Here is a 72089-nt window from a genome sequence, read left to right on the forward strand (position 1 = left end):
AAAAAAAAAAAAGCAAACGCAAACCCACTACTCTCCTGTTGTGAGGGCTCTTAATTCCATTAAATATTTCTGTTATGTTCAAGAAGTTATAAAATTACCAGGTTGTTGATTTTTTCTTTTAGACAATTTGCAACATATGGCAAAGATCTACTTTATACTTGCAGATTTATAATTATTTCTTGGGATATTTTCATTGATTTTTTTATTCCCAAATATTAATACCTTGTTGATATTGAACATATATTTTTACTGTATTTATTCAGGGAAGACTTTTTATTTCAGCTTTCTGCTTGTCTCCTTGGCTAGGTCAGGGGAACTATGGAAGCAGGAACTGTGGAAGTCAAATGTCACTTATGCTGAAAATATTGATTTATAAAGACTAGACAAACAGTGGTGCCACCTACTGTTTAACTATAGAAATTCTTAAGAGCTGGGTCCAGGCACCTTATGTATGGTTCACAGTGGAAAGTTCACTTAGAGAAGAAATTACTTTCTGTAACTGACACAGTGGAGCTTAAAAAAAAAATAAAATAAATTAAAGGGATAAAGTGGGAAGGAAACTGTTTTCACAGTCAAATGGCCCTTTGTTTTGTTATGAGATTCTGGAATGTATCAGCTGCATTTGAGCTACCTAAGCACTCACTCACTAATTACTAATGTAATTGTCAGATTAATTGAGAAAAGTCATACAAAATATTAGTGGAAGGAAATGTTTATAGTGATGCATTTACCAAGGTATCCAGGAGCAGCTCTTGCTGAAGGGGTAGTGTGGTTGAGTTCTACCTGCAAAAGAACTTTGTAACTCCTCAGTAAACTTTTCAGTCTGACTTCATTCCTGCATGAGGTTGAAGCACAGCACACACTAGGGTGGAGCCCAGCACCACAGAGACTGGGATGGGAAGTGCACTGAGTTTGTGCATCAATCCCTGGGGAGGAATTCCCTGTTGTCTCTGCAAACTCCTACCCTGGCCAACAAGTGTGGGGCAAGTGGGGCTGAGCATGGAAAGTAGCATGAAGGAAAAAGGTCCTTTGAGGAGTAATGGACATTTGTGGAAGTGGGGTTATTTTTCCAACTTACAGCTCTTGCATTACCCAGATAATGAATAACCTCGTTTCATGTGTTTGTTCTCTTAAACCTGTTACACTACACACACCTACACATGTATACACCAGCCTATTACAAAATATTCTGTTGAGATTATTACCAGTGAAAAAAGTCTTTGACGAGCTCCTAAAAACACCATTCTATAAAGTTGTTTTAGATTCTCCATCCCTCTTGTAAAATTACAAATTCCAGCAATTACAAGTCCCTATCTGTAGGATACATGCTAGTTGTTGAAGCCACCTGACAGTAAGGCTCTTTATGCAACCACCATGTATCTGAGAGGCCATTCAGAAGGTGAGTCACTTCATCTTATGATACAATATGAGCCGATTTATCTTACTGAAAATGATGTCACTGTTTACATGGAAAAAAAAAAAAAAGGATTAATATTTTTGGCCAAAATTGCTAAGGCAGTAAAACCTTTAATACAGATTTTTCAAAATGAAGAATTTCAATTCTCATTTTGGAGCAATGCTTTGCTTTTAAAAATGTATGATTTTTTTTTAAAAAAAGTATACCTTCACCTTCAATTTCTGAGTTTGCAAAGAAAACAAGAAGTATCTATTCACTATCATTCCTTTTGAACAAACTCCTTGGCACATTTTCTGTGTGTGACAAAGAAAAGAACAGATAATATTTACAGGCTAAGGGTTGTTGAAGACAAATTTTCTGTTCTGAAGTGGACAGTTCAGTGATGGTGGTGTTCATACCATAAAGGACAAGTAAACCCTTGTGTTACTTCTTATATCACTGTTAAAATGCTAATATTGAAAACAACTTTTAATGATATGACTGGATGATAACATATGTATACACAAAGGCATGACCTAAACTTTCAGAGGCCACTGGGAGATGCAAAGCTTCTGGAAGGCTGACTTAGAAGGGCATTTAGATGGCATAATCAAATCAAACCCATGATTTAAATGATGCTACTGTGTCCAGTCTAGATAGATGAGGATTTTCTGTAATGGTTTGAACCACATAATATTTCCCACTACCAGAATCATGATTTACAGCATTTACAGCTGTAGGGCATTACCACCCTGGACAGAAGATTCTCAGGCCCTCTCTCCCCTTTCTGGTCCTTGAGCAGGTAGCTGTGTTTTTGCTTGCTAAGGGGTTTGGACAGATATTTCTTTTCCCTTTTCCTTCTGTTCTTCTGTACTCTAGTAACTTTGTATCAGAGGATTAAAAATATTCTGTGTAAATCAACTGAAAACTCTCCCTCTGCCTTTTTCCCCCCCTCCCATTCTTAACTCCTGGTAAGGAGCAGAAAGGACAGAGATAGGAGTTTAGCCCTTGCAATAAACCATTACATCTTCTCTTTGATATTTAGAAGTAGCTTGATGTGGTGGGATATGCCCATCCTGGGGGACAGGGGGGGTTCCTCCCCTGGGAAACTGACTTGGTCTGTTCCACTTCCCCCACCCCTTGTCCAGCAGGGGTATAAGAGGGAGGAGAATTGAGGCCATTGCTCTCTTTCCCTGCTGCTTCCATGCTCTGCAAAGGACTGGTTCTGTAATTTTTTTTTTCCTTTCTTTTCTCCCATCCATCCTTGTTCCTTCCCCTTGTGAACCCTGCCTGTCATTGTTACATATATATATATATATATATATATATATATATAGTTTAAAGAAAAAAAAATTTCTTTGCCTCTCTACTTCCAAGCTGAACCCAAATTATTTCTTGGTGGATTTGCTCCCCTCCCTTTCTTCTCTCTCTCTGTTGGGGAAGGGGGATTCTCAGCCTTGCCCCATCTGAGCTTTTAAGCCCCAGTTAAGGCTCAAACCACCACACTTGAACATGTCATCTTTGGATTAGATAGCTGCTGTAAGCGCAGGGGAAATTTCAGAATCACAGAATTAACCAGGTTGGAAAAGATCTTCAAGATCATCAAGTCCAACCCCTCACCCAACACCATCTAATCAACTAAACCATGGCACTAAGTGCCTCATCCAGTCTTATTTTAAACACTTCCAGGGATGGTGATTCTACCATCTCCCTGGGCAGCCTGTTCCAGTGGCAAATTACTCTTTCTGTGAAGAATTTCTTCCTAACATCCAGCCTAAACTGCAAAATTGTTTTAGAATCATAGAATCACAGAATTACTGGGGCTGGAGGGGACCTCAAGGATATGCCATGGGCAGGGACACCTCACATCAGACCAGGCCAGGCAACCCAGAGCCACATCCAGCCTGGCCCCTAAAACTCCCAGGGATGGGGCCCCCACCACCTCCCTGGGCAAACTGCTCCAGTGTCTCACCACCCCCATGGTGAAGAACCCCCTCCCAACATCCAATCTGAATCTACCCATCTCTACTCTTTTTTTCTATTCCCCCTAGCCCCATCACCACCTGACACCCCAAAAGTCCCTCACCTGACCCATTTTTGCCCTCTTCCCCCCCTCAAATTCCAGAGCACCTGGGCTCTGTTGGAGTCTCCTCCCATCCCAGGTGTGGCCATTTGGCCCACCCCATTCACTCCCCTCTTTAATCCTCCCCAGGAAAGACAGAAGCCCCAAGCTGAGCCCATCTGGGTTGAGGAATCCTCTTCTTATCACTGGTGAATCCCCATGGTGCACGTTGGGTAATGGTGACAAAGGCTGGGGGGCCTACTGGCCCCCTGGTTAGGCTGAAAGAGGGTTGATGGCCCCTCCTGTATGATCCATGGGTGCTGGCTGGGCCTCCTTAGTGGGGCTGAGCTCTTTTGTGTGGTATCTTGGCTGGTGAGGGTCTTGCCCCTGGCTCTGGAATGGGTGCAAAAATGGTGGTGGTGGAGCAGTAGCTTCACCCTCAGTCTTCTTGTTGGCTGCTGTCTACTTAGTTTTCATTAAATGAATCTTTCCCATAAAGCACAGACAGGTGCAAGGGAAAAAAATGAAGGGTACTTTGCCGAGTCAGCTTGATCACAGTAAATTTAAGTGTCATCCAAGTGTTAAACTGGATCTAGAAAAGATCAGACAGAAATCAAGATAAAAACAAACTTCAGTCAATACAACCATGAAAAAGTAGCATTACTGTTCCTCAAAACCAATACTCTACTATTTTATTCGAAGACCCTGAAATGACACTATGTCAGTAAGTTTTCACAGCAATCGTGTTTTGTTTAGTTAACCAAGTCAATCATAGCCTCACTAGCTGCTCAAATCAACTACAGGCTGGTAAGCCTGAAAGTTACATCATATCAATCTAGTATGGACTGTTGGATTAACTACATAACACAAATTCGTTCAGACTTGGGCTGAACATCTGTTGAGATTCACCATATCTAACCAGCTACTGTATACTATCTTGTATAGTACTTTTTTATTCAGAAAGGCTGAGACTCTTTCTGTGTGGAATTATTTTCTTGTCTTAAATCATATGAATAGGAGAATTGTCTCACAATTTATATACATTTGTGTGTGTGTGTTATGATTCTGTCAGAGAGGCCGTATTACAGTGCTGCATTTGGAAAGTTCATTTTAAATGGACTCTTGGTAATCTGTGTTCCAGCTTTCTGAATTGCATGTTGAGACAGGTTCTTATTTCATAGCATATGACAAATAAATTACTTCTTGAGCATTTCTAAGGACAATTGAAATTACATAGCTTAGGGGATTTCTCCCTCTAGTCAGAATTCAATGATAAAGGATTATTCACTAGTTAAAGCTTTAGAGTTAATGGATAATAGAGATTCTAGATGTATAAAATTTATTCAAGCTAATGTCTATTCAGCTGATAATGAAGGTTTACTTCTGCTTACATACTGTTGATAAACTTGGCTTTAAATATTGGGAGATACTGCAATTCTGCAGAATAATCAAAAGAATAGTCAGAAACCGGTAATTAGAAGTTAATAATACAATGCTGTGATAATTGCTATTGTAAGAAAAGTTACTTGTTTTCTGGAGCAGTAGTTTAATCCACTTTCTTCTTCATCCCTTTTGGATTTTTTTCTGATATTGATATATCACCACGTTGCTGTTCTCTTCGTAGTTTTGGATCATATGTGGTATAGTTTTCTGGAGCTTTTAACTCTGAGTACATGCATTTAGCTCTTCTTTTCAGTATGCAGCAAATCTTTCTCTTTTTCTTTTTTCTGGAAGCTGACTCTTTTTTTCCACTGGCAGTGACAAACCCAACAATTAATGAAAGCTGTACCTAATCTATGGAATGCAAGGCCACTCCTAAGTGTGGCTTTTTCCTTCTCTGTTGCTTTGACTTTAATAATGCTACCACTTCCTGACAAAGTTCACTATCAAAGATATAGACCTGGTGTTTTTGTATTTGTTTCCCAAAGACTTGAAAATAAACAGGATTGGGAAAGGTAATTAATGAAAAAATAGCTGCAATCCCTGCTCCTAGAAATTATCCTCCTGTATGATATCCCCCAACTGCATTTCATCTTTACATTTATTTACAGTCAAACTAAGTTTTCTTCTTTTTCCTTCTTTCTTTCTTGTAGGTATCATTCACAAAATATATACTTTCTTAGAGTACTTTTCCATGAAAGTTCTCTTATTAAGTACATCTTAGATTCTAGCCATGATTCAGCAATGCAATGGGTCTTTTCACATTGACTTCCAACAAGTTGAATTTAATTTTGTAATTTTTTCCCTTTTTATCAAATATTTCAATTAGGTCTAAATTTGGAGACAATCTTTGCTAGAGGTTGCTAATTGCAATTTCATAAAATTGGCCACTAGTATCACAGCTGGTTTCCAAGCTAGCTATTGAACCTCGCCATCTGAAACCTGCGTGCTACTGTTCTCTCTCCTGTGTATTAACAAATCTTCAGCTTCATGAACATGAACTTTCTCCCACAGTTCCTTTGTAGCTAGACATTTCCATTCTAATTCCCCGCTGCTCTTTTACCCTATGAAATTAACCATCTTCCTCCAAAAAACAGCTCAATTTTTTTCTGGAAGCATCTCTGCTATTTTGAGCTCACTTTTGGAGGCTAATTCCCATATTTGCTTTATCTGTGGACTTCTATTTCCTGTGATGGTTCCTCTTTGGGCCCCTGTTTGGACACCTTTGCCATGCACAAAGCGATTTTGCAAGCAAGATATACCCAGCTTAGGAGTATAAAAATTATTTATTGGTGTGGTGGTTTAGGCTGGGTGCTGGCCCAGATGCCACTGCGCAGGCCACACCTGGGAGGTCCCAAGGGGTGGGCCCAGCCCAGGGGGTGGTCACAGGGACCAGGTATTCCATTCCCATAATGCCCTGCTCCCCTATAAAAAAGGCCATGCGGGGTCTTCACTTCCTCTTTCATCCCCTGCTGCTGCCTAGGTAACATGGCGTGAGCCGCCTCCATTGGGCCTGCTCAGGCCCAAGGCTGGGTTGGGGGGGGGGAGGAAAGAGCCCTGGGGGGGTTTGGGTGTACCCCCAGGTGGGGATGGGATGTTCTTGGGTATGTTCTGGGATCTCTCTCTTTGTCATGGTGCTTGTGGGTCTCTGTAAAACTTTCATTGTTGTTTATTGTTGTTTTCCTATTTAAACTTTCATCACTTTTGCAATCCGTTTGCCTGAGTCGTTATTTCTGCCTGTGGTGGGGAGGGGATCTGCCTCAACCCATTACATTTTGGCGCACCAACGTGGGGCCAACTGCAGCTCGGATTGCAAAAGATGGAGAGTTTAAATTTAGTTCTGGGTGTCGGTTTGGGTTTGGGAAGTTGGGGCTCAGGTTTTGTGTTACCGGGGCAACTGTGTGAACTCCTGTGGACTGCAGAAGGATAGCTGGTGCGTGGCTGATGGCATGGAAGTCCCTCCTGTTGCTTGGGAACAGCGAGGGGTGGCTCTTTCTGTGACTTTCTGCCCAGGGTGGCTTAAGAATGCTCGAGTAGCCTAAGAAGGCGAGACCTGCCTTCTCCTCGTTCTCTGCGGAGCGGCAGGGAGCGGAGGAGGGGCAGCGGCAAGCAGAGCGTGGTCGGCCCGCGGCTGCTGCGGGGAGCGGACACCCGCGGCGAGCAGGCAAGCGACTGCTGGAGGTGACTCGGACTCTGCATCGCGGCGACAGAGACGGCGGGGGCCGGGCCGGGCCGCGTTCAAGCGGCGGCGGCGGCGGCACCGCCCAAGCTGGGCTGCGTTCAGGCGGCGGCGGCAGCTGTAAATCTTTCCCTGGTGTTTTCGGGCATGTTCTGAAAACGGCGCCGAGCACCTGGCTCCGCCTCCTCTCTTCTCAGCGACCTGTGCTGCAGCCGCCCCCTCCGGGGGAGGGCTGTGAACCGGATGCGGTGATGCCTCGGTATGTGAACGCCCCATGGGGGGGCGATGTGCCTGCGATGTGCATTGGTGTAGCTTTGGACTGGCCAGAAGCGGTCGGTTGTGGTTCCCTGGAGGGATGGAAAAAGCGGTCGTGGAGCCTGATTGCTCCGACCGGCTTGCCCCAGGGGTGGAAAAAGCCGCTGAGTAACTGTAAATGCAGATAAAGGCTTGGCTGAGAAGTTGTGAGGTGTTTCCAGGTGAACCAGGATGTCCCAAGGAGTCCACAAGGAATTCACACTGCAGGAGAAGGACTGCGTCGCTGGGAGGTTCCATCATATGAGGAAGAACAACTGGAATGGACTGATGCTTGAGCCTGAATGAGAGACTGTGTGGAAGGACGCCCAGAAGAAGACATGGACTGTTGCTAGATATGTCATAAGAAGAGTTCTAATTTGATGATATGTTCTGGGTGCAGGGATTATGGTATGGAATAAGGGGTGGTCTGTGGTGGTTTAGGCTGGGTGCTGGCCCAGATGCCACTGCGCAGGCCACACCTGGGAGGTCCCAAGGGGTGGGCCCAGCCCAGGGGGTGGTCACAGGGACCAGGTATTCCATTCCCATAATGCCCTGCTCCCCTATAAAAAGGCCATGCGGGGTCTTCACTTCCTCTTTCGTCCCCTGCTGCTGCCTAGGTAACATGGCGTGAGCTGCCTCCCTTGGGCCTGCTCAGGCCCAAGGCTGGGTTGGGGGGGGGGGAGGAAAGAGCCCTGGGGGGGTTTGGGTGTACCCCCAGGTGGGGATGGGATGTTCTTGGGTATGTTCTGGGATCTCTCTCTTTGTCATGGTGCTTGTGGGTCTCTGTAAAACTTTCATTGTTGTTTGTTATTGTTTTCCTATTTAAACTTTCATCACTTTTGCAATCCGTTTGCCTGAGTCGTTATTTCTGCCTGTGGTGGGGAGGGGATCTGCCTCAACCCATTACAATTGGCTATTATTTATTGGCTACAAATGATGGCTAGGTTAGGCATTAATATGCTCACAAACTTGTAAGACACACAGAACATCATTGCTAGCCAGGCAGGCAAGATTCAGAAGGGGAGCTCTGCAGATCCTTAAAGCACAGCCAGATTCATCTCACATGAATCTGCTCTTCAGATTTTCTTGTTGTTCCCCCCCCCCCCCCCAACTCAGCAGTTTCTTCAGAGTTTGAGCCATAGTTACCTAGTGGTGTAGTATAGGCAATAGGCCTGCTATCCTTAGAGCACAGATGCTCAGATATAAAGGCAGAGGGAGTCACAGTCCTCATTTCTAGCACTGAGATGATTGTGACACAGGAGGAGGGGAAAGGAACTATCTCTAAGTAGCTGCCAGTCAGCTCACATGTTTGGGTATCAGTTGGTCAATGAAACACTTCAGCTGATTCAATAAGTAAAGCTTATCCTTTTCCTTGTGATATACCATTAGACATGTCTTCAGGTCTTAATATACTTCAATAAATCATTACATTTGCTTGAACTTTTCAATACATGTATCAGCTGATCTAGGACAATTGGAATTAACGTTGTAAAAACATACATTCAATCCTTGAATGGTACTTATCCATAAAAAACAACCTAACATCTCTGTCCATAATAAGAAGTATAACAAGTTTCATTCTCTATTTTCTCTGTATGTCTCCTCATTTTCCATGTAAGACTCAACATGTAAAGAATTCAGCAGTCTTTCAGGACAGGTATTACAGTAGTCATACCACTAACCCACTTAATTGTGCTGACCAAAAAAATCTAATAAAGTTATGTTACCAAAAGCTTGTTTTCCTGTTATAATTTGTTGTGTTAAGGGAACTGATTTTAAATAGACTTTGAAATAATTTATAACTTATCAGTATTCCAAAATATTTATTCTAGCAACTGTTGTATAATCACTGAAATGTTTCTATAACTCACACAAGCCATTTGTTGGTACATTTTGCTCTTAAGAAAGTGCTAGTGTATTACAAACAACAACTATTAAAGGAGCAAAGAATTAAATATATGTGTCAGGATATTAAAATTCTGAATATGGCTAAAAGTATGCAACCATGAATATGAAGAAGATAAAACAAACTTTGGCACCTGAAGGATAAGGGTCTGACTGAGCCTACATATGGGAAAGGGAAAGAGAAAGGCTTGAGTTGAGACAGGGAGCCAAAGAAGTCTCATTTATGATTTCTTCTAAAAGGGGCAAAAGAGACATGAGTGCCAGCTGCTACATTTGAGAGACATTATTTCCATTTGCTGTTCTTGGCTGTGGCTTGCTTCACCTGTACTTGAAATTTCCTGTTTAAACGTTTTATTTTCTAAACTAGTAAGAATTAGTAATAGATCAGACACAGTACAGAAGGAATATGAAACTAACTACCGGAGTTCACATCTGGAAGGATGAGAATGAAAAGGGTTGTCCTGTTGGGTTTGTGACCTTTGTAAGTGGCCATAGCTGGCACCCAAGTGTCAATTTGGATGCAAATGTGCTCCCAGTGATACCACTGCCCACTACACATTAGAACTTTGTCTACAAATAAAACAAGATATTTCTTTTCCCCACTACTAGAGCTAATCTGGGCTTCTCATCCAAAAGCTCATCTGTAAATGTGAGCACAGAGTGCAGAATGTTGAAAAGGCAGTAACTCCACCATGTGATGGCTCAGTTGCTGTTACAACTACTGATTTTTAGCTGTTAAAAAGATAATTAAACTGTGCTCAACCACATCAGAAAAGAGAAGCTGGCAAGGTTCCCCCCACCCCAAAACAGTATGGATTTGGGATGGAGGTACAGCATATACCCTTGCATATACCAGTAAAAAAAGCAGGAGTTACGGATGCCAGAAATGAAAGAAGCTAATCTGTGTGAAATAAAACTTTTCTCCCCTGCACCGACAGTTTAGTTTTAACCCCACACATCCATAATTTTATCTCATTGATATATTTTTCTCTTGGCTGTTTTCCTCACCTGCTGTTGGCTACAGGATCTCTCTCCATCCGGAATACGTGCGCTAACTTTGCTAGTAGTCAGCTAGAAGAGTGAGCAGGCTCACCTCGCTGAAACATAAAACCGTAAGCACACATAAGCTCACCCTTTCAGCAACAGGCAGTCCCTGCACAGCACCCAGCACGGTACAAGGGCGGTGCTGGGGGAGTGAGGTCACCCTCCCACAGGACGCCTCCCGGTGACAACAGCTGACTAGGTGACGGCCTGAGGTACCCCGCGGCCCTTCTCCCTTGGGAGGCCGCTAAAGGAAGAGGCTAGCCCGGGAAGGCAGGCACGCCGCCGCATCCAACACCCGTCGGCCAGGTGGCGAAGGCAGACCGAGCACACTCCGACCCCATGAGAGTTGTGACCAGCGCTCGCAACGCGCCGATTACAGCTTCCTAACTTCCTCTCTTCCTGTCTGCCCGCCTTCCTTCCGCGGCTGCCGGGCTGCCCCGGAGTGCGCAGACGCACTGTCACGGTTGAGGGGCTGCTCCCTACGGCTCCTTGAAGGCTTTTGTGCCCATGCCTGCCGGAACGCGCGTAGGCTGCGCTAGGTGAGCGCAGGCTGCTTCTGAGCTGGGACTGGAGCCGTGGGGACTTCCCACGGCTTCCTACTGGAGTTGTCTCCGCGGCTGTTACCGAGGGAGGTGGACCCAGGTCCCGCCTGCGAGCCGAGACTGGCAAGGTGCCACCGCTGTGTTGCGTAAGCCGCATTAGAGCTCGGGGAGGGTCTGAGGCAGGAGCCTGCGCGGGGAGAGACTTCGAAAAATTGTGAGACAAGAGTTTAGAATTTGAAGGGATGGGGCCACCCGAAAAATCGCCCTTCTGTTGTAAGAGTACAAGTTGAAGAGACGGCAGGAACTTCATGCTCTGTTTGCTTTCAGTTGTCACTTGACATTCTGTTTGTTACATTTTAAACTTTTGTCTTATCGTTTCAGCTTAGTTTTGCTTGTTTATATCAATTATTTACTGAGAAAAAGTGGAGGGAGGAAAAATTGTAATTGCATTGTTGGCCTCATCTCAAAGCACACAAGAATAAACAGAAAACCTTGAACTCAGTTATTTGATTGGGCTGAAGATTGAAGCTGATAGTTTGCTCCTAGGACTTTGCCTACACAGAATCAGTGGTATAGTTTGTGCTTCTGGCCAGGGCAACACCCTGCTTGTCATCTGAACAGGTGCATTTCCATGTTATTTTAATGGTTAAAGCTGTACTAGGTTGTAATGCAGACTTAACATTTGATTTGTGAGACACTCCTAGGCTACCCCTTGTATCCTAGAAGGTGACAGGGGCTTGCCTCCTACCAGTCAGCATACTTTTTTCTTTTCTCAGCAGGAGCTTGACTCAGGACTTGGCAAACAATTTGTTTGAGGCTACCTGAGCATTCATAGCACGTTTTTCAGCTGAGGTAGAAGGAACAGTGCATTCATGTTGTTATTTATAAGAGACAGTTTGTTCACTTGTTCCCTACAATTTCAGTCCTTCCTCTTCCTGAAATGGTTGACTTTATAGTTAGTGATGAACAACACAGTGCCAGATGGAGGCTGGTGAGGAGGAGAGTAAGGGCTGAACACAAGTTTTGCTTAGGACTGTTTTCATTGTTGAGTCAATCAGTTGTTAATGTGTCTGTCAAAAGTTTGTGAAGAGGGCCTTATTACAGTATCAGGGCCTTGATGTACAACTACCTTTCAGCTGCTCTTTTTTTCTTTTCTCCCCCCCCCGCTTCTTTCTTCTCCCTTTATGTTTTAAAACAGGTTGAGTTTAGAAGAGAGAATGTTTCCACTGCATACTGCTGTGGCGGCCAAGCTTGGCTGTTGATACTTCCTTTGCAATTCCATGGTAAAACAGCTTCTGAAAGTATCCATTTGGTTGCCACATAATCTGGATCCAAAGGTCACTTTTAAGAAAATGTGGACTGCTAAAAGTCTTTGTAGTGTTCAAATGCAGTTGCTTCACTTGAAGAAAGGCAGACTATGTAGCTACATATTTCCAAAAACTCAGCAGTTCTGGATTGGAATTCTAAACAGCTGTACCACCATAGTGCCACATAACAGAGTTGAATTCCAGGTAAGTGTCTTTATGGTGCTCTAACTGTAAGCAATGTACATCAATACAATGATAATACAATTTCTTTTTCAAATCTACAGAGCTTTTGATCTTGTAGCCTTATTTATTAATTTATTGTTGGGATATCAAGGTAAGGGGGCAGGCAGCAACAAGGTGCAGAAGAACTAGTTTTTCAGAATAAACTTGTGTCTAATACCTCTGTGTTAGGGGAAAAATGTCAATTTTTATTGGATTGGTAAGGGAGGATAGAAACATAAGAGTTTGTTTATAAAAAAACCTGTAGATATAAACAAACAAAAAATGTAGGAAGGACATTGATAGTTCCAAATACCAATGTTTCCTAGATGTCTATTGAAGTTTATTTTAAAAATCAAAATGTTGGCATGTATATATAGTGGAACATTGTTTTCAGATAGTTAAGGACTATTTTGGGGGATAAGCATTTGAGAAATTAATCTGAATGGCTTTGCAACTATTTTAAATTGACTATTAATTTGTTAAAAGATGAATTATGTTCACCTTATATCTGTCTGTTGTTTCTCCTTTTAATAATAATGTTTGACTATGTGATTGTAGGTTTCCAAGTTAAATGATAAACAATCAGTAGTAGATACAAGAATGGCTACTAGTGCAGAGGAAACTAAAGCAAGTGCTGGAAAAAGTCCCAGTGAAGTATGTGATGGAAGCCAACATTCATTAGAAGGTACTGAACCTTTTGCTACTCTCTTCTTGAAGTCAGCCATCCCTGTCCTCTCTAGAGATCTTCTGTTAAGGGTCAAGACGGTCTAAACTTCTAATGTGGAAGTATTATATAATGTGATGTAGGTTTTTCTTAATTTTTCAGTTTTAAGGAGGTTATACATAATTTTTAGTTTGAGAAAGTTGTGTAACTCGGCTATTAAGACACTTAGGAGATTGGAGAGTGTACTGATTGTTTTGTATTACTTTGAAAGGGTTTTTTTTCTTCCACTTCATCGAATTCTTACAGTGCTTATTCCATGTGGCTGGATAGATGCAAAACTTAGTTTCCACCTTCTCTTGCTAGCAACTGTAGTGACTCTTAAGTAGACTAGAGTATGTTGGATGGGTTGTTGGGCTTTGCAAGCCTGTTTTTCACCAGGAGATTCAATTCCTTCAGTTTCCACTGAAGGCTATGAATGGTCATTGATGCTAGTGAACAGGGTTTTTTTTCTGTTATACATGTGAGATACAATTAAACATTCCCGTGTGAGTGGTGATTTCTGATTCAGATAAATTAATAGTTACAATTGTGACCTTCATTTTTGCAATGCTGCCTGGCTAAAAAGCTCATAACTTTGCTTCTTTTGTCATTCCTAGCCAATGACTAATCCTCAAATGTACTGTTATGCATCATACATTTTAGCTCTTGTGCTTCAGGTTACTTGGTCATCTACATTCTATGTGTATTTAATTTTTGTTTGTAAAGGTTTTGTAGTTGATTCAGCTTTTATTTACATATGGGATGACAGGGAGGTGGCTATGACTGGTATAGACATAGAGATTTATGGTACACCGTTTACATAATTATATTGCTTAGGAAACAGCAGCATGAGAAACTGCTGTGCTATGTCTTGTGCATGACAATTAGGAAGACAGTACCTGTCCTGAAAAACCTTTATTATACTGCTCTACAGGCCTGCCTCTTGGCATATATTGCCTTGTAGGTTTGCATTAGAAATGGGTGTGATACTGCTGAGTAAACAGAAATGCCCCCTCCATATATTTTTTTAATCACCAGTAAGCTGTCGGTTTATGGTTTTGTTTTTTTTTTTTCAGATGAGAGAATCATTTAAATAGAACTCTTAGGTTTAGATTTATTCCTGAATGTTCCTGCATTATTTGTAAAGTAATGAGATTGAACAGCCCCAACATTCTCCTACTTCCTTCTTGTAGTAATCTTATGCTTCTGTTTTTTTCTCCTTGTCGACAACAGAAGCATACCTATCCCCTTAGCCAGTTAAAGTCTTTATGCCAATAAAGTAAGATAACAATATTTCTGAAAAGCAGGGGTAAAACCATTTTGTATTTCCTATTTGCATCACGTCTCTACAGTGCACTGTCAAGCTAAAATGTACTTGTGTATCTTTTCAGGTTCACTGATTTTTTTGTTGTTGTTGTTTTGTTGTTGTTAAGATGTGCCAGTGTGGTAACTTTGAGTTAATAGGGAATATCTTTATGTCAAACCCTCTAAGAATATTTGTTACGATGTCCTGTGGAACAGGTGTTTCATACCTTGCTTTTCACACAGCAAGATTTCTGCTGTTTGCACAGGTAGATGAAAAAAATGGTCTATGTGCAGATGTGTCTGTGTTCTGACTTCTGGTACTCTGTAAGAAATTGGCAGGGATTAGTCATACTGTAGACATAATTAAATTTCTCAGTATGTTCTCTTGGGGGTTATATGTCTACTATTCTTTTTCATCAAAAGAGCAGTGATCTACTGGATCATCAAAGCTAAAGACATTTTTGAATCATAATGTATCTGAAATACACAATGCTAACTTGCAAATCAAGTGTTGCCATGACATATTTGCAAGAATCAAAAGTAATGGGAAAAATTGTATTCTTATAGGAGTGAATATCATGGCTTCCTATTTCTTGCTTTTTCTGATTTTATTGGACATTCATCTAATGAATGTTCTCTTATCTTTCCCTCTTATTCAGAGACTCTTTTGCAAGATGAAAACATGTTGCTTAACTACATCTGTCAAGCAGATAGTTCCTTATAGAACCATGTTTCTTATTAATTTGTATCGTCTTTGCAGGATAAGTGCAAATTTGTTGTAAGATGCCGTCAATTCAATGTATGGAACCTCCCTGCAGGTAGATGTGACAAATATATAATGTAGACCTGGGAACTGATCCTAATTAATAAAAATGTCATGCCTTGGTAACACAGCCATGCTGTTGCTACTTCTGATTTGAAATTATCTTTGAGAATTTGTAAATGAGTGTTTTATTGCATGCCATACAAATTCAGTAGATAAAGTACTTCTGTTTGAAAAAAAAAAAAATTTACTATCAGTCTATGCATAACAAAGTATGAGACTAGTAGCACTCTTTAATAGTATTCCTTTACTTGAAATCTTAGTGTTCTTTTTGTATGTTTGTCTCTCATGGAACCTTGTGTCAGTCAAGAAATTGATGTCAATACTTGTTCACTAATCTCTCTTGTCTCTTGGGCTGGGAAATGAAGGAGGAGGAAGGGCAGTATAGGATCTAAATGTTAAGAAATTAACTCTCATCAAAGAGTGAATTGCATGTATCCAGACACTCAAGAGAAAAGTTACTCACAACTGATAATTAGGGGAGGTTTAGGCTGGATGTTGGGAAAAAGTTCTTCACAGAAAGAGTTACTGGCCATTTGAATGGGCCAGGTTGGGGGAGTGGAGTTGCCATCACTTGGTGCCATGCTTTAGTTGATAAGATAGTGTTGGGTGATAGGTTGGACTCGATCTCAAAGGTCTTTTCCAATCTGGTTAATTCTGTTCTGTCTCACGTAAGAAAATACAAATTTCTCTTTAAGCCTTGTAAGACAAGGCATGGATATTCTGACTCTAGTCAAGTGTATTTTCAGCAGTTTTTGATTTGAGATTCAAATAATCTCTTTAGTTCACATAATCTTCTCTTGTACTCTAAAGTAAGAGAAGGTATATCAGCAATTTGTTTATACAATGAAGTGTGATTGTCTTACACACTTGTAGCAGTTTGGGCTGGGTGCCCTCTGCTGTGTTCATATGAGGGCTGCTTCCTGTGTCCAAAAGTCCAGCCCAGTAGGTGGACACAGGAAACCAGGTATTTTGTACCATAATTCCCTGTGCCACTCTAAGATCCAGTGCTTCCTCTTTCTCCCCTCACTGTCACCCGGTGGCTGGGGGGATGGGCATTCTCAGATCTGGCCAGCTGAGACTAGTCTAGCGGGGGGGGGGGGGGGGGGGGGGGGGGGGGGGGGGGGGCGGGGAAAGGAGGGAAGAAGGAGCCCTGGGGGTCTTGGGTGTACCCTCAGGTGGAGATGGGATGTTTCTGGGTCTGCTTTGGGATTTCTTTTGTCACTGTGCTTCTGGCTCTCTGTAAACATTCACTACTTTCCATTTCAACTTTCCATCACTTTTGCAATCCCTTTGTCTGAGTTACTACTTTTGCCCGTGGTGGGGAGGGGTCTGCCTCAACCCATCACAACACTTTTTTTTTTTTTCTTTAAAAAACCAAAACCAACTAAAATTCCTTGCTGTAACCATGCTTTACATACTTAAGGGTTGTTTTAGTGTGGGCTTTTGTTTGCTTTTTTGTGGGGTTTTGGATTTTGCCCTTTTTATTTTATTGTTGGTTTTGTTTTGCTTTTTTATTGGTGAACATCTATGTGTTTTTCAGCAGGGAGAGATGTTAGAATGTTTTGTAGATGAGCCTAGTAGAAGGTTTAGGAAATGTGTTTATACCTTTACATAGACATGCATATGTTTGCTTTTATTTACATAAACTTATAATCTTGTACTTATGTTTGTTAATTACATTTCCTAGGACCCTTACACATAATTCTTGGGATTTGTGAACTCTTACTATGGTTTATTTTCTGACCAATCAACTATGGAAACATGGTTGTTATTTCGTGTATTTTTTAATATTAGTTGTGTTTTGAGCCTGAAATCTCCTTTGGACAAAAATGGAAGTTAATTCTTCCACACTTGTTTTTCTTCTTACTTAACAATACAGTCGACTTAGCCAGCTTTATCTTTTTGTCAAAATGGTCTGTGATGTGAATGCATCTTTGCACCTAGTTTGTAGAAGGCATGGAAGAAGCTGCAGCAGTTGGTTGAAGTCCCAAGAGTTTAACTACCCTGAAAGGAAGCACATCATGGTATCATACCTCAAAGTCTTAAGCTTTTTCCACTGTACTGGGGGGGGGAGGGGAATCTTCAAAGTAGAGTTGTGTTTGTTGTTTTTCTGTAAAACCTTGAGTAATTCTTTATCTTCTCTGCAGTATAGTGGGATTTTTTTTGTTTGTTTGTTTTGTTTGGGTTTTTTTTGTTAAAAGATTCTTTGTTTCTGTGTGCAAGGGATCCCACTGTGAGGAGGATAAAATGCAGTTATTAAGCTACCTCATGATAGTATAGTGTTTTAGCAGCCTGATCAGTGCACCAAACAGTATGCCCTGGCACTGAGATGCACACTCTCTTATGTTATAAACCTGGTTAGACTTGTTTGTGGTCTGGTTTTCATAACATTATGGGTAACGTAGTTGAATTTAGCATGGTTTTTTAACTAGTGGCTTTGACAGCTGTTTCTCATCCTCTTTCCTGTTCTTCCCTTTCCTGAGGTGAAAAGGCAACTTAAACCAAAATCTGTTGCTGTTCACATTTGCTTCTCAGAACTGGTACCACAGTGTATATAGATCATTGCTGATGATATGTTTCCTTTGGAAATAATGAGCCAAGTATATTCCTGAGTGTACCAAAATATTTTTCAGTCCTGTTTATATTGAGATGTATCCAGATACACTAGGAGTTTATTTTTAATTAAATATTATGACAATCTGTACAATATTTTGCATATTTCTACAATATCCTATGTGGAATATCTTGCTCTCATAATGTTGGTAATATGCAGAAGAGCTAATATAATATACGGGCGCCTTTTTTTTTTTTTTTAAACCACCCATAGCAGTCTGAACTTAGGCTTCTTGTTTGAAACTAACCAAAACATAACAGATTCTGCCCTTGCTACCTTCAGCGTGTGTGTGTGTTTTCATACATAGTGCTTTGTATTTTACTACTTGACTTTTAACTCCTTTTTATTTTAATAGTGGCAACAATGAGTTTTATGCTTTTCTAAATAGTGATTTATTTTTTTTTTTTAAATAAGAATGTGTCTATTAATGATTACTAATATACTAGTAAGGAAATGAGCTCTAAAGGTCTAGTAAACAAATTCCTTTCCTAGGGAATTATATTGGGTTCTGGGTTGTGTGTTTTAAGGGGAATATGATGACAGAGTAACCAGCAGTGTTGCAATTTGATTTTCACTCTAGTGGCTGGCTGTTCCTTTTTCCAGAGCATTGCTTTCTCACTTTTTGAGTATCTACTTTTCTTTTGTATTTCTTAGACAGATGAAAGTGTGTAGTTGCATTGTATATAGGTATGTATTTATTGATTGATTTGAAAAAGATGTTTATGCGAAGGAGTATTTCAGAGTTGTTACCAGTTTTCAAGAAGATAAACTGTTACTTGTTTGATGTATTTAGTAATCAAAAGGGTTTTTTTACTGCTCTCAAGTAAGATGCCTTTTGTTATGTAGATATATTCTTTTGGCACAGAATACACTATATACTACATGTATATTCTAAGATAGAATTAATTGATCGTTTTCTGACTCTGAAACTTTGTTCCCACAGCAAAAATGAAACGCATCAATCTGTCATTTGCAGCTTGTGGTTTTCTGGGTATTTACCACTTGGGGGCAGCAGCTGCTTTTTGCAAGCATGGTAAGAAGTTACTGAAAGTTGTGAAAGCTTTTGCAGGAGCTTCTGCGGGATCACTGGCTGCCAGTGTCTTATTAACTGTACCAGAAAATATAGAGGTAAATTAATAAATTCGTAGGTATACAACATGATCATTTTCAAAGGATATGTTTGATTCAATCATCTAATATTAAGCTTTGTAAAGTATTTTGATTCTTGTTTTTCTTCGTGCTCCTTGTAAAAGGACTTGTATGTATTTTCATAATCAAAAGCTGTGCACATGGCCAAAAATGTCTGAAACAAGTATCTCTTTATCACAAAAGTTTGTCATATGGCGTTTATATTTTAAGCTATGTAAACATAAATTTAATGTATGTGAATTGAGTTGTGTGCAGTCAGATATACTTTAAAATACCAAAATGTGTATGCACTTATTTGCTATATACTACAAAGTTAATCACTGTTTTGTTGGCTAGAGGTAGGCTTTGTTAAGAAATCGCATAGCACCAGTGTTTTATCCTTTTGTGTCTGGCTCAATTGTTTTCCTTCCTTGTAGTGCGTCATCAGACAATGCAAGGAGTGGCTTGTGCACCTCCTTTAGGCTCAGTATAGTCCACAACTTAACAGAAGTAGCGGCACTGTGTGCCTTGGAAGATTAATGCTCATGGCATTCTGTGCTGACATGCTGCACATGTGTTTGGGTGTGTTTCCTTCAGAGATGCGACTCTTTTCTTGCCATGGTCATGGTGCCATCTAAAGACAGCAAAGTGATGTGCAATGACTGCCCTATTACAAGTTCTGTGGGAGAGCGTTACCTGCTCTTTATTTTTTTGTTTGCATTCCTGCATTGATTAAGACTCCTTTGTCCACATCTAGTGCCTGTAGTGACTTTGCCTTAATGTATGTAAAGGACAAGGCCTTGCCAAAATATTAATATTTCATTAATGCCTTGAATTACAATAAATGGTATTAGTGGAAGGGAGAAGGCTGGTAAAAATTTATGTATGCTAAGGTTTCAGTGAGCATCAAGGTAACTTTCTCTGGGCCTTGCATATTACAGCTCTGCTGCATTTGATTCAAATAATATTCCCAGACAATGCCACAATTTGACACTGACCTTTCTTCCTGTTGATTTCTGTTGGGATAGGAACTTAGCTTGCACATAGTTGTACCTCTGTTGCTTTCAGCAGTAAATTCTTTCCTTGCTCTGTTCCACCACCACCCCACCCCTGCAGGTGACTTGATATTAGGCAAGTTCTCTGTTGTGAAGAGAACCTTACTTGTATTCTCTTCATGTGTTACTCGTTTTCTTGGGCATCTGACTAGTAGTTCAGTTTCAAGTTTGCTCAGTATAACGCAATCCTTTATGGTAAACAAGGCAACTAGCCTTTTCCCAAGGAAATTTTTCTTATTGTAGTCTCTGGGCATGAACATACATTTCCAGCCTAATCCAATTTAAAAAGACCTTTCTAAGGAAAAATATTAGAACAGCTTTTAATTTTTGTTTGTGGAAAAGAAGCCTATATTACACTGAGGATTTTTTGTCTTTTCTTGCAGACTTTTTATGTTTGTTTACTTTTTAGTCATTGTGTTACCTTTTTTTTTTTTAATGGAAAATTGAGAGTTGTGTTTGTTTGGTTTTTTCCCCAGTGGACTAACTCTTCCTAATTCTCCATAAGTAAAGGTGGTTTTGTGTACTAAATAAAATTATTTTTTTATGTCAGGATAATTGTATTATTACCTTTATTACATTTCCAACATGAAGCATTTTATATTCATAAATATCACTCTCTCATAAGCTAATTTTGTGGTATTTTATTATCCTTTTCCCCAAGAGATAGCTATGTTACACAACCTATAATTGGGACTTCCTCCATCTCCTAGTGTCAAAAGTTCTAATACAACCTTTTCTTGTCTGGAAAAGATTGTAACATTGAGGATTTATAATTACTATGTTGCTGTTCAAATATGACAGTTTGCAGATGTTTTTCTATCATAGATCTGTCATTGTTGAAAAGGCATGTGACTTGGGAATTCTATGGAGGCTGTTTATAGACTTAGCTATAAGTATTTATTTCAAAAGCACCTCGATCAGTTTTATATGAAATTAGCTTAACTCATTACAAGCAATTACAACTTCTAAACATGTCCTCAGTCACAATTTAAAATTGAGATACATATTTGAAAACTTCTAGCACTAAAACTATAAAAAATATTATAGCTGTAAGAAGTTGTCTCCTTTGACAGAAAAAAAAAGAGAGTCGCTCTGGTCTAATATTTGTAATATGGACAGTACTTTTCTGTCATTCACCTGAGTTCATCTATCTCTGTTACTCTTGGCTCTCCATCACTTTCTTAAAACATGTTAGAAATAAAGATAGTAGTTACGAGGTGCTTCTACAAAGGGTTTTGTGGGTTTCCTCTCTAGAGAGAAAAGTGCCGTTTACCAGCAGATTGACTACAGAAGCCTAGCTGCCTAATGTAGTATGAATTCAAGGCTTGGTGCATATCAGTACTTTTATTTGAATTGGCTTGGAACTGGCAAGTACCTGGTAGGGCAAAGGTAACCTATGTGAAATCAGTTAAGGCAAATCTTTCCAGTGATTGTTGCTTTAAGAGGTATGGACCCTGTAATGAACTTTTGTGTGTGTGTGTTGCATTCATTTGAAAACAATATAAATAAAGCAAATGCAAGAACTTTACTTCACTTAACTTGTTGTTGTGATGTTGGGAAGGTAAACTACTTCTTCAGTCATCTTGCTCCTGATCTCATACTAATCCTTACTCCACTCTTTCCTGGCGTTGCTTTCCATTAAATTCTGGACCCTACTAGCTAGGAACCCCAGCCTATTTATAAACAGGTCTTTTGCTCTCTAATTACGGGTTTATAGGTGAACATGGGTATAATATATTGATCGAGTACTACTTTCAGAAAGACAGAGAAGACTGAATTTTTTTGCCAAAGTCCCTAAAATCAGTAGAGAAGTCTGCATAAAATGATAAAAACAGGAGTATAATTACTGAATAACGAGTCTTAAGCATTCAGAACCGTAATTCATTATTTCAGAATCTGTTTGCTAAATAGAGATGCTACTGATTCCTTTCCTCTTGGAGTTCTTATGGCTCACACTTCAAACTATTTTTCTGCAGTTATCAACACTGGATATTTCAGCTTATGTAAAAGAGGTTATCTGTGCAGTGGATTCTATTGCCTGGCTTTCTACAATGTCTTATCTTCCTGTGTCATCTATCATAGTATTCCATTCATTAAATACTTTAATAGTATTGTGTTCATTAGCAGCATGTTCTTTTGCATTTGTGGGAAGAAATTGTAATAATTGTAATTTTTCTAATATTTATGTAGTTGTGTGTGGTTTTAGCACTGAAATAGTTTAAAATAAAAGGTGGCTTTACACTTAGAATACAAATTATTGTTCTTGTAGTAGAACTGGTTAGCAGTGGTAATATATAGAATAATAGCCTTTAACTTGATAAAGTAGCATTCATGTGAGGGTTTATTATGATTAATTTTCATTTTTTATATTATAGGCCTTGTTTTCGTACAAATTAGTTCTTCTAAAGGATTCCACATTTTGATGTGCGTATAACATTACAAACCAAGCACATATGGGAAAATGAATCTAGTCTTACCGCTCTCTGTTGATTACTGTTAGCTCTTTCATGATTAAAACTTAAACCACTAGTATGTTTTAGATACCATAGTTGAACATGCTTACTGTAATTAAAATGTCTTACATGGTGAATATTTTTAATTTCCAGAAAAGTAAGCAGTTTGCCTATGGATTTGCAGAGGAAGTTAGAAAATTGGACTTCGGTGCTGTAACGCCTGGTTATGATTTTATGAAAACACTTAGGTACCTATCTTGATATAACTATAAGATAATTTTCATGTGAAGATCTCTAAATGAAAATGCAGAGTATGCATGTCTCTTCTCTGTTGTGGTGTGCTCAACACTCTTTTACCCCTAGCATATTTTCAAGGTTTTCTGAATAAAGATGGTGAATAATGTCTTGCATTTTCTTTACTCTAGGGAAGGCATAGAGTATATTCTTCCTTCAAATGCTCATGAGATAGCTGAGAACCGTTTGTATGTGTCAGTCACTAACACCAAAACTGGGGAAAATCACTTGGTTTCAAATTTTGCCTCCAGGGAGGACCTCATTAAGGTAATGGAGTTAAATATTGTTGCTTTAAATGAAAGTGCTTGAGTTTCTTCAAGGCTTAGGAGTGTGTTCCTAGCTGTACAATAAATAAAACTGTTTTACTCAAGTAATTGCTTATACTTTCAGTGGTGCTACAACCATAACATAACTGAAGCAGAATTCGATCATGCAATTTCACAGGTTTTGCTAAAACTTGTTTTGCATGTGTTAATCTGTTTTTAAATGGTACCTTGTAGATAATGTACATTTAAAAATAACAAGGTAGCTAGTCGCAACAGTAGAAGATAATAAAATAGAGAATCTCCAAATTCTGTAACAATTCAGAGTCATACTGCATGCTTGTAGTTTGGGCTGGGTGCCCTCTGCTACAGGGGTGTTGCCTGTGTCCAGAAGTCCAGCCCAGTGGGTGGGCACAGGAAGTTATGTATTTCTACCATAATCCCTTGCACCACTATAAATTTTGTGGTGGGGTCTGGCACTTCCTCTTTCCTTCCCTCTCCGAGACTTGGTAACTGGGGGAGAAATCTGATTGGGCCCAAGGCCACGGGGGGATGGGCAGTCTCAGATCTGGCCAGCTGAGACCAGCCTAATAGTAAGGGGGGGAAGGAGGAGCCCTGGGGGTTTTGGGTGCACCCTCAGGTGGGGTTGGGGTCTTTCTGGGTTTACTTTGGTTTCTTTCTTGTCACTATGTTTCCTTTTTGTACACGCTTGCTGTTCTCTATTTAAACTCTCCACTACTTTTGCAATCAGTTTGTCTGAGTCGTTATTTCTGCACATAGTGGGGAGGGGGCTTGCCCCAACCCATTACAATCCTTTACTTCAGAGACACTATTTAAATTGTTTGATCACAAAAGAAAGTAAAGGAATTAAAAAGTGTTGGGTTGTTGTTTTTTACAGGTCTTTTAGTGGGGAAGAGATAGAATGTAATGTTAAGCACCATATAAACTGTATTTTAACCATCACTGGAAAGCATAGCCTTTACTGCCCATATTTTTTGAATGCTACTGTTCAAGTTTGTATCAATATTATGTATATAAGATGATAGGAAGCGGTAGGAGGAATTCATATGCATGTAAAGAAAAGGTTCTTTCTAGTAATTGATTATATTTTAGTGCAGGACATTGTAAGATACGGCCGAATAAAGGAGGAATTAGAGGAAGAGAGAATTCCCTCTTTTGTGTCCTTGTGGATGCTCAGTGTAAATAGGAGGTTCTTTATAAATTGACATTTAAACTTAAAAAAAATCACACTGGTTAACAAAATCTCAAAGTATGCATTTGGTGTTAGCCTTTACAGTACCTTTTTTTTTTTTTTAAATCTTCACCCTGTTATATTCTACATGGTCAGTCAGTCCTCAGGATTTATAGGACTTAATCACGCCAAGATAGCTCAAATTTCACACTGCTATTTCCAGCTATAGTAGCCAGCAGTGAGAAGTCTGTAGTTTACTATTTTGTGGGCTTGTGTTTTTTGTAGTGAAATCTTCTAACTGGAGAGCAATTTGGTTCACATTTCAGCTGTTGTTTCACTGACTTGTTTCCAAATGATGACAGTAGAATGAGTTGGAATAATAGGAATAAAATTCCTAATAATTGCTCACTGGAATACATTCATATTACTTGTTCTTTCAGTTCATCTCATGTGTTTTGGTGCACACCTTCAAGTATGCATGTGTATGTCAGACTGTTGATGGATGGTTGCTCTGGGACCATGGAAGATAAAGCTTGTTAAGTTAAAATTAATTTTTTGTCTAGACACAACCTACTCATCCCAAAGCATGCCCAAAGGTACAGCTGGGCAAGCAGTGTTTTTTATAACAGCAAACTTTTGTGTTCTCTGTCAGAAATCTTTCAACTTCCATGTACAGTTAGTTTCAATTAAGGTTAGCAAGACTTACACTTCCAAAGCTGTTCACAGTGCTTAAACTGAGTATATGTTGCTACGATTTTAAGCTTGCCTTTTTTTTTTTCCTTTTTTTTTTCCCCCCCTCTTACTGTTCCCAGTGGTTGTGGAAAGACAGTTAATAATCTTCTGCTTTTGAAATAGCCTTTTGAAATATGTGCAGGCAATCATCACATTCCTAGACCTGCAGTTCTTAAACTAGACGCTGGGGGAAGAGAGGCCTAATTTGTGTGTTTGTGAGTGAGCAGGGCACAGAACACTGCTGTATTTATTTTCAGAAGGTGGGAATAGTGAATAGGTGTCCACAGTGGTCTGTCAGTGGTAGGGAAATACTGAAAATGTACTTCAAACTTGTCCTTCCTCACCTCACTATTGAGACCTAAGTGATTCTATAAGAAAGACCAACTGCTTTCTTGAAAAGAGTTCACACTTTGCAGTGGTCATGTGGTTTTGTCTCTTCCTTTGTTAAAACTTTTATGTTCATTTGTTTTAGTTAGAAGGACCAAAATTACTCAGATGGAGTTGAAGGAGAGAGGAGAAAGGGACTTGGACAGGGCAACAAGCTGATACTGGGACCTTGAAACCCCTGGAGAATGTCACTTTTGAAAATCTGAAGAGCAGGGGTTTCAAGGGGGACCTTCTCTAACAACTTTGAGAAGTAAAGGCCTGTCTGGTAGAGAAATAGCTACAATTTCACATTTGGAGAATAATAGGAGAAAGCATTTTTATCTGAGCTGAGAGCTCTGGTCCTTTACATCACTGGAAGACAAATGGCAAGAATTAAAGACTTCATACAGAGTTTTACGTAAGACTCATTAGGGGAGGAGAGATGTTTAATACTGAAAGTATCTTAATTTTTTGCAAAAATAAATGCAGTTCCACTGGATAAATAAAAAACAACCCTCACACATGTTCTTCTATATTCTCTATGATTTGTGGGAATTTTTTTTGCACCCGGTCAAGAGTGTATATACTCCAGTCTGTGACCTACTTCTGGTCCTCAGATTTGTCTCTCATGCTGCCATGCAAGCATGTGCATGCATATTTATCACATTTAGCTATGTGAAAATTTAATAAAGGTTGCACTTTATCCACACATCTACCCCTTCTCTTTGAAATGCTGTGTACTGATGGCACTTCTATATATAGGTGGATATGTAAGTATAGAGATACATACTCTCACAAATGTTGCTATGAGGGGATGGAAAGGCACGTGTGTGTGCACATCTATATGTGACAGAAGAGATGTCTTGATGCAAAAAAAAAAATTAAAACAAACTCTTATGCTGTGAAAGAGCAAATAGTAAGTTGTTAAATGTGTTAAATGTAAAGTATCGATACTGATAAATATAAATTTTCAGACTCTATAGTACTTTGGAAATTTTGACTTCTTAGAAAATATGATTTATTAGAAGAGTAAAGATGATATAAATATGCCAACAGAATGATTGGGTAGCTTCTTTGATGATACTTTATGTTGCATGTTTTTGCATGTTCAGCATATGCATATTTAGTTTCTGCAAAATCACATATTTGCTTCACATTGTGTAAGACTTAAGTTTGTACTCTTTTGAATCACGTTAATCAATGAGTTCATTTGTGTTATTTTGCTTTGAGAGTTGTCTCTTGACCAGTCATAAAAAAACACAAATCCCTTGCTGATACTGTGATACTGTGAATAGTTCTAATCAAATTTTGACATACCAAAATAAGAAGACATTTTGAGACGACAGTGGTTTTCTGTAAAACTAATATATTGACTGCTTACTGCTGTATTATTTAATGTAGATAAATATATATGGTTCAAAATGACTTCATTCACTTTTCTTCAGTTTTGTTCTCTATTCTTTCTGCTTTGTTTTCTCTAGGTCCTGCTAGCAAGTAGTTTTGTACCACTGTATGCAGGAATTAAGCCAGTGGAATATAAAGGAGAGGTAATTTTCATAATTTTTGATTAAGTTTAACTACTAATTTTTGTGTGTATGTGTAAGAGCATTCTTCATTTGTAATGTCATTACTCAATCTTAAGGAAAAGCAATTGCAGCGCTGTATTTTATAGAATAATTATTGTTTCTGTAGATACCATAGATGAATACCACAAAGGATGATGTGAGCTTGTTCATGTGTTGTTTCCACAGTTTTGAGTGCTGAGACTGGCATGATATGGATTTGATGGGTGAATAAGGAATTTGCTGTATGGGTAGTGCTCAATGGCTTGAAGTCCAGAGGGGGAGCAGTGACAAGTGATGTTTCTCAGGGATCCATACTGCAACCTGTGCTGTTTAATATTTTTATTAATGGCATAGACAGTGAGATTGAATGCACCATCAGCAAGTTTGCAGATGACAGCAAGCTCAAGATGTCTGGTACTGTCAATACACCAGAGGGACAGGATGTCATCAAGAGGGTTCTGGACAAGCTGGAGAGGTGGGCCCAGGTGAACCTCATGAGGTTCAACAAGAGCAAATGCAGACTTCTGCACCTGGACCAGGACAATCCTCACTATCAATACAGACTGGGGGATGAGGTGATAGAAAGTGGCCTTGTGGAAAAGAATTTGGGGGTGCTGATGGACAGGAAGCTGGAGATGAGCAGGCAGTGTGTGCTTGCAGCCCAGAAGGCAAATCACATCCTGGGCTGCATCCAAAGATGCATTGCCAGCAGATCCAGAGAGGTGATTCTGCCGCTTTGCTCTGTTGAGACCTGACCTGGAGTACTGTGTACAGGTCTGGAGTCCTCAGTGCAGGAAGGACATGGACCTGATGGAGTGGGTCCAGAGGAGGGCCATGAAAATGATCAGTGTGTTGGAACACCTCTGCTATGAGGATAGGCTGAGGGAGCTGGGGCTGTTCAGCCTGGAGAAGAGAAGGCTCCAGAGATACCCAATAGCAGCCTCCCAGTACCTGAAGGGGGCCTACAGGAAGGATGGAGAGAGACTGTTTACAAAGGCATGCAGTGATAGGACAAGGGGCAATGGCTTCAAACTGGAGGAGAGTGGACTTGGATTGGATGTTAGGAACAGGTTCATTGCCATGAGGGTAGTGGAACACTGGAGGAGCTTGTTCAGGGAGCTGGTTGGGACCCCATCTGTGGAAATACTCAAGTTGAGGCTTGACAGGGCTCTGGGCAGCCTGATCTAGTTGATGTCCCTGCTTTTAAATGTGTGATTTCTGTTTTTTAGGCTAAAGCACTTAGAGAAGGGTGAGAACAAAAACTTTAGGATCTGCCTTCCCATAGTATTTGGTTTGGAATAGTGAGAATGAGGATTTGTGGGTGAGTAATTTGTACCCCAAACCATACAGTGCAGAGCAGGGTACATGGCCATGTAACCTCATGAACCCAACATGGTAAGCACTGAAGTCAGTGAGATGGATTGGATACTGATCTGCCTCTGTGAGGTCATCTTATTAGGATCTCCTGAAAGTTTTACTGTGACAGAATAATGTTCTGTCTGCATTTACACTGGTTTCAGGGAGCAAATAATTAAAAATAATCTGAAGGAAAAGGAAAGGTAAGATAACATCTGATAATTGGTAGTCCCTTAATGGCCTTCCAACAGATTGGGCTAGTTTATTATCTGGGTTGGGGATGTAAAATGCCTTTGGACTAGGCTTCTAATAACATAAGGCAAACCTTGCTTCATGTGAAATTACCCTTGAGTCACTTTACTATCTTCTGAATGTATGGCAAAGTTAATCTTTAAGCCAGATAAAGATCTGCAGATGATTGGGTTGACTTTATATGATGATGATGCTGTAGTTTGTGTCACTGTAGTTCTTACAGTTGAGATATATTGGCAACAGATATCACAACTGTCCCTGCTTATACTGAAAGATAATTTGGCTGTGGTGCCTATAAAGATCAGGCTTGTGCCCCTAGACTGCCTTTAGAACCAAGAAATACGTGGGACTCTGCAAGAACTTACTTGGTTGCATTTGGGTTTTCTTTTCCATTCTTTCCTGTACTCCTGTGGCATCCTTGATGTCTGCTCCCTCTCATGTGCTATAGTGCTGCATTTTTCCCACCTTTTTCTTCATTCCAGCTATTGCTATTTTGGGTTCATCACATTTCTCTGCACCCTCTGCAGCACCTTGAAGTCTTTCTTATACTGCGGTGCCCAAAACTGGACATAGTACTTGAGGTGCAATCTCGCTAGTGCTGAATAGAGGGGTGTGATCTCTTCCTTCTGGTGGCCACTCCATTTCTGATAGAGGCTAGGATGCTCTTTGCCTTCCTGGACTCCTGAGCACATTGCTAGCTTATGTTCAGCTGCATGTCAACCAACACCCCAGGCCCTTTTCTGCCAGGCAGCTTTCCAGCCACTCTGCCCCAAGCCTGTACCATTGTATGGGGTTTTTGTGACCCAAATTCAGGAGCCAGCACTTGTCCTCATTTAACCCCATGCAAATGACCAACTTATCTAGATCACTCTGTAGAACCTTCCTAGCCTCAAGCAGACCAACACTGACTTCACAGAATCACCAAGGTTGGAAGAGACCTCAAAGATCGTCAAGTCCAACCCATCACCACAGACCTCATGACTAAACCATGGCACCAAGTGCGACGTCCAGTCCCATCTTGAACGCTTCCAGCGATGGTGACTCCACCACCTCCCTGGGCAGCCCATTCCAATGGCTAACAATTCTCTCAGTGAAGAACTTTCTCCTCAACTGGAGCCTAAACTTCCCCTGGCACAGCTTGAGACTGTGTCCTCTTGTTCTGCTGCTGGGAGAAGAGACCCACCCCCTACTGCCTGCAACCACCCTTCAGGTAGTTGGAGACAGCAATGAGGTCACCCTTGAGCCTCCTCTTCTCCAGGCTAAACAATCCCAGCTCCCTCAGCCTCTCCTTGTAGGGCTTGTGCTCAAGGCCTCTCCCCAGCCTCATTGCCCTTCTCTGGACACATTCAAGTGTCTCAATGTCATTCTTAAACTGAGGGGCCCAGAACTGGACACAGGACTCAAGGTGTGGCCTAACCAATGCAGAGTACAGGGGCACAATGACTTCCCTGCTCTTGCTGGCCACACTATTCTTGATGCAGGCCAGGATGCCATTGGCCCTCTTGGCCACCTGGGCACACTGCTGGCTTGTGTTCAGCTGGCTGGTTCAATCAGCACCCCCAGGTCCCTTTCTGTTTGGCAGCTCTCCAGCCACTCTGACCCCAGCCTGTAGCTCTGCATGGGGTTGCTGTGGTCGAAGTGCAGCACCTGGCACTTGGATTTATTAAATGTCATCACGTTGGACTCCGCCCATCTGTCCAGTTGGTTGAGGTCCCTCTGCAGAGCTCTCCTACCCTCTAACAGATCAACATCTGCTCCCAACTTGGTGTCATCTGCAAATTTGCTGATGACTGACTCAATCCCCTCATCCAGATCATCAATGAAGATATTAAAGAGGATGGGGCCCAGCACTGATCCCTGGGGCACACCACTAGTGACTGGCCACCAGCTGGATGTGGCACTGTTCACCAGCACTCTCTGGACTCGGCCCTCCAGCCAGTTCCTAACCCAGTGCAGAGTGTTGCTGTCCAACCCACGAGCTGACAGCTTGGCCAGCAGTTTACTGCGGGGGATGGTGTCAAAGGCCTTGCTGAAGTCCAGGTAGACTACAGCCACAGCCTTCCCCCCAACCACTAGGTGGGTCACCTGATCGTAGAAGGAGACCAGGTTGGAGAGGCAGGACCTGCCCTTCCTAAATCCATGTTGGCTGGGCCTGAGCCCTTGGCCATCCTTCAGGTGCGCAGTTATTGCCACCAAGATAATCTGCTCCATAATTTTCCCTGGCACTGAGGTCAGGCTGACAGGCTTGCAGTTTCCAGGTTCCTCCATCCGACCCTTCTTGTGGATAGGCATCACATTGGCCAGTTTCCAGTCATCTGGGACCTCTGGTGAGCCAGGACTGATGGAAAATGATGGAGAGCGGCTTGGCCAGCTCATCTGCCAGCTCTCTCAGCACCCTAGGATGGATCCCATCTGCTCCCATGGATTTGTGAGTGTCCAAGGGGCTCAGCAAGTCCCGAACTAATTCCTCGTGGATTTCCAGGGCAATACACTGCTCCCTGACCCCATCACCCAGCTCAGGAGGCCTCTTGTCCTGAACTCCTCCTGCTTTACCGTTGAAAATTGAGGCAAAGAAGGTATTCAGGACCTCAGCCTTTTCCTCATCTTTAGTTACAGTATTCCCCTCCAGGTCCAATAAGGAGTGGAGGTTCTGCCTCTCTTTTTAGCATTAATATATTTATAAAAATGCTTTTTATCTTTCACAGAGGCGGCCAGCTTAAGTTCTAACTGGGCCTTTGCCTCTGTAATTTTATTCCTACATAATCTAACCACTTCCTTGAACATACCTCTAGAAGCCTTCCCCTCCTTCCAAAGGCGATACAGCCTCTTTTTTTCCCCTCAATTCTTTCAGGAGCTGCTTGCTCATCCAGGCCGGTTGCCTTCCCCACCGGCTCATCTTTTGGCACACGGGAACTGCCAATTCCTGTGCCTTCAACCATCCTGGACCCCTTTGTTTGTAAGGGCTGCTACCCAGGGACCTTTCCAAGTAAGATGATGTTTGCCCTCCGTAAGTCCAAGGTGAGGGTTCTGTTAGTGCTCCTCCCTATCTCCCTGCATATTGAAAACTTCAGTAATTTTGTGTGGTCTGTAAACTTACTGAGGGTGTACTCGATCCCCTCATTTAGATCATTGATAAAAGTGTTAAACAGGACCAGCCCCTGTACCGAGCCCTGGGGAACACCATTTGTGACTGCCAACTAGATTTAAGACTGTTTACCACACCTGTCTGGGCTCAGCCGTCCAGCCATTTTGTTACCCAGCACCTAAGCCACTGGCTTGTCCAATAGAATGCTGTGGGAAGCTGTTTCAAGTGCTTTACTAAAGTCTAGGTATAAAACATCCATAGGCTTTCCCTCATCCACCTAGTCAGGTCACCTAGTCACAGAAGCAGATTTGGGTTGGTCAAACAGGACTTGTCCCTCATGAACCCGTGATGGCTAGACCTGATCCCCTAGTTGTCCTGCACTTGCCATGTGAACACACCCAAGATAATCTGCCCTATGATCTTCCCTGGTACCAGGGTCAGGCTGACAAGCCTGTAGTTCCTCAGATCCTTCTTGTAGATGGGCATTTGAATCAAAGTAACATATTAGAGGAGTATACATGATCTGGTATGGTTCATGTGTAATATTTTATTTTTTCATGTATCTGAGAAAAAATGGGGGGTGGGGGATTTTGTTGTTAACTAACAAGTCTTATCAGTAGCTTGATAAATATATTATGTGTGTGTTTTAGTGATTATGTCAAATGAACATTTATTAAACACCCTAGGTATACATTCGTTTTTGTTTTATACTCAAGTTTAGTCATGCTATACTGAGAAGAAAAGTTCTATGTTTTGTTGGGGTGTTGTGGGGGAGGCAGGAGCAGAAATGATAAAGTATTTAGTTAGGATCACAGTACTAAAGTTACTTTGAAAATATTTATATTTTCCAGTAGAAGTGGGTTGATGGTGGCCTTACCAATGGCCTTCCTATCTTGCCTGTTGGAAGAACTGTGACAGTTTCTCCTTTCAGTGGTCGATTAGATATCTGTCCACAAGATAAGGGACGTGTGGACCTCTATCTTAAGCTTGCAAAACAAGATATAATGGTAAGTTGCTTGTTTATGAAATGACTTCATGTGGTAGGTTGAGAGAGGGCTTAGCTCTCCCTCCTCCATAGAGTAAGAAACCACAGCTAACCCAGTTGAAGCAGCAAAGCTATATATTTACAGGCATATATGGAAAGCAGGTTATATATAACACAATATATACAGGTATTTACAATATATACACAGAAATATACAGCAAAGAGAAATAACACAACAAAAATCCCTCCCCCAGGAGGGATCCCCTCCCTGTAACCCCCTCTCTCCCCCCCTACCTCCCTTTTTTCCCAAAAAGGGGTTAGAGAGAAAGAAAGGCAAGTTATTAAGGAAAAGAATCGTTATAAAGCTTTCAAAAGCCCATGCAGGATTAGTTTTTGCTTATCTGAAGGCCAACTCCAGCAGTTCACAGAGAAACAGGCAGGGATAACAGGCTGAAACCCAAACTCCCCCAACTCCCAAACCAAACTGAACTGAGAAAAAAAAATTCCAACTGCTTTACAATTTAAAGTTGCATTTTATCCATCCACCAATGAAATTCGTTTAGAATATCAGAATGTTTTTGTTCTAGTACCGAAAACATTCAGCCAGAGTGTCCCAGCACTGTTTGTTCTTAAAGGCACAGCCTCAAACGATCACACTTCAGAAGAGGAAAAGATAGTTGTGCAGTTAAGTTAATAAGTTAATAAGCTGTGCTTATTAAATGCATGCATATGTAATGTTTTTGCCATTTTGTGGTTTGCAAATGGAGGGTAAACATTTTCTGCAACATGAGAAGAAAAATGTAAAGCAAGAACAGTTGAAAGGCATTGATGCTCAGTTTTGTGTAAGTTATCACAGGATATTAAATGTAAATAATCTAGGCTTGCTTTAAGCATCATCTTTCTAGCCAAGCAGAATGTTTATCAAAAAAAAAAAAAAGGTTTATGACAGTTTTACAGGCAGTCTGTTTTGAAGGCTGTGCATTTGTGACAGTCTGTGTTGGCACGCGTGTGACACAGCAGTGTACCTGAACATGGTTAATTTGCTTGTGTAGACATAGCCTACTGGTCTTTTGTTTTCACATATGCTACACAAAACAACTGACAGATCAGCAGCACAATCCAGTCCAGAGAAGTTGCTTTGATAAACTAATTTATTGCTTCTTGCTCTGTTGCAGCTGTCTCTGGCCAACCTAGTGAGACTTAATCAAGCTCTCTTCCCACCAAACCAGGAGAAAATGGAATCATTTTACCAAAATGGATTTGATGATGCTGTACGTTTTTTACTGAAAGAAAATTGGTTTGAATAGATGGTATGCAGAAAATTAATGAAACCTGATGGCTGTCAAAACACAGCTATAGGCATGCTGCAAAATCTCAGTGACTGTTGTCTCAGTTCTTGTTTGGGAAAATAAATGGAATTGCATCTGCTTCTGCTGAGAAAGTATCTGCCCTACTCCAAAGACCTGTGTAAACATGTCAGAATGGGAATTGTGCTTGCCTGGTAGTTGTCTTGTTTTGGTGAGGTTCAAGCTTACATCCTTTTTGCTTCAGCTGAGGACCTGAATGTGGGATTTGGAAAAAGCTCACGTACAACAGTAGGTACAGAAACTTGAAAAAGTAATTTTTAGTGTTGAGAGACAAATCAAAATTGTACCATAAAAATTATAAACCTGTATTGTTCATTTTCATGTAATAGTCATGCATGCTAATTGGGTGCTTGCAGTATTGCTGACCTAATAAATATGCACTTAAACACTTAGCACTAGCCACAAGAAATAAAACGTTTGTTCTCTTTGATATGTATATTTTTTTTAACCTTGCCTTCTAAAATGTGAAATACTAGTTGAAATTTGTAACAGAAGGCTGATAACTAAGTGTAAAATTACCTTGTAAAGAAGGGTGTAAGAAATGGTTGTATTTGTTTTCTTCCTCTGCTAAAGTTGAATAAATTTATTTTCTTGAAAGAACTTATTGTTAAGTTTCTAAAGATCTTATTTATACATTTATTGGAATGCTATAATAACCTGATTCTCTGAGGAAAAAAACCAAACAAAAGCATCTATTGGAAAGAAGTTGAATTGCATTAGCAGGTAGTGAACTCGGATTCATGTAACTTAGTGTACTTTTCACCTTGCTTTAACTACCTGAAATGCAAGTTCAGAATTTCTAGTTGCAGTGCTTAAATGTTAATACCCACAAATGTGTATTTAAAAGCAAACAATGGTTTTATAAGGTTGTGGGTTTTTTTAAGTTGATTTCTTAATACTTAAAAAATAGTAATTAAATGTTCATGAAGTTACAGAATTCCCCCCAGAAAATCTGTGGGGATGAGAAATAAGATTAAAAGCCCCCAGTTACTATAGTTGTTTGAAAGCAGATGTGAATTCATGCAGCAGAAATTGAATTATTTTTATTACTGATGTTCACAGTATTACTGTATACATCCTTCTGAGGTCCAAATATTCTATGACGTGTTTTCAGATTCTAAAAATATGTTTATACACAATATGTCTTGAAATCTGTAATTACTGTTTCATTCTGTACTTAGCTGCCACAAAAATCCATGACCTTGCTGACTGCACCGTAACAAAAAAAAGTCTTTTTAATGTCCTTGTGTTGTTGGTGTTAGATAAAGGAACGTATTACCAGTTACTTATTTTTGGTCCCCCAGAACCTTATAAATATTTAACCTTTCAGACTGGAGGTCTATGTTCAATTTTTTCAGAAACTGTGTGGAAAGTAGCTCAGCTCCTTCTGAGAAGTATGTGAAGAAGTGTTGACCTTTGTTTGAAGGGTCATTGATTGGAAGTGGAGACAGCATTGCAAAGTCAAAAGAAAACAACTGCATTTGAGTATAGGAGTAACTTGAACGGGATGCTTTTTCTAGTTGTCTCCTGCATCAGCTATGAGTTCTTGTCATTTTTGCCAACATACCAGAGCTAGAATGTTTCACTGAATGCATTGAATTCTTGGTGATTCTTGTACTTGAAGGTGACTTTGGTTCAGTGACTGATGCCTTCAGTTCATTAGAAATTGATGTCACACCTTGTATTTATAAAGATGGAGCAGCTCTTTCTCCTTTAAAGGTCCACTTTAAAATGTATAAATGTTCTCTGTATTTAGCTACTTAGTGTTTTATCAAATTTATAATTTTAGCTTTAAAATGAAGATCAGGACATATTATATGCAATAAATATTTTATTTAAAAAACATTTTTAAAATAGAGAATGAGGTGCTTCTGAAAAGACAGTCAATCTGGGAAAACAAAACAAAAAACAAACACCAAAACACTACTTAAATATAAACAATAATTCTGAGTTACTGACTCTGGAAGTCTTAATATGCCTCTCTGCAGATGTTGTCACTTCTGAATTTAAGTAGAGGCAGTGTTGTAGATGACTCCTGGTAAAAGTTTTTGGTAACAGTTTTATTGGCACTGAAAGATCTTAAAAAGGTAATAAAAGGCAATAAAAGCCAAGCAACTGGTTGGGCATGCGAGGGTACAGAACTGCGCCCCACAGCAGCTTTACAATAGCTTTCTTCATCTTATATAGTTACATCATCTACATAAACAAGCTTATGCTAAATAGAAGGCAGGCATATGATGAGTCTTCAGAATAGGTGATCAAATCCCTTCTCCCTACATTCGATGTGGTAGGGGTCAAAGCATCCACTTGCACACATGCTCAGTCGTCCAGGCTTCTTATCTAAAGAAAACAAATTCTCAGTTCTTCTCCTGAGCCTTGGTGTCTCCAATTAGCCAAATACACTGTCTCTGGTTAAGTCTGTACAATATGCAGCTCCCCCTTTGTCCTCAAAACAGGCTCCTGCAAGCTCCTGACCCTCAGTCCCAGTGCACTCTGAGTTCTCTACCTTTAACACAAATCACAGAATCACCAGGACATTCATAACAATTCCCCATTTTCTTTTTGTCACCATTGATTTGTGTTGAAATTTCCAGATATTTCAGAACCACCTTAACTGGATCATAATTAAGTTTCTCTATTTTGATCACCTTCAGATCATAACCATCTGCTTGTAACTTATTGGCATAAACAATTTTACCTAAAGGTCTTATCATTTTAAAACCACAATTACAAAGAATTACACAGATCAGTATTACAATTATTCCAACAGGTATTACAAAGAAATGTTTAAACCAACTTATATTCCATAACCAAGAAGTTAACTTACCCCATATTTCTTTAAGTCTAGAAGAAGTATCATCCAAAGAAATCTGATGTAATATTTGATTGTGATCTACAATCACTTAACATAACTACAGATTTACATAACTACAACAGCTTACATTTATGACTGCACATACAACATGTAAGAAATCCAAAGCAAACCTATTTTGAGTAGATACTTTTGAAAGACTCTTGACTTCAAGCTCTTGAGCTTTTATTGCATCTGTGCTTGCATTCATCATCACTTCAGCTGTAGCAGAAAAATTTACCATCGCTTTTTCAAGTTCACTAACCCCAAGCCAAGGTAGAAACCTTCTAGCAAAACTATGAAACTTGCTATGCCTGGTTGGTAGTGGATTTGCTCCCCTCTTGGTTCTTCTTGCAAAGCTCCTAAGTAATTCCTGTGGCTGATTTACTATAAAGATATGAGGATAGACCAATCCTATAGCACATCTTCCTTGCCATCCTAGGGGTAATACCTTATAAGCATTTTTACCACATATCCAATACCATCCTGACCCAATAGCTATCAGCCATCCTTTAGGTATGTGTCCTTTCTTTCTGGTCTGATCAAGGTTCCCCATATTTCTTCTTCCTAACTGATAAATTGTGAACACTTTGAATACTGCCCTATAAAAATTACATTCCCACATCCAGGGTCAATCCTGTTTCCCCTTTGTTCCTGCCTATAGTTGTCTCCCAACATTGCTGGATACAGGGTACAGGCATATTTACATCCAAGGGTTCTTCAAATTGTAATCTCCCCCTTGACTGAGATTGTGGAATCTCCGTACAATCCTCAAGTTGCTGGGCTTTTGGAATGCTTTTTGTACTTCTGTTTCATCAGGAAAGACTGTCCCTATCAAAGGAAACCTGTGTGCTGAATTCTCAGGTAGCTGGGAACATATCCAGCAGTAAAAGGACACTGCTGCCTGTCCACTGCAGGCTTGAACCCATGACCCTGAGGTTAAGAGTCTCATGCTCCACTGACTGAGCTGACTGTGTTCCCTTTCAACAATTGCAGGTAAGTTTTCTGTTCTCATACCTTTACTTCAGATGGCATTATAATCTTAGCTCCATAATGGCCTTTCAACCTACCTATCATTACTAATATTGGAAGAGAATTTATCCACACATGGGAACATGGTCTTTGATTTTGATTGGACTCCTTATACAAAAATAGGGTTAGGATCAAGATTAGGCTCCACCAGTATATGTTAACTCTGCCTCCTTAGCCTACTGGGTGCAGCCAGGTGCCACGTCTTCTTGGCAGCAGTTACATTCTTCAGGAGCCCCCCAGATTCCTTAACCCACTTTAAGATTTCATTCGGAGTCTCTTCTCTACTTCCTCGTTTAGCTTGTTTGCCATTTCCTATTGTGCTTTTGTTATTTCAATTCTTCTTCCCTCAAAATCCTCTACAATAATTTTTCTTATGTCTTCCTTACTTTTTTCCTTCTACTAACCCTTTCAATTTCAAAAACCTGATCTCCTCCTATGATCAGGTAACCCGCCTGGTGGTTGTGGGGCAGGCTGTGGATATAGACTACCTGGACCTCAGCAAGGCTTTTGACACCGTCCCCCATAGCAAACTCCTGGTCAAGCTGTCAGCCCATGGCTTGGATGGAAGCACACTGTGATGGATTAGGAACTGGCTGGAGCCCAGAGAGTGGTGGTGAATGGTGCCACAGCCAGCTGGCGGCCAGTCAGTAGTGGTGTGCCCCAAGGATCAGTGCTGGGCCCCATGCTCTTTAATATCTTTATTGATGATCTGGATGAGGGCATTGAGTCCATCATCAGTAAATTTGCTGACGACACCAAGCTGGGGGCAGGAGTTGATCTGCTGAAGGGTGGAGAGGCTCTGCAGAGGGACCTCGACAGGCTGGACAGATGGGCAGAATCCAGCAGCATGACATTGAACACATCCAAGTGCTGGTTCTGCACATTGGCCACAGCAACCCCATGCAGTGCTACAGGCAGGGGTCAGAGTGGCTGGAGAACAGCCAGGCAGAGAGGGACCTGGGGGTGCTGGTCGATGGTAGGCTGAACATGAGCCTGCAGTGTGCCCAGGCAGCCAAGAGGGTGAATGGCATCCTGGCCTGCATCAGGAACATTGTGGCCAGCAGAGCAGGGAGGTCATTCTCCCCCTGTACGCTGCACTGGTTAGGCCACACCACGAGTCCTCTGTCCAGTTCTGGGCCCCTCAGTTTAAGAAGGATGTTGACTTGCTGGAACTAGTCCAGAGAAGGGCAACGAAGTTGGTGAGGGGTTTGGAACACAAGCCCTACGAGGAGAGACCGAAGAAGCCGGGGTTGCTTAGCCTGGAGAAGAGGAGACTCAGGGGTGACCTTATTGCTCTCTACAACTACCTGAAGGGAGGTTGTAGACAGGCGGAGGTTGGTCTCTTCTCCCAGGCAGCCAGCACCAGAACAAGAGGACACAGTCTCAGGCTGCACCAGGGGAGGTTTAGGCTGGATGTTAGGAAGAAGTTCTATACAGAGAGAGTGATTGCCCATTGGAATGGGCTGCCTGGGGAGGTGGTGGAGTCACCATCATTGGAGATGTTCAGGAGGAGACTTGATGGGGTGCTTGGTGCCATGGTTTAATTATTAGGTGGGTTGGATTGGTTGATAGTTTGGATGCGATGATCTTGAAGGTCTCTTCCAACCTGGTTTACTCTATTCTGTTTTATTCTATTCTAATTGTTCTTGGTATCCCTAACTAAAAATTTCTCTAGCCTTTATTTCCCACTTATGCCAATCCATTTCAAGAATTTTCCAAGGGGATTTAAATCCTTTTTCTGTATCACAAAATAAGGTCTCTATATTTATCAATCTAAACTGACTATTTTCAGGCCTACTTTTACAGTTTTACAGTTACAGCATTCAGGACAAAATACTCCTCAATTATGAGATATAAGACCATTTCTTACAACATTTGAAACATTTACAAGTTACCCATCCCCCATGAGTTCTAGGATGCTTTATACACAGAATGCAATGGGGATGTTCCTCAGTGTTCTCTTGCCATGTAGCTCCAATATCACACGCTATTGCATATATTTCAGGAGGTGGGGCTGTCTTGTTTCAGAGCTTTCAGACTGAGATGTTGCAGTATTACATCGAGTACTTATCTGTCAGCGCTAACTGCAGTCATGAAGGTGCTTCAAATCATCTGTTTAAGTGGCGTAGAAGTCATGCTGATGTCAGTTTTGCTTTCTCTGTAGAGTCACTCTAACCTCTCCAGGCTCAGAGGTTACTGTCCTTTTACTCACGACACATGCCTCCACCCTTTTTCTGCAGTCTGGACAGCTGTAATCTGTTGTTGATAAAACACAAAAAGATCTCTTCCAAGAGAGTGCATTCAGTCTCTGAAACAACTAACAAATCATTCAAACACATCCTTTTTCAGATTCTATTTCTATATTTTCAAGCAGGGGCACCTTGAAAGGTTCCCCTTTAGCTTCAAATACTGTTGCTGGGGTTTTTCCTTCTCAACCCTCTTAGGAATCTTTTGCATAATCGAGTTTTCTGCTCCCGTATCTACCAAAAAAAGATTACCTCCTGTCGTGAATATGCCCTCAGAAAATGAGCGGCAGATACACCAATGAAAATATATGTTAAATTTATTTACAAACTCTGTAACGGGGTATTTACAGTCACCCTTCACAGGTATCAATATCCGGTTAGTGAAACTATATTTACAGAATGTTTAAATGTGGGCAATTGAATCAAACAATTCACAGAACCTAAAATCGAAACTAATTCAGAAAGCGGCGGGGGGAGGGGTTGGTCGGTGACCGGCAACCCTCCACTCGGAGAAATCCAAACGCTACCTCAACTGGAAACTATAAAGAAAGGCTTGACTTACAAGCTGAGGACTTTGTGAGATCTCTCCTTAATAATATTTATAGTCCAGAAACGTGGCACGGATGTGCCGTAAGACGGAGACAGGAAATGGCGCTGGCCGCGTGGCTGCACCGCGTGGCTGCTGCTCCTCCCAGGACACAAAGGTCTCCCGCTCGAGGGGGGCTGTGGCAGGTCAGCGACGCTGGCTCACACGGGCTGCTGGCGCTCCTCCTGCAGCAATGGATCGCGTCGTGGTTGATCCCACGGGATACTGTCCACGGCACCGCACGCAGCTTGGTGACGGTGGCAAAGGAGCGTGAGGTCTCTTGGGGCACTGGCTTGAGTCCCGGGCAAGGTGGACTACGGCAGCACTGGCACGCACACACTCACAGGCTCCAACGCAATGTGTGGGGGCTCATCAACCGAACGACCTCTATTTACCATTTGCCCCAGTGAATACTGGCCCAATGAGCATTCTGTTGCTAACGCAAGGTTAACCAATGGAGTAACACCTACCAAATATGGTGTAAGTAGAGTATGTTCCAGAAATGTTTGGGGCACAATGCTGACCATAAGCATCCTTCACTACACCTCCTCCTTCTGGGGACTCATTTGATATTCTTGTCCCCAAAATATACAGCCCGTGACACCTCTATCCACGATTGATAGTACCCCAAAGGTCCCAGCAGCTGCCTGATTTCTGACTTTCCCTTACAGCAGTTACAAACAGTTCAGCCTCTGCTTTTTGTTTCTCTTCATCCCTCCTTACATACACTTTCTGAGCTTCCCATAGTAACTCCTCTAATCCCTTGTCTGGCCAATCCTCCATCTTTTCCAGTTTCTTTCTAATATCTCCTCATGATTTTGCCACAAACTGTGTCCTGAGAAGTATCACTCCAACTGCAGCATTGGGGTCTATTCCAGAGTACATCTGCAAGTCTTTCTTTAACCTTCCCATCCACTCCATGGGAGATTCAGCCTTCCTCTGTTGCTCTCTAAAAGCTTTATCAAAATTCTGGCCCCTTGGTACAGCTTCTTTGATTTCTTCTATTATTATAGTCCTCAGGTCTCCAATATTCTGTCTCCCTTGAAGCTGCTGCTGATCCCACCCAGGATCTTGATTAGGCCACTTCTGATCTCCTGGTGCCCCCCCCCATGATTCTGACTCTCCCATATTCTCATACCAGCCTGTCTAATCATGTTTCTTTCCTCTGCAGTGAATAGAATACTCAAAACAGACTGCTTTTTTTTCCAAGTATATGTATTGGGACCCAACAATTGGTCCAGTCTCTCAGCTACACCTAAGGGATCATCCATCAAGGTACCCATCTCTTACTTAAAACTGCGGACATCTGATGTACTGAGAGGTACAGTCACAAACCCTATTCCTCCTTGCTGCCCCCCCATAGGCACTTCCCTGAGTGGATGTCATCCTACACTGTCTCCCTCTTGTTCATTCCTGTCATTCCTCACTCTGCTTCTTGTTCGGATGGGTGAAGGAGAAGTTGGTTCTGGGGCTATTGGATTTAGGGGACATTGACCCCTGTTATGGTGAAAAGGTGGTGGTAGGTTATCCAGGGGTTCCCATTTCTCCTTCTCCTTGTCTTTGTCCTTATCCTCAGCTTTTAATATTGGAACAGGAGAGGGACGTGAGACCCTAATCCAAACAGCAGCATATTCAGCTTCTTCCTTACTAAAACACTGTATAGAATTCACATGATGGTTCAAAGCTTGGCAAATCCAATCCTCAAAGGATCCAAAAATAGGCCAAAACACATGTGGTCTTAATGGTTCTTTTGGCCATACCTCCATACAGTAGTGAATCATTCTTTCCTTTGATTTCCCTTTTCTCTGTCCATCATCCTCACAATATTGAATGAGCAGCCCTAATGGACTCTCTGGAGGAACAGAAGGTAAAGCCTTCTCTCCGTCCTGCTTTGATGACTTACTCTTCTTTTGTCCCATTTCCTTCTGACTACCACAAAAATTTAAGCAAGTGGAATAATGCAAACAATTCCTACTCAGGAATACTAACCCTGGCTACCACAGATACTCATGCAAGTGGAACAGTCCAAACAATTCCTACTTGCAAATACTATTCCTGGCTACCACAAATACTTATGCAAGTGGAATAAACCACAAATACTCATGCAAGTGGAACAGTACCACAAATAATCATGCAAATAATCATTTTCAGTGGTAACCCGCCTCGGGAACACACTGCTGCCAGGACCCCCCAGATAAGCTACTAACTGCCCTTTTACAGCTTGCAGGTCCTGCGGCTGTCTCGGCACTCGACTGGGACTGCCTCCTGCCAATTCTCCACGTGCTCGGGATCGCCTCGGTCCCCTGCGTTGCCGCGGCACTTTAAAAGCCGCAGGCACCGCGCGGCCGGTCCGTTTCAGCCGCCCTCTTGCTCAGATGCGCGCGTCGCTGTGCTTTATCTAAACCTTTGTCCCGCAGGTGCCGCGGGCAGGGCTGGCCATGGTGGTAACTCGCCGCAATAACGCCTTTAAGAAATCAGTCTCAACTCAGACTGAGAGGGAATATAAGCAGGTAGGTAAGTGTCATAAGCAAGAGGTAGGTGTCCAGGCATCTGGCTGCAGACAGTGCTGGAGCCTGGTGCTTGAGATGCAGGGTAGTGGGGACAACTCCTGCATAACATGTGAGCAGATTGACTATCTGCTTAACCTGGTGGCCAGACTGAAGGACGAGGTTGCTAGACTTAGAGATATAAGAGATTGTAGAAGGGTGACGAACCTGAGTAACCAGGCTCTGCAGGCCTCCCAGGCAGAGGCTGGTTATCCAAAAAGCAGAGGGGAATGGACACAAGTTCCTCTCAAAAGATGCAAAGTTAAACCTCCTTGCCTCCCATTACCTTCCCCACTGCCCTTGGAAAACAAGTACAGGGCATTGGAGGTCGAGGGTGAGGTGATTCTGATGGAGGACACACCATCTGGGGTTTTCCCTGAGGCAAAACAGCCTAAGGCAAATCAACCTAAGGTTAAACAGCCTAAGGCAAAGCAACCTAAGGTTAAACAGCCAAAGGCAAAGCAGCCTAAGGTTAAACAGCCTTCCCCTGGCATCAGAACCTGCTCCCTTAAGAAAAAGAGGAGGGTAATTGTCATTGGTGATTCCCTCCTGAGGGGGACAGAAGGCCCCATATGTCAGCCAGACCCTACTCACAGGGAAGTTTGTTGCCTCCCAGGAGCTAGGGTCAAGGATGTTACCAGAAGGATGCCCAGTTTGGTCCAGCCCTCTGACTACTACCCATTACTAGTTATGCAGTTAGGGAATGATGATGTTGCAACCAGAACTTCCAGGGCTATCAAGAACGACTTCAGGGCCCTGGGGGATCTGGATGAGGGGTCAGGTGCTCAAATAATTTTCTCATCTATACCCTTAGTTACAGGAGGGAATACCATAAGGAACAGGACAGCAGCCATAGTCAACAAGTGGCTTAGAGGCTGGTGTAGTCAAAAGAATTTTGGGTTTTTCGATATTGAAAAACTTTCTACTGCACCAGGTCAGCTGGCAACAGATGAAGCACATCTGTCCCAGAGGAGGGGAAAGATCAGAGTGTATGAAAATGGCCTATCCCTCAAAGGGAAAAAGATTCTAGGAAGGCAATTGGCAGGTCTCATAGATAGGGCTTTAAACTAGATTCAAAGGGGGAAGGGGCTGAAAGCAGTCCCCCCAGGCAGGAGTCTGGGGGTGATAAGCTTGAGCCAGAGGTGAAACCAGCAGCCCGGCTGCAGTGCATGTACACTAATGCACGAAGCTTGGGTAACAAACAAGAGGAGCTGGAAGCCTTGCTGCAGCAGGAAAGTTATGATGTAGTTGCCATCACAGAGATGTGGTGGGACAACTCACATGACTGGAGTGCTGCAATAGATGACTACAGGTTCTTCAGGAGAGACAGGCAAGGAAGAAGGGGTGGAGGGGTGGTCCTGTACATCAGAGAGGCATTAGATGCCATTGAGCTGGAGATCAGGGATCATCAGGTTGAGTGCCTGTGGGTGAGAATTAGAGGGAAGGCCAACAGGGCTGACATCCTGATTGGAGTCTGTTATAGGCCACCCAACCAGGAAGAAGAAGTTGATGAAGCATTCTTTAGGCAGCTTAAGGCTGTCTCAAGATTGCCTGACCTTGTTCTCATGGGTGACTTCAACCTGCCTGACATCTGCTGGGAACTCAACACAGCAGAGAGGAGACAGTCCAGGAGGTTCTTGGAGTACATGGAGTCTGCCATGGGGGACGGTGTCAAAGGCCTTGCTGAGGTCCAGGTAGACTCCCAAAACAGAGTACTGAGAATTCCTGGGGAGGTCACACTATAAAATCAACGTTTGTACCCCAGTTAATCTTCCCCGGGAAAGCACACACATTTAAAGCAGGGTACAGAGGATTCTCGAGGAGGTCACACTATAAAATCAACATTTGTACCCCAGATAATCTTCCTCGAGAAAGCACACACATTTAAAGCTTTTGAGAACTCCCACACAGTCTCGCTGAAAATTTTGTTTCGTCCTTCTCCGGCCACTTCGCTCATGGGAGAGTGAAAACGCGAATTTGGACTCCGCACTCACTTCGTACTCAAAGTACGTCTCAGACACACACACACATCTCGGGGTTCTCAGAAATGCAATAGTTTTGCTGTGATACTTTCACTGCATGGGAATCCTGCCGACTATTCCATTTAAATATCTCAGTCCGGAGAGGGAAGGAGACTCAGTTCTTTTGAATATTCCCGTGTTGTGAAATGAGAGGCACAAATGAGGCCAAAATATCAACAGCTAGGCTATTTATTACATAAATAAAATGGAAATAAGAAAGGGAGAGGGAGAAAATAGAGAGGGAGAGAGAGAAGAGAGAGAAAAGAGGAAAGGAATTATATTACCACACCCCTCACCCCCCCCCAAGACAGTTTGAGTCTGTGGAGGAAATGTGCTACAGGAGATTCTGGGTTTGTAGAGAAATGGTGCTGAGGCTTTGGCTGGAGAGAGATGTGATCCCTCTGGGCAGCCTGGGTCAGCTCCATGACTTGCAGCAGGCAGGACTTAGGACACGGAGAGAGGGTTCAGTCTGCTTCTCCCAGGCTCCACGGCCTCTTTTCTCCAACGCAGCCTTGGCCCGGGCTTTTCCATCCTCCTCAGCGGCATGGTCCTTCTTCTGCATTTTTCTTCTCTCCCTAAGCCAGTAGTGGTCAAGTCTTTTATACAGTTTTTAGTCCTTAGGTATGTGTCCAAGCATTGTCCCTCAGGAATTCAGGAGCCAGGAAATCCTCCTTAGGTAAATATCCAGGTATCATTCCCCAGGAAATCTTTCTGTGCATTTCTGTGTGTTTGGGCAGGGGCCAGGATGGAGAGGGGGGAGGGCCTCCACCTTCCCCTTCTCCATCTAACCTGCCCACACACCCATCCTCCCTTCCTCCCTTCCTGGGGGTATCTGAAGCTGGAAATGATCTTGTCCTGAAGGTGTGATGGCTGGGTCCTTGGGCCATTGTTGTAGGCCAGCTGCAGTCAGTGTTATCATGATGCAATTGCAAGGTGATTTTCATCCAGGGTTGGTCTTTGCACCTTCTTTCCAGTGGCTCTGCCCAACAACATATTGTCTGGGCAAGCAGCAAGTGATTTTATCTTTGTTGAGTCACACAAGGAGTTTAGACTCTTACAAGTGTACAGCACATTTTTGATCTCTGGTCCAGTTCAAACAGGTCCCAGAGCCATAGCCTGGGACCTTTAGCTGGTCGAATGCTACCTGCTGATCAGGTCCTCATACAACATCATTTTTATTCTGTGTTACATGGAAGAGAGGCTTCACAATTTGACTGTACCCAGGAATGTGCATTTTCCAGAAGCCCACAAGCCCCAAAAAGGACTGTGTCTCTTGTTCGTGGGTTGCTCCATAGTAGCTACCCTGTTCACCACCTCCTGAGGGATGTGGCAACGGCCATCTTGCCTTTGAACACCCAGGAACTGGATCTCCCTGGCAGGCCCTTTTACCTTGCTTCTCTTGATGGCAAAGCCACCCTCCAACAGGATATCGATTATCCTTCTACTCTTCTGGTAAACTTCCTCTGCTGTCTCACCCCATACAATGATGTCATCAATGAATTGCAGTTGCTCAGGGGCTCCCCCAATCTCTAAGGTAGTCTGGATCACCTCATGGCAGATGGTTGAGCTATGGACCCAGCCCTGAGGCAACCAATTCCATTGATACTGTACTCCCCTCCAGGTGAAAGCAAACTGCATTCTTCTGCAATGGGAATGGAGAAAAAGGCATTAAAAATGTTAATTGTGGCATACCACTTGGCTGCCTTCAATTCCAGCTCATACTGGAGCTCCAGCATGTCCAGCACAGCAGCGCTGATCGGAGGAGTCGCTTCATTCAGGCCACGGTAATCCATGGTCAGTCTCCATTCCCCATTTGCCTTCCGCACTGGCCATATCGGGCTGTTGAAGGGGGAGTGAGCCTTGCTGATCACTTTCTGGCTCTCCAGTTGTCGAATCAGTTTGGGTAAGGGGTGCAGAGAGTCTCTGTTGGTCCTGTACTGCCTGTGATGGCAATAGGTAACTTCAAACCCTGCACCTTATGGCTGCCCACTACAGAGGTGTCATCTGACAGCTCCGGTGTGGTAGACAGCTGTTCTTTGCCTGCAGTCTCTACAGCTGCTACCCCAAACACCCACTTGTGCCCCCTAGGGTCCTTGAAGCATCCGTCCCACAGAAAGTCAATGCCAAGAATACAAGGTGCATCTGGACCAGTCACTGTGTCGTGCTTTCCCCATTCATTCCGAGTCAGGTTTATCTCAGCCTGCAGTACAGTCAAGTCTTGTGAGCCCCCTGTGACTCCCTGAATGCTTATGGGCTCAGCCCCTTTGTACCTTGATGGTATCAGGGTGTATTGTGCCCCTTGTGTCCATCAGAGCTCGGTACTTCAGGGCTTCTGAAGTACCAGGTCATTTCATGTAGACATCCCAGTATACTCTGTTGTCCCTGGCCTCCACCTGGCTGGATGTAGGGCACCTCTAATGCTGGTGGTGATGCCCACACTTGTCACAGGGTCCTGTGTTACTAGGGGAAGGGTCTCTTGAGCGAGAGGCACCACTCTGGGAAACTGGGGAAGCCCTTCTCCTGGACAAGTTATCCCTGTTGTGGCCATCTTGTAGTTCCCACACTCTGTTCCAGAGGGCAGAGGTGTGTTGGCCATGCCAGGTGTCCATGTCCTCTCCATGGTCACAGAGGATCCTCCACAGAGACCCCCGTGATATCCCCTGATTGGCTTGGGGTGATCTCCTAGGGGAAGGTCACCTGTTCCTGATGGCTGAAACCTGGACCCATTCTGAAGGAGAAGGGGAAAAGGAGGTATCTCACTCCCCTTTTTCAGTTCAGACAGAGGGAAGAAGGAGCCCTGGGGGTCTTGGGTGTACCCTCAGGTGGGGATGGGATGTTTCTGGGTATGCTTTGGGATTTTCTTTTGTCACTGCACTGCTGGCTCTCTGTAAACATTCACCTCTTTCCATTTAAACTTTCCACCACTTTTGCAATCCGTTTGTCTGAGTCATTTATTTTGTCCGTGGTGGGGAGGGGGGGTCTGCCTCAACCCATCACACAGATGAACCTGAGTCAAATTGGCTCAGAAAAAATAAATTTATATTTAATAAATCATATTCATATTTTATCATATTTTTGGCCTATAAATACACAAATTAAATATACCACAGGTATGCTTCAGAAAAAACACATACTGCCCTTTGCTGCAGTACTGAGATACTGAATATCTTCTCTTATTGTCCTGCAGTCCAGGGTGCAACACAGCAGAAAGAGTAAAGCAGTTACCTTTCTAATATGTGCCCTCTGAATTTACAGCTAACATCCTTGTAGCCTCTTGTATAGACTATTAAATTTTATTCAGCAAAATTACCCCTGGGCTCAACTCTTTTTCCATCCAACTACACTGCCTACACTTGCCTACAGAATGCCTGGATGTAACTAAGATAACTTCCATAGAAATACCCAGTTTTTGTCTGAATGCTTTGAGTGATAGAAAGTCTACCAGCTGAATGGTTAGCTGCTGTGATGACTAATCCACTGTTACTGTGGAAGGCTGTGCCTTCATTTGTACTCTGAGCTCTCTTCTCTAATTCTCATCACTGAAACAGCTTTGACAGTTCTAGAGCCTTAAAAAAAAAAAAAGGTACTAAAAAAGATGCTTATACATTGATACATTGTACAGGACAATCTCTTGATATTCTGTCTGGGGAAAGCAACAAAAAACCCCCAAAAACCCCAAACATCACAAACCCCATGCAGGTTGCTTGGTGTAAGACATCTCCATCTGATTCTTTTTCTTGTGATTGGTACACTTTAAAGCTCAATTCCTTAAACCCCCTTTTTTCAGGGTTAAAATCAAATCCCTACTTTTCCACCCTTCTTCTCTATTTTACAGATAAAAGGATATTCCTCCACAAAGTATTACTAGGAGGTCACTGACACCTGATTTTCTATTTTATATGTTATGTATCTTTTCAGTCACCACTTTCTAAAGGGTTCATAGGTTCATAGAATAGTTTAGGTTGGAAGGGACCTTAAAGATTGTCTAGTTCCACTTTGATGGGTAGAGACACCTTCCACTACACCAGGTTGCTCAAGGCTTCATCCAACCTGGCCTTGAACACTTCCAGGGAAGGGACATCCACAACCTCCCTTGGCAACCTGTTCCAGCATCATCCACACTGTAAAGAATTTCTTTCTAATAATATTTAGTCTAAATCTACCCTCCTCAACCTTAAACCCATTCCCTCTCATCCCATCACTACAAGCTCTTGTAAAAAGTCCCTTCCCAGGGATTACAGGCATATAACATGTTCCTTTCATATTAAGGCTACAAGCAAATCTTCCAGCTTTGCAGTAGATGTAGATGTCTCCTCAGTGATCACTTCTAGAGAAGTTTATTAAACTAATATTAAATAATTGATTGTATACTCTAATAATTTTAATTATTTGCACTTAGGTCTTAAAGAATTCCATTCTCTTAATTCACATTCATTCAAAGGGATATCTAAAAAACCCTCCACTTGTGTTACTTAATTTTGTTATCAGCATCTAAACAGATATATTTCATTACATTTACCAATACCTGAATATAAGTGTATCTAATAGTATATAGTTCTTATTGATTACATCTGATACTAACAAAGTCAAAGGAAGAAACTACAAAAAATTTGAAAGTCCTCAAATTTCCTGCTTCTAGATAGTAACTCCTCAGATAAAACTCTATGTATAACATTTTGAACAATAGTGATAAAAGCCCTGTAAGATACTGACTTGAATAAAAAAATAACTGATTCAGACAAAACTGATCAAAGACAAGAGTAAGTAATTCAATGCACTGGTCTGGGATTCACAGTAAGCAGAATGTATGTGGCTATTCAGTGTCATAACAAACAAGGTGTGGTTTGTTTTGGTTTTTTTTTTCTGAAATTCAATTTAATTATACAGAGAGCAATAGCATTATCCTGTAATTTAACTTTGTGTTTATCTCTGTATCTTGATTCAATTAATTTGGTTCAGCTAAAGTTTAACCTGGTTTTAATCATACAGAATTACAATAGTGATGAACTGCTGTAAGATAGTAGAGAATAAGCTAAGTAGAATTTCAGACTGTGAATAAACATTGCTTTATTGACTGAGTATTCAACAAACAGAGGCTTGCCTATAATTGTAACTAGAAAGAAAGAAACTATCTCCCTTCGAAGTCATGTTCATGTGGCATAAGTGCTTTCATAAAGAGAAATTAGATTATTTTTGTACTTAGTTATGCAAGTGAAATTTGTGACCAAGAAAACATGATGAAAGATTTGAAATAATGAAGAGTTTAAGATGAGATCTAAAAACACTCTTCTGTGACATAGAATAGGAACTAGTAATGTGCCATCCCATTAAAAATGCTTTTACTGTTCAGCACTGATGAGGTGGTAGTCTGAGTATTTAATATTCTTCCTGTGATTAAATGGTTGACAAAAACTTTTGAAACTTAGGATGTGTTAAGAACTGGACAACGACCTTCTAACTCACAAAAAGAAGAGCAGAGCTTTAAAATACTTTAAGGACAAGGGGATTGATATGTAGATTTATTACAGGACCATGTGCTGGTGATGCAAATAACAATCTGTGAAAATAAGCACTGTGAAAATATTAGAGAGATACCAACACAATTGTAACTTCAACTGTAACTTCGGGGAATTTACATTTGATTGTCTGAAAAATACAATTTTAACTTTTTGCTGAAATAATGATTAAATATAAGATTATAACAATTAAAAATACTTTTATTTTAGCTGATTGTTGTCCTTCCACAGGACTGGAAAAACAAAACTGGGTGGATTTAATAAATAGGCTATAGCTCCTCTGTTAGCAGCATTATTTTCTACTATGGTAAGACTTCTGTAAGTGGTGAGAGTTAAGAGTGTAACTGAATGGCTGCCTCACTGCTCTGTGGTTGCAGCCTGGAGGAGTGGCTTAGTTAAATAACATCTAAATGAAAATCAAATACATAACGTGATTTTAAAAGGTATAACAGTATCAACAAGAGATGAGAAAATAAATTTTATACCAATTTCTAAAAAAAACAAGAAAAATTAATAAATAAGATGTTACAGAAAATACAACAGTGTCAGTAAACAATATATCTTAACCAGTCCTTATTTGAAAATATTTGTCCATGAGAAGTAATTACACATCTCATGAGGTCTGCAAAACTGGAGGTGAATGTGGCTGTGTGAAATGAAACAGTACTTTCATTTGACAGTTCCCCCAGAATAGACACTTTGCAATATAGAACTTCTTAAAGTAGGCATCTCCTTAGCGTTTCTTAAATAAGGAGCATAACTTGCATTTAGTCAAACAAAGCAGACAAATACTATAAAATCTTCCAAATGATAAAACCAGAAGACCTCTAGAATAGTTTATCTGGGATGGCTGGAGTCCTTTGAGGAAGAGACCAGCATGTGTCAAGAATGACGGAGATATAATGACTCTTGCACTGGTCAGTAGTGATGGGGGGAGGAGGGGAGGCATGTTTTGTTGCTGACCAGTGCATATAGCCACAGTATTTCTGTGTTTTCAAGTCAGATCTACAAGGTGTGAAAGGGCTGCCACAATAGCACAGACTGAGAGAACCTACCAGACCTCTGAAGCTACTTTATTTCCAGTGACTGTACCTGAAATCCTCTAAGAGAGCCCACAGGTTCCCTAGAAAATGCAGAATATGTAAACTCCTGATGGGTGTCTAGGTAAAGGATGCATTGTTTAGCCTAGGAGAAAGTTAAATGCATTGCAGGATCCTTTCTAGTGAACAAAACAGGAATAAGATTTAAATTTGGAAGGGAAAACCAGAAACTTTAATAGTACCCTACATTCACAATCAGAAGAGAAACAGGATGAAATTACAAGTGAAATATGGAAGAGTATGTAGTTTGATTTGACCAAACTTCCAAGCTTAGTTTAGTTATTCAGGCGTTCCTAATTCTTACAGGCAAGAGAGAAAATTCCATCAGTATCAGAATACCACATATATAAATTTCTTTGCTAACCACTGTGAATTGAAAGTGCCATTAGTCATTTGAAATCCAGAACCCAAACTTATGCTGCATTCCTTTCACTGCATAAAGGAATGATATGGCCAGAGAAGCCAAAGTGCTTGTCAGTAACATATTGGCAACTTGAACACTGGAATTAGAGCAAATTGTTTATGAAATCAGCTGCTTTCAGCCCCCCAGGATTGTCATGTGTTGCTAATAAATAAAAGACCTAATTACTGTTTAAATAAGATCATTTGAGGAAAATAACTTTTATTGGATTAAAAAAAGATAAATATACAATTGAGAAATTTGTCTGTTAATAAACATAACTGGGTAGCATCTTGACTTCTGGCTTAGTTGGAATACTTGGAGATGAGGAATTTGAAACTTTCCACGCAGAGCAATCTGCAACCTATCTGTTCATTGGTTTGCCTGGATGTGTCTACATGCTCAGCTGATTTTTCCCTCATCATGAAGAATGCTTCCACATTGTGGAGGCTTCTTCCATATTCTCTAAGCAGGATTGGAGTGAGCTTAAGACTAAAACACCTGCACTTTGCTATCTTCATGGATAAGGACTGTTTGAGCCGCCACCATAATCAATGAAGATACAGTCAGTATTATGCAGTGGGCTCTATGAGATGTTTCAGGGGAGCAGATGATAGAAGTCTACAATACATATAGATTATTTACCCTTCCTGTAGATTCTTTTCTTGAATTCAATGCAGAAAGAACTAAATAGTAGTTAAATCCTTAAAAGAAACCCATGACAGACAGGATAGTGGCACTAAATTTTAGTAGGCTACATGAATCAAAATATTTCTGTCAAAACCATGATAGTGGCTGAACATTCTGATCCTAGAGATACCTAAAAGTAATTATTCCATAGTTTCACTAATCCTGTATGATCCTCTGAAATGTCATGTATTGATCTACCCCAATCCTTCAGATGTGACCAGAGGATTCTTAGTGTACATGGTCAGCTCTGAACTCTCACAAAAATGCAGTGCTAGATACACTTTTCCCCAATATTGTATAGCACTTGTGTAAGAAATAGAAAGCTGCAATCCTACCTCAGCTTATAAAGGTGAAATCTTGAATTTCACAACACTGCAGTATGAATCAAGCTATTATGGTGTCAAAACACCCTTCCTTTTTTCTGTCTTATTCCCTTTGCTCCCTTTTCCATTGACAATGGAGACCACTTTTCGGTGTCTACTGCTGTACGATAGAAGTGAGGCAGTTTATCAAATAAGAAACCAAACTGTTTTGCTCTTCATATATGAGTATCAAAACTTTAAAATCCACCCAGAGATCTGAAGGCATCCATGGCAAAGCACAAAATTATCATCTTATGTATGGCGATGGTAAGCAGCACTTAGACATACACAAGTCTATAAGGCTGGATGGCAAAGGCACTGAGGTAGCTGGCAGAAATGCTCACCAAGTGACTTTTCATCATTTGCCAGCAGTCCTGGCTAACTGGGGAGGTCCTAGCTGACTGGAGGATGGCAGATGTGATGCCCATCCACAAGAAGGGCCAGAAGGAGGATCTGAGGGACTACAGGTTTGTCAAACTTGTAGGTGACTTTAACCTGCCAGATATCTGCTGGGAACTTAATTCAGCAGAGAGAAGGTAGTCCAGAAGATTCCCGGGGTGCATGGAGGACTGCTTCCTGATGCAGCTGTTAAGTGAGCCTACAAGGGGTCAGGCTCTGCTTGACCTGCTGTTCTCCAATAGAGAAGGGCTGTTGGGAGATGTGACGGTGGGAGGCTGCCTAGGGTGCAGTGACCACGAGATAGTGAAGTTTTCAATCTGCAGGGAGATAGGGAGGAGCACCAACAGAACCTTCACCTTGGACTTCCGGAGGGCAAATTTCAGCTTGTTTAAGAAATTTATTCGCAAAATTCCCTGGGTAGCAGCCCTCATGAACCAAGGGGTCCAGGATGGTTGGACCTACTTCAAACAGGAGCTCTCAAAGGCACAGGAACTGTCAGTTCCCATGAGCTGAAAGATGAGCCGGCAGGGAAGGTGACCGGCCTGAATGAACAAGCAGCTCCTGAAGGTATTAAGGGGAAAAAAATAGGTTGCATTGCCTTTGGAAGGAGGGGAAAGCTTCTCCTGATATGTTAAATGATGTTGTTAGATTATTTAGGAAAAAAATTAGAGAGGCAAAGGCCCAGTTGGAACTGAAGCTGGCCACCTCTGTGAAAGGTAATAAAAAGCATTTTTACAAATATATTAACACTAAAAAGAAGGGCAAGAAAAACCTGCACTCCTTATTGGAACTGGAAGGGAACACGGTGACTGAAGATGAGGAAAAGGCTGAGATTCTGGACACCTTCTTTGCCTCAATTTTTAACAGCAAGGCAGGAGGAGTTCAGGGCAAGTGGCTTCCTGAGCTGGGTGATGGAGTCAGGGAGCAGTGTATTGCCCTGGAAATACATGAGGAATTACTTCGGGACCTGCTGAGCCACTTGGACACACACATTTTTCAACAGTCCTGGCACACTGGAGACATCCCAGAAGACTGGAAGCTGGTCAACTTGTTGCCCATCCACAAGAAGGGCCGGTTGGATGAGCCAGGGAATTATAGGCCTGTCAGCCTGACCTCAGTGCCAGGCAAGATTATGGAACAGGTCATCCTGAGTGCAATCACACAACCCTTACAGGATGACCAAGGGATCAGGTCCTGCCAACATGGATTTAGGAAGGGCAGGTCCTGCCTCACCAATCTTATCTCCTTCTATGATCAGGTGACTCACCTGGTGGATGTGGGGAGGCCTGTGGATGTAGTCTACCTGGACTTCAGCAAGGCCTTTGACACTGTCCCCCACAGCAAACTCCTGGACAAGCTGTCAGCCCATGGCTTGCACGGCAGCACACTGCCTTGGGTTAGGAACTGGCCGGAGGGCTGAGCCCAGAGAGTGGTGGTGAATGGTGCCACATCCAGCTGGCGGCCAGTCACTAGTGGTGTGTCCCAGGGATCAGTACTGGGCCCCATGCTCTTTAACATCTTCATTGATGATCTGAATGAGGGCGTTGAGTCGATCATCAGTAAATTTGCTGACGACACCAAGCTGGGGGCAGGAGTTGATCTGCTGGAGGGTAGAGAGGCTCTGCAGAGGGACCTGGACAGGCTGGACAGATGGGCAGAGTCCAACGGCATGAGATTGAACACATCCAAGTGCCAGGTTCTACGCATCGGCCACAACAACCCCATGCAGTGCTACAGGCAGGGGTCAGAGTGGCTGGAAAGCCACCAGGCAGAAACGGACCTGGGGGTGCTGATTGACAGCCACCTAAACATGAGCCAGCAGTGTGCCCAAGTGGCCAAGAAGGCCAATGGCATCTTGGCCTGCATCAAGAATACTGTGGCCAGGAGGAGAAGGGAAGTTATTGTCCCCCAGTACTCTGCACTGGTTAGGCCACACCTTGAGCATTGTGTCAAGTTTTGGGCCCCTCAGTTTAAGAAGGACATCGAGACACCTGAACGTGTCCAGAGAAGGGCGACGAGGCTGGTGAGAGGCTTTGAGCACAAGCCCTACGAGGAGAGGCTGAGGGAGCTGGGACTGTTTAGCCTGGAGAAGAGGAGGCTCAGGGGAGATCTCATTGCTGTCTACAACTACCTGAAGGGTGGTTGTATCCAGGAGGGGGTTGGTCTCTTCTCTCTAGCAAGCAGCACCAGAACAAGAGGACACAGTCTCAATCTGCGCCAGGGGAAGTTTAGGCTCGAGGTGAGGAGAAAGTTCTTCACGGAGAGAGTCATTCGTCAGTGGAATGGGCTGCCCAGGGAGGTGGTGGAGTCACCATCCCTGGAGGGGTTCAAGAGGGGATTGGATGTGGTGCTCGGTGCCATGGTCTAGTCATCAGGTCTGTGGTGACAGGTTGGACTTGATGATCTTTCAGGTCTCTTCCAACCTTGGTGATGCTGTGATACTGTGATACTGATTAAGTTCAAGAAAATCATACACTCTGTGCTCTGAAGAGGCTTCTTATTTTCAAGGTTATTAAATAATCGGGTTCACAAGGAAACAAACAATCAAAAGAAAAACAAGGAGAGATTAAAAAATTGGCAGAACAAAACTTTATGGGTGAATGCAGTAGCACCATTGACTTAATAGTATTTGACTACATTTACCCTTGCTTGCCAAAGAAAAGAATTTCCCCTGTTCCAGGAACAACCAATTCAGTTCACAAACACACAGCATGCAAGCACTCTGAACTCCTGCAAGTACAGAGGAATTATCTATATTTGACAGAAGAAACATGACCAGCAGAAAATGCATTTGGAAAATAGCTGCGGCTCTTAATATTTAAAGAACTTTCACATTTAGATAAGTCAAACCAGAAATCCCTGAGTCTGCACTATAGCGGGCTGTTTTGGTAATTTCTCTAGCATTATTTTAAAGGGAATATTTTGATAAAGAGCCTGACTTATATTGTCTTTTGGGAAAGGAGTCAGGAAACACAGGCTATATTGTGCCTCAGTGATTCCCAGCTTTCATTTAGTGTGCTGGGAAATACTGTCAATGAAAAAACTTCAACAATGTGATAAACTTCAGTCATCTACAGAGTTAGACATCTGTCTTTGTGTTCTCAATATTATCTCAAAGATTTGTCACAGCAGTCATCCAAAGCTGTACTATCCATGTACAAACCCTGGAAGTGTCCACACTGCCATCAGGGGGATGAAGACAATCACGACTGCAATCTTGAATACATGAGTTGAGTGCCAAATAGATAGGTTGCTTTTTACCTTTTTTTTCTGCAATGATCCTGAATATTCATTCCAGTAGATAAATTATAAGAAATTTCCATGAAAAATACTGGCTTTGAATTCAGAAATGCTTTTTGGTATCAGAAAATCCATGAACAGTGTTAAGCACTGTTGTAAGCAAAATGTTCCAAGACAATTGTACTTGAAAAGTATGTTGCATAAGTCATTTGACAAATAGTATGGTTGTGAATAATTGAACAGTCCTTTAAAGGCAGTGTTATAGGAGTGTTCCAGACTATATGTACCTTCTTTACACAACTGTAAGGATATGTTTTATTTTGTTGTTTGTTTTGTGCATGTCTGGTTTTCATGGCTGATAAACATTGTGCAATGAAATCATAGATTGTGTACATTACTATCAATTTACTATATGTAAGAACTGATTCTTATCCTTTGTCATTCATTTCAGTGTTTTCTTCAATTCTACATTTTATCAAGATTAATTTTGTCAGAATTGCAAACACGTGGTTATCAGGAGTATCATACCAAGATATACATTCCTTTCTTGTTGCACTACAGAACAAACCACTTATTTGTACTCCCTAAATTTAAATGCACATCTCACACGGAGGCAACACTTTTTTTTATCTGATGGAAGATGCAGCCTCCATTTAGATATGAGTCTCCTAAGAAAAATTTTCACTTGAAGACTTTCATGCTAGTATGATACCATATTTAAATACTGATTTGATACTTTACCACCTCCATTATGCCCAAGGCTCCATTAAGTCCCCAGTGCCATTAGCCCTTGCCGCAGCAGTGCCACAGTAGGCCTAGTCTCAGGTCCCTACAGCCCCGCTCTGCCTGGCCAGCACCAGAACAAGAGGACACAGTCTCAAGCTGCACCAGGGGAAGTTTAGGCTCGAGGTGAGGAGAAAGTTCTTCACGGAGAGAGTTGTTTATCATTGGAATGGGCTGCCCAGGGAGGTGGTGGGGTCACTGTCCCTGGAGGTGTTCAGGAGGGGATTGGACATGGCACTTGGTGCTATGGTCTAGTCATGAGGTCTGTGGGGACAGGTTGGACGCGATGATCCTCGAGGTCTCTTCCAAACTTAGTTATACTGTGATACTGTCTACAACCTCCCTTATGGTAGTTATCACACAGTATCACAGTAACTAAGGTTGGAAGAGACCCCAAGGATCACCAAGTCCAACCTGTTCCAACAGACCCCACAACTAGACCATGGCACCAAGTGCCACGTCCAATCTCCCCTTGAACACCTCCAGGGACGGCGACTCCACCACCTCCCTGGGCAGCCCATTCCAATGACGAATGACTCGCTCAGTGAAGAACTTTTTCCTCACCTCGAGTCTAAACCTCCCCTGGCACATCTTGAGACTGTGTCCCCTTGTTCTGGTGCTGGTTGCCTGGGAGTTGTAGCAAGCAATAAGGTCACCCCTGAGCCTCCTCTTCTCCATGCTAAGCAACCCCAGCTCCCTCAGTCTTTCCTCATAGAGCTTGTGCTCCAAACCCCTCACCAACTTGGTTGCCAAGAGAATGTGTGCAAAGGGAAGAATACGTGTTTAGAGATCACAGATGATCAGAGCTTAGTTTTGTGAAACATTTTTAACATCACAACTGCACACAAGAGAAATAGTCTCTGTTGACTGCAACTTTTCTGCTATTTTTTGCCATCATCATTGAACTTTGAGTACTGATAACTTTATTTTTTCTTCCTTCCTTTTGTCATTTCCTGCTTCATCAATCCAAATCTCTGTTCTCTTCATCAGTATCCATCTTAGCCTAGCTTTTGATGTTACAATTTCCTCCACAGGAAGACTGCTTGTGCTGAAAGACTTAAAGCTATTCCTGCTGTACATAAAATGTACAGCAATGCTGTGGCAAACATTAAAGGATCTTATAGGATTACAAGAATGAGTGAAAATGAACAAAGTGGAAAATTCATAGCTTCTTCAGAAAAATCTTTCAGGTCAAAGACAGATAACAATCTTTTGCCTATTTCTATTGCTGTGGTGAAGCAAGTAAGGAGAGTGAGAATCTTTTCTTTAATTCTGATTTACACTAAGATTTCCCAGATTTCCTTACCAGTTACTATCAGTGGGAAGTTAATGGGGAAGATTATGAGAATAACAAAAAATAGTGGATTGATGTCAAATGCCTACTCAAGTGTTTGTGGTGCAAAACACTCACAGAAAGCAGGGCCAGGTGTAGACACATGAAGATAAATGGATTGCCTAGACAGACATTGTTGAAAAAAATAAAATACTAAATGTATAATTCTAGGCGTGGCAGTTTAGGCTGGGTGCTTCCTGTTACTGCTACATAAGTTACACCTCCGGTGTCCTGAGTGTCCAACCCAGTAAGGCAAACACAGGAAACAGCATATTTCTACCAATAAATCCTGCACCCTATAAATTCATCTGCAAAGTCATTCTCTTCCTCTTTCTTCCCTCTCTGCTCCCATGGGAGATGCTCCCTATTGGGTAACAGTGGGGGAGTATCTCAAGGCCTCTTAGGCCTGTCAAGGCCTAATGCCAGGAGGAGAAGGAGGGGGAGGGGGCAGCCTCAGACCTAGCTAGCCTGAGACTAGCCTAGCAGCGGGGGGGGAAAGAAAGAGCCCTGGGGGGTTTGGGGTAGACCCTCTGGTGGGAAGAAAGGAAGTGCTGGGGGCCTTTGGATGTGCTGTAAGGGACTTTGTAAGCTTTGGAATTCTTTACCACTATGCTCTGTAGTTTTTGTAAAACACTCATTGCTTTTCCATTTAAACTTTCCTCCACTTTCCAATCCATTTGTGCGAGTGTCATTCTTTTGTCCCTCTTGGGGCAATAGAGGATCTGTCTATCCTTAAACCAGGACTCTAGGGTTTGTGGGTTTTTTGCAAAGCAGAACTGAATATGTACATTAGATGCACATATACACATATGCACATATTTTTCTGTCATCAGTTAAAGAAATTATAGTTTGAGTGACTGAGAACTCTTTCATATCGGTTGGTACTGAAGAGGTGCCTTAGCCAGACCAACCAACAGTTATTTTATAGGAAACTAAAAAAGTGGATACCAATGTCAGTAAATATCTTCCTATAATTCTGGCCAAAGAATTAAACAACTATATTTAAAAAGGGACTTTGGAAAAAGGGACCACAGATTAATATAGAAATTCTTGCTCTGCCCAATCAAACAAAACTAATGCAATTAGCGTTATTGTGATCAATATCTTTAAATCATTTAAGCACAGATTGAATTGTGAGATTTAAGAGATTCAATTAAGTAATGGTAGTAAATTAATAAAGTTTCATTAGAATAAAAATTAGGTAAGGAAAATATTCTTAGTGTATTACACTCCATAAATGTTTTGTAAGTAAAAAACAGGTAAGGAAAAAGTATTCTTAGTATACGACACTCCATAAATATTTTGCAAAAAGGCACTGGAGAGACTTCAGAGAAGAAGGTGACTCCTAAAGGACTCTGGTGGGAATTTTTAGGTACAACTATTTGGGGAAACTATATGGCTGCATGGCAAATACTAAAACATCAGTTAAACTGGCAATGTCACAATGTCCTTTTGTGATCACACAATGTAAAATTATCTTTAAAAGAGTGAAGTGTTTTACAAAATTGTCATTTTTCTGTTATAGGAAACTCTGGGTGCTTTTATTTTATTTTTTTTTTTAATCTAAAAGCCTAGATGTTCCTCAATTGATAAATGCTCTGTTAAAGTTCAGGGTTATAGTATCTCAGAAAAAGAGATGCAGACACTGTAAAAAAAAAAAGTTAGCAAAAATCGTATATTACCTTAAAATTATTATATAGGCTATAAAAGTAAAAGATTAATTAGATGTCATATTTTATAACCTGAAATGGTTAAGAGCAAGTATTAAATGGAATAATCACATTTTGTGTCCTGTACAACTTACTGAATAGGAAAAAATAAACAGATGTAAGCTTTTGCTTATTCAGATGTTTTCAAACTTTGTTTTGGCATTTTCAGAGATAAAAATGAGGGTGGTATTTTTGCTGTTATTCTCTCTGAAAATAGAACATGTTTACTGTAAACAGAATTACACTGTTTGCTGACTTCTGTAACACTGTTCTTGCTTGAGAAAGGAACAAACATAAAATAAAATGGAATTGTGTTTTGGTTCAGAAAAGTGGATCAGTGATCTGTGTAAATACAGACCAGTGTTGGTTTAAGGGATTTCTGATTTATAAACACAAGGCTAAGTCCTGATCCTGTTGAAGGCAATGGCATTTTCCTTTTACTTTAGTAAAACCATGGATTGACTCAGCGCATTTTAATACTGTAGAATTTCTCAAACTAAATGAGAAAATTGAAGGAATGACTGTTTTCACATCTCAACTCTTCTATGTCACCAAATAATTCATGTGAAGACTGTTCATTAGCTCCACATGAAAACACTATAGAGATATTTCCTCTGAAGAAACAAATAGCCCAAGTCTGAATCCAGAGTATTTATTTACAGTATTTACTGAGAAGATTAACAGTAACAGATGCTCAGTCTTTCTGATGTATTTTCCTAAACAGAATTAGCTGGTGATATATTAACTTTTTCTCACATCTTCCACCAAAATACGTATTTTCTGCCATTTGTTTATTTTCTTATATAATTTTCTATTCAGTAAAGAGAAAGAAACAGAGAAAGAAAGAAATATTCAGAAAGGGTTTGTATTTTACTGTCTGATATATTTATTCTTAACCACCCTCTTTAACTACAAATGACATAGATTCAGATTATAATAGTCCATGTACCAAAAATATATATATAAATAACAGACTATAAACCTATGTGCTCTTCCAAACATGTACTGCAAGAGTCAGAGAAGCATGATCTCAGCAGTTGTCTTAACCTTTGTTGAAGGACTCAGGCCATACCTTAGAGTTAAGTTAAATATTTTGAATTGCTGAGTGCTATGTTAAATAAGAGAAAAAGATTGTCATTTCTTTAGGGTGATATCATGGAAGTACTCTAAAACATAAATTCCAATATATAGAATTTTCCAACATAATTGAATTAGTTACAATATCAGTTGTATGGAATTAATGTTATTTACATTATTATTTCTATGAAATTCACCCATATTTTCTGAGGTACAAATTCATCCCAGAATTATTCTACTAAACAGCTGATAGCTACACTCACACTTCTCAGGATGCTTTTATAGGTCAAGACTGTTGTGAATCCTAGAAAAAATGCCCCTAACAGGCATTTTTATGCATAACTTTAAAGACAATGATTCAGCATTCACTTATTTGTGTGCATGTCATCCTATCTCATGTAGGTTCAGAAGTATACAGAAGTAATCCAGAGTGTATGTTAGGAAGCAATGAGAGTTAGCTTTAGAAGAGAAGGGAAAATGGAAAGGGCAAGAAGTGCAGCATTACAGGTACAACAGCTGTTTAACAACATTTTAGGCTCACAAACCATAAAGAGTACTCAAAAGAAGGTACTTTTAAATAAAAAAGGGATATATCAAGTGCCTAAAATGAATACTCAAGATACCCACTCCTAAAAATGTGAGACCTGGGTATTCAAGCAGACCTGGAAGAACAGGGAATTTTAGACAGGAGAATTGCTCATTCACTGTGTTCTGAAGCAGAAAACAACAGTGGTGTGAGTGACACCAGTACATAAATACCAGTGGGAGGAGGAGACAGTCGCAGGGCAGCACCTTGTACAGCTGAACCCTAGCAGCTATTGCTTAAACACCCTTGATCCAGATCTCTATTTCTCTTTTTCTTAAAACTTGTATTTTATTGCTTAACATCTTTCTGCAGTGTGGGTGATGATTAATGCCACTGTGAGCAGAGATATTTGACACACACACCCAACATGAGGTCCAGGGATATGTTCTGCACTGTGGATGCTAGAGACCATGGAGATTGCTTTATCTCCCTGTGAGCACAGCCTGGCTCAGGGAACAGCAGGATGCTGAGACTCCAGTTTCATCCTATTCTTGTGAGAACCAAGAACTGACAGACTATAAAAATGTAAAACTGAACTTCAGATCAGAGGGAGGTGTGTGTGTGAGAATGTGGCAATAACAGGACACCTGCCATGAGCACATGTGAAAAGCAGGCTTGGGAATCCCCAAGTTCATCAGTCCCTCTGTCTATTACCCTCTACTGGTAATACAGGCTGGGAGTGATGAGATTGACAGGAAGGGCACCAGGGCAATTAAGAAGGAGTTCAGGGCCCTTGGACAATTGATTGATGGGGCAGGCGCACAAGTGGTGTTCTGCTCAGTTCCCTCAGTGGCAGGGGAGGACACTGAGAGGAACGGGAGAACCCACACCATCAACAAGTGGCTCAGGAGATGGTGCCAGCAGAGGAACTTTGGTTTCTTTGATCATGGGGCAACTTTTATGGCACCTGACCTGCTGGGTTCTGATGGGGTGCATTTATCTAGAAGGGGCAAGAGAGTCCTAGCACTAGAGTTGGCAGGGCTCATTAGGAGGGCTTTAAACTAGGTCTGAAGGGGGTGGGTGAAGATATCGGTCCCTCTGCAGAGGAAAGAGTAGGGCACAAGGTAGGGTCAGTTGAGAGGTCGGGAGCCCAGCTGCAGTGCATGTACACCAATGTACGCAGCCTGGGCAATAAGCAAGAGGAGCTGGAGGTCCTAATCCACCAGGGCAACTATGATAGAGTCGCCATCTCAGAAACATGGTGGGACAACAGGCACGATTGGAGTGCTACACTGGGGGGCTACAGGCTCTTTAGGAGTGATAGGCGAGGGAGAAGAGGAGGAGGGGTGGCTTTGTATATTAGGGAGACACTTTCTGCCACAGAACTTGAGGTGGAAGATGAGGGAATTGAGAGCCTGTGGGTTAAAATCAGAGGGCAGCCCAACAAATCTGACAGCTTGGTTGGAGTCTGTTATAGACCACCCAACCAGGATGAGGAGGTTGATGAATTATTCTACAAACAACTGGAGGCTGTCTCGAGATCATCAGATCTTGTCCTCGTGGAGGACTTCAACCTGCCAGATATCTGCTGGGAACTTAAATCAGCAGAGAGGAGGCAGTCCAGAAGATTCCTGGAGCGAATAGAGGACTGCTTCCTGACGCAGCTGTTAAGTAAGCCTACCAAGGGGCAGGCTCTGCTTGACCTGCTGCTCTCTAATAGGGAAGGGCTGGTGGGAGATGTGACCGTGGGAGGCTGCCCAGGGTGCAGTGACCACGAGATAGCGAAGTTTTCAATATGCAGGGAGGAACACCAACAGAACGTTCACCTTGGACTTCCAGAGGGCAAACTTCAGCCTCTTTAAGAAACTTATTTGCAAAGTTCCCTGGGTACCAACCCTCATGAACCGAGGGGTCCAGGAGGGTTGGACCTACTTCAAACAGGAGCTCTTGAAGGCACAGGAACTGGCGGTCCCCATGTGCCGAAAGATGAGCCAGCGGGGAAGGCGACCGGCCTGGATGAGCAAGCAGCTCCTGGAGGATTTAAGGGAAAAAAAGAGGCTGTATTACCTTTGGAAGGAGGGGAAGGCTTCTTGAGGTATGTTCAAGGAAGCGGTTAGATTATGTAGGAATAAAATTATAGAGTCAAAGGCCCAGTTGGAACTGAAGCTGGCCACCTCTGTCAAAGACAATAAAAAGCAATTTTACAAATATATCAACGCTAAAAAGAAGGGCAAGAAGAACCTGCACTCCTTACTGGACCTGGAGGGGAACATGGTGACCGAAGATGAGGAGAAGGCTGAGGTCCTGAACGCCTTCTTTGCCTCAATGTTTAACAGCAAGGTAGGAGTCCAGGATGAGTGGCCTCCTGAGCTGGGTAATAGGGTTGGGGAGCAGTGTAATGCCCCAGAAATCCATGAGGAATTAGTTGAGGACCTGCTGAGCCACTTGGACACTCACAAGTCCATGGGACCGGATGGGATCCATCCTAAGGTGCTAAGAGAGCTGGCAGATGAGCTGGCCAAGCCGATCTCCATCATTTTCCTCCAGTCCTGGCTCACTGGAGAGGTCCCAGATGACTGGAAACTGGCCAGTGTGGTCCCCATCCACAAGAAGGGACGGATGGAGGAACCTGGAAACTACAGACCAGTCAGCCTGACCTCAGTGCCAGGGAAAGAGATGGAACAGATTATCCTGGCAGCAATAACTGCACACCTGAAGGATGGCCAAGGGCGCAGGTCCAGACACATGGATTTAGGAAGGGCAGGTCCTGCCTCTCCAACCTGATCTCCTTCTATGATCAGGTGACCCGTCTGGTGGACGTGAGGAGGCCTGTGGATGTAATCTACCTGGACTTCAGCAAGGCCTTTGACACCATCCCCCACAGTAAACTGCTGGCTAAGCTGTCAGCTTGTGGTTTGGACCACAGCACTCTGTGCTGGGTTAGGAACTGGCTGGAGGGCCGAGCCCAGAGAGTGGTGGTGAATGGTGTCACATCCAGCTGGTGGCCAGTCACCAGTGGCATCCCCCAGGGATCAGTGCTGGGCCCCATCCTCTTTAACATCTTCATTGATGATATGGATGAGGGGGTTGGGTTGAGTCAGTCATCAGCAAGTTTGCAGATGACACCAAGTTGGGAACAGATGTTAGTCAGTTAGAGGGTAGAAAGGCTCTGCAGAGGGACCTCGACCGACTGGACAGATGGGCAGAGTCTAATGGCATGGCATTTAACAAGTCCAAGTGCCAGGTGCTGCACTTTGGCCCCGGCAACCCCATGCAGAGCCACAGGCTGGGGTCAGAGTGGCTGGAGAGCTCCCAAACAGAGAGGGACCTGGGGGTGCTGATTGACAGCCACCTAAACATGAGCCAGCAGTGTGCCCAGGTGGCCAAGAGGGCCAATGGCATCCTGGCCTGTATTAGGAATAGTGTGACCAGCAGGAGCAGGGAGGTCATTGTGCCCCTGTACCCTGCATTGGTTAGGCCACACCTTGAGTTCTGTGTCCAGTTCTGGGCCCTTCAGTTTAAGAAGGACATTGAAACACTTGAATGTGTCCAGAGAAGGGCAACAAGGCTGGGGAGAGGCCTTGAGCACAAGCCCTGTTGTAATGGGTTGGGGCAGACCCCCTCCCCACCACAGGCAGAAATAACGACTCAGGCAAACGGATTGCAAAAGTAGTGGAGAGTTTAAATAGAGAACAGTGAGTGTGCACAAAAGGAAACATGGTGACAAGAAAGAAACCAAAGTAAACCCAGAAAGACTCCAAACCCCACCTGAGGGTGCATCTAAAACCCCCAGGGCTCCTCCCTCCCCCCCCTACTGTTAGGCTGGTCTCAGCTGGCCAGATCTGAGACTGCCCATCCCCCGTGGCCTTGGGCCCAATCAGGCCCATGGCCGGGAGATCTCTCCCCCAGTTACCAAGGCTCGGAGAGGGAAGGAAAGAGGAAGTGCCAGACCCCACCGCAAAATTTATAATGGTGCAAGGGATTATGGTAGAAATACCTAATTTCCTGTGTCCACCCACTGGGATGGACTTCTGGACACAGGAAACACCCCTGTAGCAGATGGCACCCAGCCCAAACTACGCCACCTGTGAGGAGAGGCTGAGGGAGCTGAGATTGTTTAGCCTGGAGAAGAGAAGGATCAGGGGTGACCTCATTGCCCTCTACAACTACCTGAAAGGTGGTTGTAGCCAGGAAGGGGTTGGTCTCTTCTCCCAGGCAACCAGCACCAGAACAAGGGGACACAGTCTCAAGATGTGCCAGGGGAGGTTTAGAGTCGAGGTGAGGAGAAAGTTCTTCACTGTGCAAGTCATTCGTCATTGGAATGTGCTGCCCAGGGAGGTGGTGGAGTCGCCGTCCCTGGAGGTGTTCAAGGGGAGATTGGACGTGGCACTTGGTGCCATGGTCTAGTCGTGAGGTCTGTTGGGACAGGTTGGACTTGATGATCCTTGGGGTCTCTTCCAACCTTAGTTATACTGTGATATTGTGAAGCCACCTGCAGAAAGCTAGGTGTGATGTGATTAATAAACAGGTAGGATATAGGAATGGAAGTATGTAAACATAATCTGATAAATAGAAGTTTGCATATAGGGAGATTGTCATTTGTTCACCTACAGCAAGTGGCCACCTCTTCATGAACTTCCATAAGTGAGTTTTCATTTTTGTCACATTGCCTGAGCTATTTGGCTGGTCTGAACCTGAGATATCAGCAAGCAGTGGTTCACCACAAGTGGTGGGCATACCATGCCCCTACAACTCCTATGTGGATTCCTATCCCAGAGAATAAAGAATGAGTCTGGATAATGCCTAGAGATGCAGATTATCCTCTTGTCTGGACTCACAGAGGCCACAGTCATGAAATGACTTTACCTCCATACTTTTAACAAACTGAAACAACAGCAACTAATTATTTCTTTGTGCCTTGCCAACAAGAACTGACTCCATCTGCTCAGAATGAAGTATGTAAGTAACACGAACAAATGGCACAACCTAGAGACATTTTTAAAAGTCTATACAAGGCCATGAAACTTCTTGCTGCAAAGATAGTTCATTCTCCCAGCTCACATTTATCTTCTAAAGAACTAGAAATCCCAAGAGCTGGCAGTGGGAGCAAAGATGAACCTTCATGGATAGATTTATTGTCCAGTTTCTATAAACAGGTGCCATTTCTGTGTATTTCAAAGTTTTTCCTACTATGATGTAGGAGGCTTTAACCTGAAAATAGACACAACTTAAACTTTTGTGCAGCATTAGTAAAAGAGTGTGGGGAGATAAAGCTGCAAAGGATTAAATGTTACTGAAGGCGTATCTAAGTGACAGTTTGGGTCATGAGAATGTTTATAGGGAACAGGAGGTTTGAGGCTTCAGCAAGTTAAGAGGTGGAAGAAAGCAATTGTAAATGTCCAAGTGTGAGTTACATCTCTCGGCAAAAAAATATACAAGGCATATTTTAAAATCTTTCAGTTTCTCAAAGAGTGGAAAAGAATGAGAGTGTTCTTCAAAATCAGGATAAAGATTTCTTTTGTGAAAGCATGTGCTTTTTGGTGCTTCTGACAAAAAGATCTTCCTGGATATCTTTAGTTTGACAAGAGAAATTGTGAACATTAACATGAGGGATGGCTTTATGCTAAAGATTAAAAAAAACCAAACCTGTTCACAAAGAAATTGTAAGAGCTTTTTACTATAAATAGTTTAATATTGCAGAATCTTGCTATCAAAACAAGATTTGCAAAGCTTAGTGTGACACCATCCAGAGTTTAAATTCACACAGATTAAATCAAAAAGCATTCTAAAATGTCTGAATACAGTGATAAAGAGACTATAAGGCAGGCAGGAAGTAAAAAAAAAAAAGGGGGGGGGGGGGGGAGCAGCACTTTTCTATTAATGAGCAGGATGGCCTAGGTGCAAAACCCACTAGGCAGAATATTGGTAACAGACACTCCAGGCATATAAATAAAACCCCCCAGTCACAGCTTTTGCTGACAGTTTAGGACTGCAACTATACAGACACTGATCTTTGCTTTTCTTTGCAAACAGTAACTTACTTTCATCACTGATGGTAAAAAAAAAAATAAATAATCAAGCTATGCTTTATTGTCTCTTTGTGAGACTGCTTTCTCATGTTCCACACGAATTAACTGATACAGTTTAGACAAGAGGTTAAAACTATATGCCTCTGTCATGTCAACAGCCAGCAAGCTACTATCAGATTGCAGTCCTCAGAAGTATAGGAATAATATGACTTGCTGCTTGGTTCCAGCTATGTGTCAGTGTGATGGGTTAATGCCCATTCTGGGAACAAAACAAACAAAGCAGGGTGGAGGCCTTGCGGGTACTTTACCCTCCCTGCAGGGCATTTCCCCCCTGGGAAGCTGAGTCTGTTCCACTCCCCCCTCCCTGCCCAGCTAGGGTATAAAAAGCAGGACATCATAGCTGTTAGCTCTCCTTCTGGCTCCTGCCTTCCTGGAGCAGAGCTACAGCAGCTGCCCTCCTGTTCCTCTGCCACATGGTCGGACCTGATCCTTCTCCCTGCTGCCTCCGCGCCTCCTCAGAGAAAGACTAGTTTTGTATTATTCTCTTTTTTTTGTCCCACTCCCATCCATCCTTGTCCCTTGCCCTTGTGAACCTTTCCTGTTATTGTTATTGTTATATATATTGTTTAAAGAAAACTCTCTGTTATTATTATAGATATATATATTGTTTGAAGACAACTCTTTACCTCTCTACTTCCAAGGTGACTCCAAATTATTGTTTGGTGGATTTGCTCCTTCCTTTTCTCCCCTCTCTGTTGGGAGGGAGGAGGGGGGAGTGGGAGAGAGATTCTCATCCTTGCCCCCATCTGAGCTCTTAACTCCCAGTTAAGGCTCAGACCACCACAATTTTTGGCGCCTCCAACGTGGGGTTTGGAAATTAATCTTGTATTGGGAAAGCAATAGTTTTTCTGAAAAAGGGACTGGAAGTAGAGATGGCAATTTTGAAGAACCTGATGGTCCAAGCCTTTGCATGGGTGTTTGATGGATCTACATCTACAAATTAATAACTTACCATGTGGTGTGGTTAATGATAGAGATGCTGATCAACTGGTTAAAAACTTTACCAATGAAGTTGGGCATGTATCTCTTGAATTCATTGAATTTCACTGTCAGTGGTAACTTTTCTAACACAGGAAATTTTCCTGAAGCAGGCTATGAAACCAATGGTGTAGATAAAAGTGCCTGTGTTAGAAAATTGCTTTACATTGCAATATGTTCCATATGCTTAATGTAATCCTTATAGGGGCATTTGCTGTGACCATGTTGGGTGGGGGATGAGCTAACCCATTAAGAGCTGTTTGGGGGGTGATAACACACTCCTTTGCACTCTTTAACAACTGGGAGTGTGTCTGCTGTGTGTGGCAATGGCAGCGACGAGCAGTGTGAACAATCTGGCAGTGCAGGCCTAGAGCCTGACATGGTGGTAGGCCATGCTCAGCATAAGTGCAGAGCCAGTTATCAGTGTACCAAAACAGTGCTGTCTTGCAGCACTGTAACTAAAACAAGATGCTGGTAGCTAGAAACATAGCAAGTTATCTTGGTACCACAGGACATGCACCTGCATCAACAAACCTCGCGTGTCATCCATAGTTGGACCAATAATCTATAATAGTGTGATGTGTGGTCACTCATAGGGGACCAATGAGTCCATGCCAACAAGGCACTCCGACTTTATATAAGTTGTAGCAATTCTCTTGCTACGCACTTCTGCCTGTCCTATCCCTTCTCCTTCCATGCTTTACTTTGCTGTGCTATACTCTCACCATAGGCCTGCACCATAGGCCTGCAATACTGGAACAATAAAGGATCAATACCCAATCATATTGGTCAGCCGTATTGATTCCAATCATCTCCGCTGCTGAAAGCTGTGGGCATTGTAATCACTCTGTAAACACAAAGAGGGAGGGGTTGGGTTGTAAGGAGTGTGACAGATCTCAGCCTGAGCCCCAGGCATAAGGGTTTGCCTCACCACCAGCAGTTCCACACTTAACCCCTGATGCTCCTGCCAATGCAGTCTCTCTAGCGCCGGTCACCACACGCAGGAAAAGAAGTCAAAAATCATCTCCAAGCACAGATGGTGAGGAAGGAACCTCAGCAGGCCCCAGCACCTCACCGAACCCAGTGGTGGATGAAGATGATTCAGACTAGGAAATAACTGTTACATCTCTACCCAGAAAGGGACTAAAGCAAACTCATCTGTATTACGCAAGGAAAGAGGGCGAGCCAATACTAAGCTGGGCCCTGAGATGCTGGGACGTGGGGGTGGACACGGTGGACCTGGATAAGAAGGAGGCGAAGCTTTTAGGCTCCCTGACTCGTGATGCTGGTCTGGACAAAGAGTTAGCCAAACTTGATGGAATACACACTTTCTGGGCCCGGATTCTCAACACCATCAAGAGCCGGTACCACTCAAGAGATGACCTGCCCTGTGCCCCAGTTAGATGGACAACTATGGAACAGGGCATTTGGTATCTGAGACAGATGGCCATGCTGGAAATAATTTATGGGGATGGCCAGTTCCCTTCGGACCCAGATGAGGTGCCCATGAGATGGCCCTTCGTAAAGAAACTCACCCAGGGTGCTCCTCAGAAATATGCTCACACATTAGGAGGGATACTCTTGACTGGACAGGATGGAAGTCTTAAAACTGTCTGTGAGCTTGCCAGTGATTTAAGGGAATATGAGGACAGCGTAAATCAGAACCCCCTGATCTCAGCCATAGAAACTCTGGCTAAAGACATTGTCAAAGAGATCAAGACCTCCATGTCTGAACTGAAAAAGGGGAGCGATGCCTCTTTTTCCCCTTCTCCTTCAGAATGGGTCCAGGCTTCAGCAATCAGGAACAGGCGACCTTCCCCTGGGAGATCACCCCAAGCCAATCGGGGGATATCAAGGGGGTCTCTGTGGAGGTTCCTTTGTGACCATGGAGAGGACATGGACACCTGGCATGGCCAACCCACCTCCGCCCTCTGGAACAGAGTGCGGGAACTGCAAGGTGGGCACCACAGGGATAACTCATCCAGGAGAAGGGCTGCCCCAGTTTCCCGGAGCGCTCCCTCTCGCTCAAGAGACCCTTCCCCTAGTAACACAGGACCCTGTGACAAGTGTGGGCATCACTGCCAGCATTAGAGGTGCCCTACCTCCAGCCAGGTGGAGGCCAGGGACAACACAGTGTCCTGGGATGTGTATGTGGAATGGCCTGGAACTTCAGAAGCCCTGAAGTATCGAGCTCTGGTGGACACAGGGGCCCAATGCACCCTGATACCATCGAGGTACAAAGGGGCTGAGCCCATAAGCATTCAGGGAGTCACAGGGGGCTCACAAGACCAGACTGTACTGCAGGCTGAGATAAGCCTGACCAGGAATGAATGGGGAAAGCATGACACAGTGACTGGTCCAGATGCAGCTTGTATTCTTGGCATTGACTTTCTGTGGGAGGGATGCTTCAAGGACCCTAGGGGGCACAAGTGGGCGTTTGGGGGAGCAGCTGTAGAGACTGCAGGCAAAGAACAGCTGTCCACCATGCCCAAGCTGTCAGATGACCCCTCTGTAGTGGGCAGCCATAAGGTGCAGAATTTGAAGTTACCTCTTGCCTCTTGCATAATACATCACAGGCAACACAGGACCAACAGAGACTCTCTGCACCCCATACACCACTGGAGAGCCAGAAGGTGATCAGCAAGGCTCACTCCCCCTTCAACAGCCCGATAT

At 42.4% G+C, this 72089-nt stretch overlaps 1 protein-coding gene across 3 annotated transcripts; it reads left to right on the top strand.

Moving 5' to 3' along the window:
* The first annotated feature begins 12070 nt into the window (after positions 1-12070).
* On the top strand, positions 12071-34467 carry PNPLA4 (patatin like phospholipase domain containing 4). Of its 3 annotated transcripts, XM_009898405.2 has the most exons (8): positions 12071-12373; positions 12950-13076; positions 18783-18967; positions 22629-22723; positions 22901-23036; positions 26804-26869; positions 32435-32587; positions 33741-34467. In XM_009898405.2, the coding sequence occupies exons 1-8, from the start codon at positions 12143-12145 to the stop codon at positions 33870-33872; spliced, it is 1125 nt and encodes a 374-aa protein (XP_009896707.2). In that variant the 5' UTR covers positions 12071-12142; the 3' UTR covers positions 33873-34467. The 3 variants fall into 3 exon arrangements, with proteins under 3 accessions (XP_009896707.2, XP_054020617.1, XP_054020615.1); XM_054164642.1 differs by lacking the exon at positions 12071-12373 and having other exon boundaries at positions 13059-13076; positions 18783-18872; XM_054164640.1 differs by lacking the exons at positions 12071-12373; positions 12950-13076 and adding an exon at positions 15179-15217.
* The last annotated feature ends 37622 nt before the right edge of the window (positions 34468-72089 follow it).

Source organism: Dryobates pubescens, chromosome 10, assembly GCF_014839835.1.
Source record: "Dryobates pubescens isolate bDryPub1 chromosome 10, bDryPub1.pri, whole genome shotgun sequence".
Taxonomy (NCBI): domain Eukaryota; kingdom Metazoa; phylum Chordata; class Aves; order Piciformes; family Picidae; genus Dryobates; species Dryobates pubescens.

What these genes read in the sequence shown, in the direction of transcription:
- PNPLA4 (XM_009898405.2), top strand. Translation starts at nt 12,143, where the DNA reads ATGGTAAAACAGCTTCTGAAAGTATCCATTTGGTTGCCACATAATCTG. An exon ending in CTGTACCAGAAAATATAGAG is followed by an intron (nt 18,968 to 22,628) that starts GTAAATTAATAA and finishes TTTAATTTCCAG; the next exon opens with AAAAGTAAGCAGTTTGCCTA. An exon ending in CAGTGGAATATAAAGGAGAG is followed by an intron (nt 26,870 to 32,434) that starts GTAATTTTCATA and finishes ATTTTCCAGTAG; the next exon opens with AAGTGGGTTGATGGTGGCCT.